We start from the raw sequence: 72,089 nt of genomic DNA on the forward strand, positions 1-72,089 counted from the left end.
GGAAATATCCTCCGAAAACTAAGAGAAAGAAGCTTTCTGAGAAACTTCTTTGTGTTCTGTGAAATCATCTCACAGAGTTACAGCTTTCCCCTCCAGAAGCCTTTCGCTAAGACAGTTCTTGTGGAATTGGCAAAGTGATATTTGGAAGCCCATAGAGGGCTATGGTGAAAAAGGAAATATCCTCCGATGAAATCTGGAAAGAAACTTTCTGAGAAACTGCTTAGTGTTCTGTTAATTCATCTCACAGAGTTACATCTGTATTTCGTGGATCTCTTTGCTAGCCTTATTTCTGTTGGATCTGAGAACAGATATTTCGGATCCCTTTGAGGACTATAGGGCCAAAGGAAATATCCTCCGATAACAAAGAGAAAGAAGCTTTGTGAGAAATTTCTTTGTGTTCTATGTAATCATCTCACAGAGTTACAGCTTTCCCCTCAAGAAGCCTTTCGCTAAGACAGTTCTTGTGGAATTGGCAAAGAGATATTTGGAAACCCATAGAGGGCTATGGTGAAAAAGGAAATTTCCTCAGATGAAATCTGGAAAGATGGTTTCTGAGAAACTGCTCTGTGATGTGTGACTTCCACTCACAGAGTTACATCTGTATTTCGTTGATCTCTTTGCTAGACTTATTTCTGTGGAATCTGAGAACAGATATTTCGGATCCCTTTGAAGACTATAGGGCCAAAGCAAATATCCTCCGATAACTAATAGAAAGAATCTTTCTGAGAAACTTCTTTGTGTTCTATGAAATCATTTCACAGAGTTACAGCTTTCCCCTCAAGAAGCCTTTCGCTAAGACAGTTCTTGTGGAATTGGCAAAGTGATATTTGGAAGCCCATAGAGGGCTATGGTGAAAAAGGAGATATCCTCCGATGAAATCTGGAAAGAAACTTTCTGAGAAACTGCTTGGTGTTCTGTTAATTCATCTCACAGAGTTACATCTATATTTCGTGGATCTCCTTGCTAGCCTTATTTCTGTGGAATCTGAGAACAGATATTTCGGATCCCTTTGAAGACTATAGGGCCAAAGGAAATATCCTCCGATAATTCAGAGAAAGAAGCTTTCTGAGAAACTTCTTTGTGTTCTGTGAAATCATCTCACAGAGTTACAGCTTTCCCCTCAAGAAGCCTTTCGCTATTACAGTTCTTGTGGAATTGGCAAAGTGATATTTGGAAGCCCATAGAGGGCTATGGTGAAAAAGGAAATATCCTCAGATGAAATCTGGAAAGAAGCTTTCTGAGAAACTGCTTAGTGTTCTGTTAATTCATCTCACAGAGTTGCATCTGTATTTCGTGGATCTCTTTGCTAGCCTTATTTCTGTGGAATCTGAGAAGAGATATTTCGGATCCATTTGAAGACTATAGGGCCAAAGGAAATATCCTCCGATAACAAAGAGAAAGAAGCTTTGTGAGAAATTTCTTTGTGTTCTATGTAATCATCTCACAGAGTTACAGCTTTCCCCTCAAGAAGCCTTTGGCTAAGACAGTTCTTGTGGAATTGGCAAAGTGATATTTGGAAGCCCATAGAGGGCTACGGTGAAAAAGGAAATATCCTCAGATGAAATCTGGAAAGAAGCTTTCTGAGAAACTGCTTAGTGTTCTGTTAATTCATGTCACAGAGTTACATCTGTATTTCGTGGATCTCTTTGCTAGCCTTATTTCTGTGGAATCTGAGAAGAGATATTTCGGATCCCTTTGAAGACTATAGGGCCAAAGGAAATATCCTCCGATAACAAAGAGAAAGAAGCTTTGTGAGAAATTTCTTTGTGTTCTATGTAATCATCTCACAGAGTTACAGCTTTCCCCTCAAGAAGCCTTTCGCTAAGACAGTTCTTGTGGATTTGGCAAAGTGATATTTGGAAACCCATAGAGGGCTATGGTGAAAAAGGAAATATCCTCAGATGAAATCTGGAAAGAAGCTTTCTGAGAAACTGCTCTGTGATGTGTGACTTCCACTCACAGAGTTACATCTGTATTTCGTTGATCTCTTTGCTAGACTTATTTCTGTGGAATCTGAGAACAGATATTTCGGATCCCTTTGAAGACTATAGGGCCAAAGGAAATATCCTCCGATAACTAAGAGAAAGAAGCTTTCTGAGAAACCTGTTTGTGTTCTGTGAAATCATCTCACAGAGTTACAGCTTTCCCCTCAAGAAGCCTTTCGCTAAGACAGTTCTTGTGGAATTGGCAAAGTGATATTTGGAAGCCCATACAGGGCTATGGTGAAAAAGGAAATATCCTCAGATGAAATATGGAAAGAAGCTTTCTGAGAAAGTGCTCAGTGTTCTGTTAATTCATCTCAAAGAGTTACATCTATATTTCGTGAATCTCTGTGCTAGCCTTATTTCTGTGGAATCTGAGAACAGATATTTCGGATCCCTTTGAAGACTATAGGGCCAAAGGAATTATCCTCCGATAACAAAGAGAAAGGAGCTTTCTGAGAAACTTTTTTGTGTTCTGTGAAATCATCTCACAGAGTTACAGCTTTCCCCTCAAGAAGCCTTTGGCTAAGACAGTTCTTGTGGAATTGGCAAAGTGATATTTGGAAGCCCATAGAGGGCTATGGTGAAAAAGGAAATATCCTCAGATGAAATCTGGAAAGAAGCTTTCTGAGAAACTGCTTAGTGTTCTGTTAATTCATCTCACAGAGTTACATCTGTGTTTCGTGGATCTCTTTGCTAGCGTTATTTCTGTGGAATCTGAGAACAGATATTTAGGATCCCTTTGAAGACTATAGGGCCAATGGAAATATCCTCCGATAACTAAGAGAAAGAAGCTTTCTGAGAAACTTCTTTGTGTTCTGTGAAATCATCTCACAGAGTTCCAGCTTTCCCCTCAAGAAGCCTTTCGCTAAGACAGTTCTTGTGGATTTGGCAAAGTGATATTTGGAAACCCATAGAGGGCTATGGTGAAAAAGGAAATATCCTCAGATGAAATCTGGAAAGAAGCTTTCTGAGAAACTGCTCTGTGATGTGTGACTTCCACTCACAGAGTTACATCTGTATTTCGTTGATCTCTTTGCTAGACTTATTTCTGTGGAATCTGAGAACAGATATTTCGGATCCCTTTGAAGACTATAGGGCCAAAGGAAATATCCTCCGATAACTAAGAGAAAGAAGCTTTCTGAGAAACCTGTTTGTGTTCTGTGAAATCATCTCACAGAGTTACAGCTTTCCCCTCAAGAAGCCTTTCGCTAAGACAGTTCTTGTGGAATTGGCAAAGTGATATTTGGAAGCCCATACAGGGCTATGGTGAAAAAGGAAATATCCTCAGATGAAATCTGGAAAGAAGCTTTCTGAGAAACTGCTCAGTGTTCTGTTAATTCATCTCAAAGAGTTACATCTATATTTCGTGAATCTCTGTGCTAGCCTTATTTCTGTGGAATCTGAGAACAGATATTTCGGATCCCTTTGAAGACTATAGGGCCAAAGGAAATATCCTCCGACAACAAAGAGAAAGGAGCTTTCTGAGAAACTTTTTTGTGTTCTGTGAAATCATCTCACAGAGTTACAGCTTTCCCCTCAAGAAGCCTTTGGCTAAGACAGTTCTTGTGGAATTGGCAAAGTGATATTTGGAAGCCCATAGAGGGCTATGGTGAAAAAGGAAATATCCTCAGATGAAATCTGGAAAGAAGCTTTCTGAGAAACTGCTTAGTGTTCTGTTAATTCATCTCACAGAGTTACATCTGTGTTTCGTGGATCTCTTTGTAGCGTTATTTCTGTGGAATCTGAGAACAGATATTTAGGATCCCTTTGAAGACTATAGGGCCAATGGAAATATCCTCCGATAACTAAGAGAAAGAAGCTTTCTGAGAAACTTCTTTGTGTTCTGTGAAATCATCTCTCAGAGTTACAGCTTTCCCCTCAAGAAGCCTTTCGCTAAGACAGTTCTTGTGGAATTGGCAAAGTGATATTTGGAAGCCCATAGAGGGCTATGGTGAAAAAGGAAATATCCGCAGATGAAATCTGGAAAGAAGCTTTCTGAGAAACTGCTCAGTGTTCTGTTAATTCATCTCACAGAGTTACATCTGTATTTCGTGGATCTCTTTGCTAGCCTTATTTCTGTGGAATCTGAGAACAGATATTTCGGATCCCTTCGAAGACTATAGGGCCAAAGGAAATATCCTCCGATAACAAAGAGAAAGAAGCTTTCTGAGAAACTTCTTTGTGTTCTGTGAAATCATCTTACAGAGTTACAGCTTTCCCCTCAAGAAGCCTTTCGCTAAGACAGTTCTTGTGGAATTGGCAAAGTGATATTTGGAAACCCATAGAGGGCTATGGTGAAAAAGGAAATATCCTCAGATGAAATCTGGAAAGAAGCTTTCTGAGAAACTGCTCTGTGATGTGTGACTTCCACTCACAGAGTTACATCTGTATTTCGTTGATCTCTTTGCTAGACTTATTTCTGTGGAATCTGAGAACAGATATTTCGGATCCCTTTGAAGACTATAGGGCCAAAGGAAATATCCTCCGATAACTAAGAGAAAGAAGCTTTCTGAGAAACCTCTTTGTGTTCTGTGAAATCATCTCACAGAGTTACAGCTTTCCCCTCAAGAAGCCTTTCGCTAAGACAGTTCTTGTGGAATTGGCAAAGTGATATTTGGAAGCCCATAGAGGGCTATGGTGAAAAAGGAAATATCCTCAGATGAAATCTGGAAAGAAGCTTTCTGAGAAACTGCTCAGTGTTCTGTTAATTCATCTCAAAGAGTTACATCTATATTTCGTGAATCTCTTTGCTAGCCTTATTTCTGTGGAATCTGAGAACAGATATTTCGGATCCCTTTGAAGACTATAGGGCAAAAGGAAATATCCTCCGATAACAAAGAGAAAGAAGCTTTCTGAGAAACTTCTTTGTGTTCTGTGAAATCATCTCACAGAGTTACAGCTTTCCCCTCAAGAAGCCTTTGGCTAAGACAGTTCTTGTGGAATTGGCAAAGTGATATTTGGAAGCCCATAGAGGGCTATGGTGAAAAAGGAAATATCCTCAGATGAAATCTGGAAAGAAGCTTTCTGAGAAACTGCTTAGTGTTCTGTTAATTCATCTCACAGAGTTACATCTGTGTTTCGTGGATCTCTTTGCTAGCGTTATTTCTGTGGAATCTGAGAACAGATATTTAGGATCCCTTTGAAAACTATAGGGCCAATGGAAATATCCTCCGATAACTAAGAGAAAGAAGCTTTCTGAGAAACTTCTTTGTGTTCTGTGAAATCATCTCTCAGAGTTACAGCTTTCCCCTCAAGAAGCCTTTCGCTAAGACAGTTCTTGTGCAATTGGCAAAGTGATATTTGGAAGCCCATAGAGGGCTATGGTGAAAAAGGAAATATCCTCAGATGAAATCTGGAAAGAAGCTTTCTGAGAAACTGCTTAGTGTACTGTTAATTCATCTCACAGAGTTACTTCTATATTTCGTGGATCTCTTTGCTAGTCTTATTTCTGTGGAATCTGAGAACAGATATTTCGGATCCCTTTGAAGACTATAGGGCCAAAGGAAATATCCTCCGATAACAGAGAGAAAGAAGCTTTCTGAGAAACTTCTTTGTGTTCTGTGAAATCATCTCACAGAGTTACAGCTTTCCCCTCAAGAAGCCTTTCGCTAAGACAGTTCTTGTGGAATTGGCAAAGTGATATTTGGAAGCCCATAGAGGGCTATGGTGAAAAAGGAAATATCCTCCGATGAAATCTGGAAAGAAGCTTTCTGAGAAACTGCTTAGTGTTCTGTTAATTCATCTCACAGAGTTACATCTATATTTCGTGGATCTCTTTGCTAGCCTTATTTCTGTGGAATCTGAGAACAGATATTTCGGATCCCTTTGAAGACTATAGGGCCAAAGGAAATATCCTCCGATAATTAAGAGAAAGAAGCTTTCTGAGAAACTTCTTTGTGTTCTGTGAAATCATCTCACAGAGTTACAGCTTTCCCCTCAAGAAGCCTTTCACTAAGACAGTTCTTGTGGAATTGGCAAAGTGATATTTGGAAGCCCATAGAGGGCTATGGTGAAAAAGGAAATATCCTCCGATGAAATCTGGAAAGAAACTTTCTGAGAAACTGCTTAGTGTTCTGTTAATTCATCTCACAGAGTTACATCTGTATTTCGTGGATCTCTTTGCTAGCCTTATTTCTGTGGAATCTGAGAACAGATATTTCGGATCCCTTTGAAGAGTATAGGGCCAAAGGAAATATCCTCCGATAACAAAGAGAAAGAAGCTTTGTGAGAAATTTCTTTGTGTTCTATGTAATCATCTCACAGAGTTACAGCTTTCCCCTCAAGAAGCCTTTCGCTAAGACAGTTCTTGTGGAATTGGCAAAGTGATATTAGGAAACCCATAGAGGGCTATGGTGAAAAAGGAAATATCCTCAGATGAAATCTGAAAAGATGGTTTCTGAGAAACTGCTCTGTGATGTGTGACTTCCACTCACAGAGTTACATCTGTATTTCGTTGATCTCTTTGCTAGACTTATTTCTGTGGAATCTGAGAACAGATATTTCGGATCCCTTTGAAGACTATAGGGCCAAAGGAAATATCCTCCGATAACTAAGAGAAAGAAGCTTTCTGAGAAACCTATTTGTGTTCTGTGAAATCATCTCACAGAGTTACAGCTTTCCCCTCAAGAAGCCTTTCTCTAAGACAGTTCTTGTGGAATTGGCAAAGTGATATTTGGAAGCCCATACACGGCTATGGTGAAAAAGGAAATATCCTCAGATGAAATCTGGAAAGAAGCTTTCTGAGAAACGGTTCAGTGTTCTGTTAATTCATCTCAAAGAGTTACATCTATATTTCGTGGAATTCTGTGGTAGCCTTATTTCTGTGGAATCTGAGAACAGATATTTCGGATCCCTTTGAAGACTATAGGGCCAAAGGAAATATCCTCCGATAACAAAGAGAAAGAAGCTTTCTGAGAAACTTCTTTGTGTTCTGTGAAATCATCTCACAGAGTTACAGCTTTCCCCTCAAGAAGCCTTTCGCTAAGACAGTTCTTGTGCAATTGGCAAAGTGATATTTGGAAGCCCATAGAGGGCTATGGTGAAAAAGGAAATATCCTCAGATGAAATCTGGAAAGAAGCTTTCTGAGAAACTCCTTAGTGTTCTGTTAATTCATCTCACAGAGTTACATCTATATTTCGTGGATCTCCTTGCTAGCCTTATTTCTGTTGAATCTGAGAACAGATATTTCGGATCCCTTTGAAGACTAGAGGGCCAAAGGAAATATCCTCCGAAAACTAAGAGAAAGAAGCTTTCTGAGAAACTTCTTTGTGTTCTGTGAAATGAGCTCACAGAGTTACAGCTTTCCCCTCAAGAAGCCTTTCGCTAAGACAGTTCTTGTGGAATTGGCAAAGTGATATTTGGAAGCCCATAGAGGTCTATGGTGAAAAAGGAAATATCCTCCGATGAAATCTGGAAAGAAGCTTTCTGAGAAACTGCTTAGGATTCTGTTAATTCATCTCACAGAGTTACATCTATATTTCGTGGATCTCTTTGCTAGCCTTATTTCTGTGGAATCTGAGAACAGATATTTCGGATCCCTTTGAAGACAATAGGGCGAAAGGAAATATCCTCCGATAACAAAGAGAAAGAAGCTTTCTGAGAAATTTCTTTGTGTTCTATGTAATCATCTCACAGAGTTACAGCTTTCCCCTCAAGAAGCCTTTCGCTAAGACAGTTCTTGTGGAATTGGCAAAGTGATATTTGGAAGCCCATAGAGGGCTATGGTGAAAAAGGAAATATCCTCCGATGAAATCTGGAAAGAAGCTTTCTGAGAAACTGCTTAGTGTTCTGTTAATTCATCTCACAGAATTACATCTGTATTTCGTGGATCACTTGGCTAGCCTTATTTCTGTGGAATCTGAGAACAGATATTTCGGATCCCTTTGAAGACTCTAGGGCCAAAGGAAATATCCTCCGATAACTAAGAGAAAGAAGCTTTCTGAGAAACTTCTTTGTGTTCTGTGAAATCATCTCACAGAGTTACAGCTTTCCCCTCAAGAATCCTTTCGCTAAGACAGTTCTTGTGGAATTGGCAACGTGATATTTGGAAGCCCATAAAGGGCTGTGGTGAAAAGGAAATATCCTCAGATGAAATCTGGAAAGAAGCTTTCTGAGAAACTGCTCAGTGTTCTGTTAATTCATCTCACAGAGTTACATCTGTATTTCGTGGATCTCTTTGCTAGCCTTATTTCTGTGGAATCTGAGAACAGATATTTCGGATCCCTTTGAAGACTATAGGGCCAAAGTAAATATCCTCTCATAACAAAGAGAAAGAAGCTTTCTGAGAAACTTCTTTGTGTTCTGTGAAATCATCTCACAGAGTTACAGCTTTCCCCTCCAGAAGCCTTTCGCTAAGACAGTTCTTGTGGAATTGGCAAAGTGATATTTGGAAGCCCATAGAGGGCTATGGTGAAAAAGGAAATATCCTCAGATGAAATCTGGAAAGCTTTCTGAGAAACTGCTTAGTGTTCTGTTAATTCATCTCACAGAGTTACATCAGTATTTCGTGGATCTCTTTGCTAGCCTTATTTCTGTGGAATCTGAGAACAGATATTTCGGATCCCTTTGAAGACTATAGGGCCAAAGGAAATATCCTCCGATAACTAAGAGAAAGAAGCTTTCTGAGAAACTATTTGTGTTCTGTGAAATCATCTCACAGAGTTACAGCTTTCCCCTCAAGATGCCTTTCGCTAAGGCAGTTCTTGTGGAATTCGCAAAGTGATATTTGGAAGCCCATAGAGGGCTACGGTGAAAAAGGAAATATCCTCCGATGAAATCTAGAAAGAAGCTTTCTGAGAAACTGCTTAGTGTTCTGTTAATTCATCTCACAGAGTTACTTCTATATTTCGTGTATCTCCTTGCTAGCCTTATTTCTGTGGAATCTGAGAACAGATATTTCGGATCCCTTTGAAGAATATAGGGCCAAAGGAAATATCCTCCGATAACAAAGAAAAAGAAGCTTTCTGAGAAATTTCTTTGTGTTCTATGTAATCATCTCACAGAGTTACAGCTTTCCCCTCAAGAAGCCTTTCGCTAAGACAGTTCTTGTGGAATTGGCAAAGTGATATTTGGAAGCCGATAGAGGGCTATGGTGAAAAAGGAAATATCCTCCGATGAAATCTGGAAAGAAACTTTCTGAGAAACTGCTTAGTATTCTGTTAATTCATCTCACAGAGTTACATCTATATTTCGTGGATCTCCTTGCTAGCCATATTTCTGTGGAATCTGAGAACAGACATTTCGGATCCCTTTGAAGACTATAGGGCCAAAGGAAATATCCTCCGAAAACTAAGAGAAAGAAGCTTTCTGAGAAACTTCTTTGTGTTCTGTGAAATGAGCTCACAGAGTTAGAGCTTTCCCCGCAAGAAGCCTTTCGCTAAGACAGTTCTTGTGGAATTGGCAAAGTGATATTTGGAAGCCCATAGAGGGCTATGGTGAAAAAGGAAATATCCTCAGATGAAATCTGGAAAGAAGCTTTCTGAGAAACTGCTTAGTGTTCTGTTAATTCATCTCACAGAGTTACATCTGTATTTCGTGGATCTCTTTGCTAGCCTTATTTCTGTGGAATCTGAGAACAGATATTTCGGATCCCTTTGAAGACTATAGGGCCAAAGGAAATATCCTCCGATAACAAAGAGAAAGAAGCTTTGTGAGAAATTTCTTTGTGTTCTATGTAATCATCTCACAGAGTTACAGCTTTCCCGTCAAGAAGCCTTTCGCTAAGACAGTTCTTGTGGAATTGGCAAAGTGATATTTGGAAGCCCTTAGAGGGCTATGGTGAAAAAGGAAATATCCTCAGATGAAATCTGGAAAGAAGCTTTCTGAGAAACTGCTCAGTGTTCTGTTAATTCATCTCACAGAGTTACATCTGTATTTCGTGGATCTCCTTGCTACCCTTATTTCTGTGGAATCTGAAAACAGATATTTCGGATCCCTTTGAAGACTATAGGCAAAAAGGAAATATCCTCCGATAATTAAGAGAAAGAAGCTTTCTGAGAAACTTCTTTGTGTTCTGTGAAATCATCTCACAGAGTTACAGCTTTCCCCTCAAGAAGCCTTTCGCTAAGACAGTTCTTGTGGAATTGGCAAAGTGATATTTGGAAGCCCATAGAGGGCTATGGTGAAAAAGGAAATATCCTCCGATGAAATCTGGAAAGACGCTTTCTGAGAAATTGCTTAGTGTTCTGTTAATTCATCTAACAGAGTTACATCTGTATTTCGTGGATCTCTTTGCTAGGCTTATTTCTGTTGAATCTGAGAACAGATATTTCGGATCCCTTTGAAGACTATAGGGCCAAAGGAAATATCCTCCGATAACAAAGAAAAAGAAGCTTTCTGAGAAACTTATATGTGTTCTGCGAAATCATCTCGCAGAGTTACAGCTTTCCACTCAAGAAGCCTTTCGCTAAGACAGTTCTTGTGGAATTGGCAAAGTGATATTTGGAAGCCCCTAGAGGGGTATGGTGAAAAAGGAAATATCCACCGATGAAAACAGGAAAGAAGCTTTCTGAGAAACTGCTTAGTGTTCTGTTAATTCATCTCACAGAGTTACATCTCTATTTCGTGGATCTCTTTGCTAGCCTTATTTCTGTGGAATCTGACAACAGATAATTCGGATCCCTTTGAAGACTATAGGGCCAAAGGAAATATCCTCCGATAACTAAGAGAAAGAAGCTTTCTGAGAAACTTCTTTGTGGTCTATGAAATCATCTCACAGAGTTACAGCTTTCCCCTCAAGAAGCCTTTCACTAAGACATTTCTTGTGTAATTGGCAAAGTGATAATTGGAAGCCCATAGAGGGCTATGGTGAAAAAGGAAATATCCTCAGATGAAATCTGGAAAGAAGGTTTCTGAGAAACTGCTCTGTGATGTGTGACTTCCACTCACAGAGTTACATCTGTGTTTCGCTGATCTCTTTGCTGGCCTTATTTCTGTGGAATCTTTGAACAGATATTTCGGATCCCTTTGAAGGCTATAGGGCCAAAGGAAATATCCTCAGATAACTAAGAGAAAGAAGCTTTCTGAGAAACCTCTTTGGGTTCTGTGAAATCATCTCACAGAGTTACAGCTTTCCCCTCAAGAAGCCTTTCGCTAAGACAGTTCTTGTGGAATTGGCAAAGTGATATTTGGAAGCCCATAGAGGGCTATGGTGAAAAAGGAAATATCCTCAGATGAAATCTGGAAAGAAGCTTTCTGAGAAACTGCTTAGTGTTCTGTTAATTCATCTCACAGAGTTACACCTCTATTTCTTGGATCACTTGGCTAGCCTTATTTCTGTGGAATCTGAGAACAGATATTTCAGATCCCTTTGAAGACTATAGGGCCAAAGGAAATATCCTCCGATAACTAAGAGAAAGAAGCTTTCTGAGAAACTTCTTTGTGTTCTGTGAAATCATCTCACAGAGTTACAGCTTTCCCCTCCAGAAGCCTTTCGCTAAGACAGTTCTTGTGGAATTGGCAAAGTGATATTTGGAAGCCCATAGAGGGCTATGGTGAAAAAGGAAATATCCTCAGATGAAATCTGGAAAGAAGCTACCTGAGAAACTGCTTAGTGTTCTGTTAATTCATTTCACAGAGTTACATCTATATTTCGTGGATCTCTTTGCTAGCCTTATTTCTGTGGAATCTGAGAACAGATATTTCGGATCCCTTTGAAGACTATAGGGCCAAAGGAAATATCCTCCGATAACTAAGAGAAAGAAGCTTTCTGAGAAACTTCTTTGTGTTCTGTGAAATGAGCTCACAGAGTTACAGCTTTCCCCTCAAGAAGCCTTTCGCTAAGACATTTCTTGTGGAATTGGCAAAGTGATATTTGGAAGCCCATAGAGGGCTATGGTCAAAAAGGAAACATCCTCCGATGAAATCTGGAAATAAGCTTTCTGAGAAACTGCTTAGTGTTCTGTTAATTCATCTCACAGAGTTACTTCTATATTTCGTGGATCTCTTTGCTAGCCTTATTTCTGTGGAATCTGAGAACAGATATTTCGGATCCCTTTGAAGACTATAGGGCCAAAGGAAATATCCTCCGATAACTAAGAGAAAGAAGCTTTCTGAGAAACTTCTTTGTGTTCTATGTAATCATCTCACAGAGTTACAGCTTTCCCCTCAAGAAGCCTTTCGCTAAGACAGTTCTTGTGGAATTGGCAAAGTGATATTTGGAAGCCCATAGAGGGCTATGGTGAAAAAGGAAATATCCTCAGATGAAATCTGGAAAGAAGCTTTCTGAGAAACTGCTTAGTGTTCTGTTAATTCATCTCACAGAGTTACATCTGTATTTCGTGAATCTCTTTGCTAGCCTCATTTCTGTGGAATCTGAAAACAGATATTTCGGATCCCTTTGAAGACTATAGGGCCAAAGGAAATATCCTCTGATAACTAAGAGAAAGAATCTTTCTGAGAAACTTCTTTGTGTTCTGTGAAATCATCTCACAGAGTTACAGCTTTCCCCTCAAGAAGCCTTTCGCTAAGACAGTTCTTGTGGAATTGGCAAAGTGATATTTGGAAGCCCAAAGAGGGCTATGGTGAAAAAGGAAATATCCTCAGATGAAATCTGGAAAGAAGCTACCTGAGAAACTGCTTAGTTTTCTGTTAATTCATCTCACAGAGTTACATCTATATTTCGTGGATCTCTTTGCTAGCCTTATTTCTGTGGAATCTGAGAACAGATATTTCGGATCCCTTTGAAGACTATAGGGCCAAAGGAAATATCCTCCGATAACTAAGAGAAAGAAGCTTTCTGAGAAACTTCTTTGTGTTATGTGAAATGAGCTCACAGATTTACAGCTTTCCCCTCAAGAAGCCTTTCGCTAAGACATTTCTTGTGGAATTGGCAAAGTGATATTTGGAAGCCCATAGAGGGCTATGGTGAAAAAGGAAATATCCTCCGATGAAATCTGGAAAGAAGCTTTCTGAGAAACTGGTTAGTGTTCTGTTAATTCATCTCACAGAGTTACATCTATATTTCGTGGATCTCTTTGCTAGCCTTATTTCTGTGGAATCTGAGAACAGATATTTCGGATCCCTTTGAAGACTATAGGGCCAAAGGAAATATCCTCGGATAACAAAGAGAAAGAAGCTTTGTGAGAAATTTCTTTGTGTTCTATGTAATCATCTCACAGAGTTACAGCTTTCCCCTCAAGAAGCCTTTCGCTAAGACAGTTCCTGTGGAATTGGCAAAGTGATATTTGGAAGCCCATAGAGGGCTATGGTGAAAAATTAAATATACTCAGATGAAATCTGGAAAGAAGCTTTCTGAGAAACTGCTTATTGTTCTGTTAATTCATCTCACAGCGTTACATCTGTGTTTCGTGGATCACTTGGCTAGCCTTATTTCTGTGGAATCTGAGAAGAGATATTTCGGATACCTTTGAAGACTATAGGGCCAAAGGAAATATCCTCCGATAACTAAGAGAAAGAAGCTTTCTGAGAAACTTCTTTGTGTTCTGTGAAATCATCTCACAGAGGTACAGCTTTCCCCTCAAGAAGCCTTTCGCTAAGACAGTTCTTGTGGAATTGGCAAAGTGATATTTGGAAGCCCATAGAGGGCTATGGTGAAAAAGGAAATATCCTCAGATGAAATCTGGAAAGAAGCTTTCTGAGAAACTGCTTAGTGTTCTGTTAATTCATCTCACAGAGTTAAATCTCTATTTCGTGGATCACTTGGCTAGCCTTATTTCTGTGGAATCTGAGAAAAGATATTTCGGATCCCTTTGAAGACTATAGGGCCAAAGGAAATATCCTCCGATAACAAAGAGAAAGAAGCTTTCTGAGATACTTCTTTGTGTTCTATATAATCATCTCACAGAGTTACAGCTTTCCCCTCAGGAAGCCTTTCGCTAAGACAGTTCTTGTGGAATTGGCAAAGTGATATTTGGAAGCCCATAGAGGGCTATGGTGAAAAAGGAAATATCCTCAGATGAAATCTGGAAAGAAGCTTTCTGAGAAACTGCTTAGTGTTCTGTTAATTCATCTCACAGAGTTACATCTGTATTTCGTGGATCACTTGGCTAGCCTTATTTCTGTGGAATCTGAGAACAGATATTTCGGATCCCTTTGAAGACAATAGGGCCAAAGGAAATATCCTCCGATAACTAAGAGATAGAAGCTTTCTGAGAAACTTCTTTGTGTTCTGTGAAATCATCTCACAGAGTTACAGCTTTCCCCTCAAGAAGCCTTTCGCTAAGACAGTTCTTGTGGAATTGGCAAAGTGATATTTGGAAGCCCATAGAGGGCTATGGTGAAAAAGGAAATATCCTCAGATGAAATCTGGAAAGAAGCTTTCTGAGAAACTGCTTAGTGTTCTGTTAATTCATCTCACAGAGTTACATCTGTATTTCGTGGATCTCTTTGCTAGCCTCATTTCTGTGGAATCTGAAAACAGATATTTCGGATCCCTTTGAAGACTATAGGGCCAAAGGAAATATCCTCTGATAACTAAGAGAACGAATCTTTCTGAGAAACTTCTTTGTGTTCTGTGAAATCATCTCACAGAGTTACAGCTTTCCCCTCAAGAAGCCTTTCGCTAAGACAGTTCTTGTGGAATTGGCAAAGTGATATTTGGAAGCCCATAGAGGGCTATGGTGAAAAAGGAAATATCCTCCGATGAAATCTGGAAAGAAGCTTTCTGAGAAACTGCTTAGTGTTCTGTTAATTCATCTCACAGAGTTACATCTATCTTTCGTGGATCTCTTTGCTAGCCTTATTTCCGTGGAATCTGAGAACAGATATTTCGGATCCCTTTGAAGACTATAGGGCCAAAGGAAATATCCTCCGATAACTAAGAGAAAGAAGCTTTCTGAGTAACTTCTTTGTGTTCTGTGAAATCATCTCACAGAGTTACAGCTTTCCCCTCAAGAAGCCTTTCGCTAAGACAGTTCTTGTGGAATTGGCAAAGTGATATTTGGAAGCCCATAGAGGGCTGTGGTGAAAAAGGAAATATCCTCCGATGAAATCTAGAAAGAAGCTTTCTGAGAAACTGCTTAATGTTTTTTTAATTCATCTCACAGAGTTACATCTGTATGTCGTGGATCTCTTTGCTAGACTTATTTCTGTGGAATCTCAAAACAGATATTTCGGATCCCTTTGAAGACTATAGGGCCAAAGGAAATATCCTCCGATAACAAAGAGAAAGAAGCTTTCTGAGAAACTTCTTTGTGTTCTGTGAAATCATCTCACAGAGTTACAGCTTTCCCCTCAAGAAGCCTTTCGCTAAGACAGTTCTTGTGGAATTGGCAAAGTGATATTTGGAAGCCCATAGAGGGCTATGGTGAAAAAGGAAATATCCTCAGATGAAATCTGGAAAGAAGCTACCTGAGAAACTGCTTAGTGTTCTGTTAATTCATCTCACAGAGTTACATGTATATTTCGTGGATCTCTTTGCTAGCCTTATTTCTGTGGAATCTGAGAACAGATATTTCGGATCCCTTTGAAGACTATAGGGCCAAAGGAAATATCCTCCGATAACTAAGAGAAAGAAGCTTTCTGAGAAACTTCTTTGTGTTCTGTGAAATGAGCTCACAGAGTTCCAGCTTTCCCCTCAAGAAGCCTTTCGCTAAGACATTTCTTGTGGAATTGGCAAAGTGATATTTGGAAGCCCATAGAGGGCTATGGTCAAAAAGGAAACATCCTCCAGTGAAATCTGGAAATAAGCTTTCTGAGAAACTGCTTAGTGTTCTGTTAATTCATCTCACAGAGTTACTTCTATATTTCGTGGATCTCTTTGCTAGCCTTATTTCTGTGGAATCTGAGAACAGATATTTCGGATCCCTTTGAAGACTATAGGGCCAAAGGAAATATCCTCCGATAACTAAGAGAAAGAAGCTTTCTGAGAAACTTCTTTGTGTTCTATGTAATCATCTCACAGAGTTACAGCTTTCCCCTCAAGAAGCCTTTCGCTAAGACAGTTCTTGTGGAATTGGCAAAGTGATATTTGGAAGCCCATAGAGTCCTATGGTGAAAAAGGAAATATCCTCAGATGAAATCTGGAAAGAAGCTTTCTGAGAAACTGCTTAGTGTTCTGTTAATTCATCTCACAGAGTTACATCTGTATTTCGTGGATCTCTTTGCTAGCCTCATTTCTGTGGAATCTGAAAACAGATATTTCGGATCCCTTTGAAGACTATAGGGCCAAAGGAAATGTCCTCCGATAACTAAGAGAAAGAATCTTTCTGAGAAACTTCTTTGTGTTCTGTGTAATCATCTCACAGAGTTACAGCTTTCCCCTCAAGAAGCCTTTCGCTAAGACAGTTCTTGTGGGATTGGCAAAGTGATATTTGGAAGCCCATAGAGGGCTATGGTGAAAAAGGAAATATCCTCCGATGAAATCTGGAAAGAAGCTTTCTGAGAAACTGCTTAGTGTTCTGTTAATTCATCTCACAGAGTTACATCTATCTTTCGTGGATCTCTTTGCTAGCCTTATTTCTGTGGAATCTGAGAACAGATATTTCGGATCCCTTTGAAGACTATAGGGCCAAAGGAAATATCCTCCGATAACTAAGAGAAAGAAGCTTTCTGAGTAACTTCTTTGTGTTCTGTGAAATCATCTCACAGAGTTACAGCTTTCCCCTCAAGAAGCCTTTCGCTAAGACAGTTCTTGTGGAGTTGGCAAAGTGATATTTGGAAGCCCATAGAGGACTATGGTGAAAAAGGAAATATCCTCCGATGAAATCTGGAAAGAAGCTTTCTGAGAAACTGCTTAATGTTTTTGTAATTCATCTCACAGAGTTACATCTGTATGTCGTGGATCTCTTTGCTAGACTTATTTCTGTGGAATCTGAAAACAGATATATCGGATCCCTTTGAAGACTATAGGGCCAAAGGAAATATCCTCCGATAACAAAGAGAAAGAAGCTTTCTGAGAAACTTCTTTGTGTTCTGTGAAATCATCTCACAGAGTTACAGCTTTCCCCTCAAGAAGCCTTTCGCTAAGACTGTTCTTGTGGAATTGGCCAAGTGATATTTGGAAGCCCATAGAGGGCTATGGTGAAAAAGGAAATATCCTCCGATGAAATCTGGAAAGAAGCTTTCTGAGAAACTGGTTAGTGTTCTGTTAATTCATCTCACAGAGTTACATCTATATTTCGTGGATCTCTTTGCTAGCCTTATTTCTGTGGAATCTGAGAACAGATATTTCGGATCCCTTTGAAGACTATAGGGCCAAAGGAAATATCCTCCGATAACAAAGAGAAAGAAGCTTTGTGAGAAATTTCTTTGTGTTCTATGTAATCATCTCACAGAGTTACAGCTTTCCCCTCAAGAAGCCTTTCGCTAAGACAGTTCTTGTGGAATTGGCAAAGTGATATTTGGAAGCCCATAGAGGGCTATGGTGAAAAAGGAAATATCCTCAGATGAAATCTGGAAAGAAGCTTTCTGAGAAACTGCTTATTGTTCTGTTAATTCATCTCACAGCGTTACATCTGTATTTCGTGGATCACTTGGCTAGCCTTATTTCTGTGGAATCTGAGAACAGATATTTCGGATCCCTTTGAAGACAATAGTGCCAAAGGAAATATCCTCCGATAACTAAGAGATAGAAGCTTTCTGAGAAACTTCTTTGTGTTCTGTGAAATCATCTCACAGAGTTACAGCTTTCCCCTCAAGAAGCCTTTCGCTAAGACAGTTCTTGTGGAATTGGCAAAGTGATATTTGGAAGCCCATAGAGGGCTATGGTGAAAAAGGAAATATCCTCAGATGAAATCTGGAAAGAAGCTTTCTGAGAAACTGCTTAGTGTTCTGTTAATTCATCTCACAGAGTTACATCTATATTTCGTGGATCTCTTTGCTAGCCTTATTTCTGTGGAATCTGAGAACAGACATTTCGGATCCCTTTGAAGACTATAGGGCCAAAGGAAATATCCTCCGAAAACTAAGAGAAAGAAGCTTTCTGAGAAACTTCTTTGTGTTCTGTGAAATGGGTTCACAGAGTTACAGCTTTCCCCTCAAGAAGCCTTTCGCTAAGACAGTTCTTGTGGGATTGGCAAAGTGATATTTGGAAGCCCATAGAGGGCTATGGTGAAAAAGGAAATATCCTCCGATGAAATCTGGAAAGAAGCTTTCTGAGAAACTGCTCAGTGTTCTGTTAATTCATCTCACAGAGTTACATCGGTATTTCGTGGATCTCTTTGCTAGGCTTATTTCTGTGGAATCTGAGAACAGATATTTCGGATCCCTTTGAAGACTATGGGGCCAAAGGAAATATCCTCGGATAACAAAGAAAAAGAAGCTTTCTGAGAAACTTCTTTGTGTTCTGTGAAATCATCTCACAGAGTTACAGCTTTCCCCTCAAGAAGCCTTTCGCTAAGACAGTTCTTGTGGAATTGGCAAAGTGATATTTGGAAGCCCATAGAGGGCTATGGTGAAAAAGGAAATATCCTCAGATGAAATCTGGAAAGAAGCTTTCTGAGAAACTGCTCAGTGTTCTGTTAATTCATCTCACAGAGTTACATCTGTATTTCCTGGATCTCTTTGCTAGGCTTATTTCTGTGGAATCTGAGAACAGATATTTCGGATCCCTTTGAAGACTATAGGGCCAAGGGAAATATCCTCCGAAAACTAAGAGAAAGAAGCTTTCTGAGAAACTTCTTTGTGTTCTGTGAAATGAGCTCACAGAGTTACAGCTTTCCCCTCAAGAAGCCTTTTGCTAAGACAGTTCTTGTGGAATTGGCAAAGTGATATTTGGAAGCCCGTAGAGGGCTATGGTGAAAAAGGAAATATCCTCAGATGAAATCTGGAAAGAAGCTTTCTGAGAAACTGCTTAGTGTTCTGTTAATTCATCTCACAGAGTTACATCTGTATTTCGTGGATCTCTTTGCTAGCCTTATTTCTGTGGAATCTGAGAACATATATTTCGGATCCCTTTGAAGACTATAGGGCCAAAGGAAATATCCTCAGAAAACAAAGAGAAAGAAGCTTTGTGAGAAATTTCTTTGTGTTCTATGTAATCATCTCACAGAGTTACAGCTTTCCCCTCAAGAAGCCTTTCGCTAAGACAGTTCTTGTGGAATTGGCCAAGTGATATTTGGAAGCCCATAGAGGGCTATGGTGAAAAAGGAAATATCCTCAGATGAAATCTGGAAAGAAGCTTTCTGAGAAACTGCTTAGTGTTCTGTTAAGTCATCTCACAGAGTTACATCTGTGTTTCGAGGATCACTTGGCTAGCCTTATTTCTGTGGAATCTGACAACAGATATTTCGGATCCCTTTGAAGACTATAGGGCCAAAGGAAATATCATCCGATAACTAAGAGAAAGAAGCTTTCTCAGAAACTTCTTTGTGTTCTGTGAAATCATCTCACAGAGTTACAGCTTTCCCCTCAAGAAGCCTTTCGCTAAGACAGTTCTTGTGGAATTGGCAAAGTGATATTTGGAAGCCCATAGAGGGCTATGGTGAAAAAGGAAATATCCTCTGATGAAATCTGGAAAGAAGCTTTCTGAGAAACTGCTTAGTGTTCTGTTAATTCATATCACAGAGTTACATCTATATTCCGTGGATCTCTTTGCTAGCCTTATTTCTGTATAATCTGAGAACAGATATTTCGGATCCCTTTGAAGACTATAGGGCCAAAGGAAATATCCTTCGAAAACTAAGAGAAAGAAGCTTTCTGAGAAACTTCTTGGTGTTCTGTGAAATGAGCTCACAGAGTTACAGCTTTCTCCTCAAGAAGCCTTTCGCTAAGACATTTCTTGTGGAATTGGCAAAGTGATATTTGGAAGCCCATAGAGGGCTATGGTGAAAAAGGAAATATCCTCAGATGAAATCTGGAAAGAAGCTTTCTGAGAAACTGCTTAGTGTTCTGTTAATTCATCTCACAGAGTTACATCTGTATTTCGTGGATCTCTTTGCTAGCCTTATTTCTGTGGAATCTGAGAACAGATATTTCGGATCCCTTTGAAGACTATAGGGCCAAAGGAAATATCCTCCGATAAAAAAGAGAAGGAAGCCTTGTGAGAAATTTCTTTGTGTTCTATGTAATCATCTCACAGAGTTACAGCTTTCCCCTCAAGAAGCCTTTCGCTAAGACAGTTCTTGTGGAATTGGCAAAGTGATATTTGGAAGCCCCTAGAGGGCTATGGGGAAAAAGGAAATATGCTCAGATGAAATCTGGAAAGAAGCTTTCTGAGAAACTGCTTAGTGTTCTGTTAATTCATCTCACAGAGTTACATCTGTATTTCGTGGATCACTTGGCTAGCCTTATTTCTGTGGAATCTGAGAACAGATATTTCGGATCCCTTTGAAGACTATAGGGCCAAAGGAAATATCCTCCGATAACTAAGAGAAAGAAGCTTTCTGAGAAACTTCTTTGTGTTCTGTGAAATCATCTCACAGAGTTACAGCTTTCCCCTCAAGAAGCCTTTCGCTAAGACAGTTCTTGTGGAATTGGCAAAGTGATATTTGGAAGCCGATAGAGGGCTATGGTGAAAAAGGAAATATCCTCCGATGAAATCTGGAAAGAAGCTTTCTGAGAAATTTGCTCAGTGTTCTGTTAATTCATCTCACAGAGTTACATCTGTATTTCGTGGATCTCTTTGCTATGCTTATTTCTGTGGAATCTGAGAACAGATATTTCGGATCCCTTTGAAGACTATAGGGCCAAAGGAAATATCCTCCGATAACTAAGAGAAAGAAGCTTTCTGAGAAACTTCTTTGTGTTCTGTGAAATCATCTCACAGAGTTACAGCTTTCCCCTCAAGAAGCCTTTCGCTAAGACAGTTCTTGTGGAATTGGCAAAGTGATATTTGGAAGCCCATAGAGGGCTATGGTGAAAAAGGAAATATCCTCAGATGAAATCTGGAAAGAAGCTACCTGAGAAACTGCTTAGTGTTCTGTTAATTCATCTCACAGAGTTACATGTATATTTCGTGGATCTCTTTGCTAGCCTTATTTCTGTGGAATCTGAGAACAGATATTTCGGATCCCTTTGAAGACTATAGGGCCAAAGGAAATATCCTGCGATAACTAAGAGAAAGAAGCTTTCTGAGAAACTTCTTTTTGTTCTGTGAAATCATCTCACAGAGTTACAGCTTTCCCCTCAAGAAGCCTTTCGCTAAGACAGTTCTTTTGGAATTGGCAAAGTGATATTTGGAAGCCCATAGAGGGCTATGGTGAAAAAGGAAATATCCTCCGATGAAATCAGGAAAGAAGCTTTCTGAGAAACTGCTCAGTGTTCTGTTAATTCATCTCACAGAGTTACATCGGTATTTCGTGGATCTCTTTGCTAGGCTTATTTCTGTGGAATCTGAGAACAGATATTTCGGATCCCTTTGAAGACTATAGGGCCAAAGGAAATATCCTCGGATAACAAAGAAAAAGAAGCTTTCTGAGAAACTTCTTTGTGTTCTGTGAAATCATCTCACAGAGTTACAGCTTTCCCCTCAAGAAGCCTTTCGCTAAGACAGTTCTTGTGGAATTGGCAAAGTGATATTTGGAAGCCCATAGAGGGCTATGGTGAAAAAGGAAATATCCTCAGATGAAATCTGGAAAGAAGCTTTCTGAGAAACTGCTTAGTGTTCTGTTAATTCATCTCACAGAGTTACATCTGTATTTCGTGGATCTCTTTGCTAGCCTCATTTCTGTGGAATCTGAAAACAGATATTTCGGATCCCTTTGAAGACTATAGGGCCAAAGGAAATATCCTCTGATAACTAAGAGAACGAATCTTTCTGAGAAACTTCTTTGTGTTCTGTGAAATCATCTCACAGAGTTACAGCTTTCCCCTCAAGAAGCCTTTCGCTAAGACAGTTCTTGTGGAATTGGCAAAGTGATATTTGGAAGCCCATAGAGGGCTATGGTGAAAAAGGAAATATCCTCCGATGAAATCTGGAAAGAAGCTTTCTGAGAAACTGCTTAGTGTTCTGTTAATTCATCTCACAGAGTTACATCTATCTTTCGTGGATCTCTTTGCTAGCCTTATTTCTGTGGAATCTGAGAACAGATATTTCGGATCCCTTTGAAGACTATAGGGCCAAAGGAAATGTCCTCCGATAACTAAGAGAAAGAAGCTTTCTGAGTAACTTCTTTGAGTTCTGTGAAATCATCTCACAGAGTTACAGCTTTCCCCTCAAGAAGCCTTTCGCTAAGACAGTTCTTGTGGAATTGGCAAAGTGATATTTGGAAGCCCATAGAGGGCTGTGGTGAAAAAGGAAATATCCTCCGATGAAATCTAGAAAGAAGCTTTCTGAGAAACTGCTTAATGTTTTTTTAATTCATCTCACAGAGTTACATCTGTATGTCGTGGATCTCTTTGCTAGACTTATTTCTGTGGAATCTGAAAACAGATATTTCGGATCCCTTTGAAGACTATAGGGCCAAAGGAAATATCCTCCGATAACAAAGAGAAAGAAGCTTTCTGAGAAACTTCTTTGTGTTCTGTGAAATCATCTCACAGAGTTACAGCTTTCCCCTCAAGAAGCCTTTCGCTAAGACAGTTCTTGTGTAATTGGCAAAGTGATATTTGGAAGCCCATAGAGGGCTATGGTGAAAAAGGAAATATCCTCAGATGAAATCTGGAAAGAAGCTACCTGAGAAACTGCTTAGTGTTCTGTTAATTCATCTCACAGAGTTACATGTATATTTCGTGGATCTCTTTGCTAGCCTTATTTCTGTGGAATCTGAGAACAGATATTTCGGATCCCTTTGAAGACTATAGGGCCAAAGGAAATATCCTCCGATAACTAAGAGAAAGAAGCTTTCTGAGAAACTTCTTTGTGTTCTGTGAAATGAGCTCACAGAGTTCCAGCTTTCCCCTCAAGAAGCCTTTCGCTAAGACATTTCTTGTGGAATTGGCAAAGTGATATTTGGAAGCCCATAGAGGGCTATGGTCAAAAAGGAAACATCCTCCAGTGAAATCTGGAAATAAGCTTTCTGAGAAACTGCTTAGTGTTCTGTTAATTCATCTCACAGAGTTACTTCTATATTTCGTGGATCTCTCTGCTAGCCTTATTTCTGTGGAATCTGAGAACAGATATTTCGGATCCCTTTGAAGACTATAGGGCCAAAGGAAATATCCTCCGATAACTAAGAGAAAGAAGCTTTCTGAGAAACTTCTTTGTGTTCTATGTAATCATCTCACAGAGTTACAGCTTTCCCCTCAAGAAGCCTTTCGCTAAGACAGTTCTTGTGGAATTGGCAAAGTGATATTTGGAAGCCCATAGAGGGCTGTGGTGAAAAAGGAAATATCCTCCGATGAAATCTAGAAAGAAGCTTTCTGAGAAACTGCTTAATGTTTTTTTAATTCATCTCACAGAGTTACATCTGTATGTCGTGGATCTCTTTGCTAGACTTATTTCTGTGGAATCTGAAAACAGATATTTCGGATCCCTTTGAAGACTATAGGGCCAAAGGAAATATCCTCCGATAACAAAGAGAAAGAAGCTTTCTGAGAAACTTCTTTGTGTTCTGTGAAATCATCTCACAGAGTTACAGCTTTCCCCTCAAGAAGCCTTTCGCTAAGACAGTTCTTGTGGAATTGGCAAAGTGATATTTGGAAGCCCATAGAGGGCTATGGTGAAAAAGGAAATATCCTCAGATGAAATCTGGAAAGAAGCTACCTGAGAAACTGCTTAGTGTTCTGTTAATTCATCTCACAGAGTTACATCTGTATTTCGTGGATCTCTTTGCTAGCCTTATTTCTGTGGAAACTGACAACAGATATTTCGGATCCCTTTGAAGACTATAGGGCCAAAGGAAATATCCTGCGATAACTAAGAGAAAGAAGCTTTCTGAGAAACTTCTTTGTGTTCTGTGAAATCATCTCACAGAGTTACAGCTTTCCCCTCAAGAAGCCTTTCGCTAAGACAGTTCTTTTGGAATTGGCAAAGTGATATTTGGAAGCCCATAGAGGGCTATGGTGAAAAAGGAAATATCCTCCGATGAAATCAGGAAACAAGCTTTCTGAGAAACTGCTCAGTGTTCTGTTAATTCATCTCACAGAGTTACATCGGTATTTCGTGGATCTCTTTGCTAGGCTTATTTCTGTGGAATCTGAGAACAGATATTTCGGATCCCTTTGAAGACTATAGGGCCAAAGGAAATATCCTCGGATAACAAAGAAAAAGAAGCTTTCTGAGAAACTTCTTTGTGTTCTGTGAAATCATCTCACAGAGTTACAGCTTTCCCCTCAAGAAGCCTTTCGCTAAGACAGTTCTTGTGGAATTGGCAAAGTGATATTTGGAAGCCCATAGAGGGCTATGGTGAAAAAGGAAATATCCTCAGATGAAATCTGGAAAGAAGCTTTCTGAGAAACTGCTTAGTGTTCTGTTAATTCATCTCACAGAGTTACATCTGTATTTCGTGGATCTCTTTGCTAGCCTCATTTCTGTGGAATCTGAAAACAGATATTTCGGATCCCTTTGAAGACTATAGGGCCAAAGGAAATATCCTCTGATAACTAAGAGAACGAATCTTTCTGAGAAACTTCTTTGTGTTCTGTGAAATCATCTCACAGAGTTACAGCTTTCCCCTCAAGAAGCCTTTCGCTAAGACAGTTCTTGTGGAATTGGCAAAGTGATATTTGGAAGCCCATAGAGGGCTATGGTGAAAAAGGAAATATCCTCCGATGAAATCTGGAAAGAAGCTTTCTGAGAAACTGCTTAGTGTTCTGTTAATTCATCTCACAGAGTTACATCTATCTTTCGTGGATCTCTTTGCTAGCCTTATTTCTGTGGAATCTGAGAACAGATATTTCGGATCCCTTTGAAGACTATAGGGCCAAAGGAAATGTCCTCCGATAACTAAGAGAAAGAAGCTTTCTGAGTAACTTCTTTGTGTTCTGTGAAATCATCTCACAGAGTTACAGCTTTCCCCTCAAGAAGCCTTTCGCTAAGACAGTTCTTGTGGAATTGGCAAAGTGATATTTGGAAGCCCATAGAGGGCTGTGGTGAAAAAGGAAATATCCTCCGATGAAATCTAGAAAGAAGCTTTCTGAGAAACTGCTTAATGTTTTTTTAATTCATCTCACAGAGTTACATCTGTATGTCGTGGATCTCTTTGCTAGACTTATTTCTGTGGAATCTGAAAACAGATATTTCGGATCCCTTTGAAGACTATAGGGCCAAAGGAAATATCCTCCGATAACAAAGAGAAAGAAGCTTTCTGAGAAACTTCTTTGTGTTCTGTGAAATCATCTCACAGAGTTACAGCTTTCCCCTCAAGAAGCCTTTCGCTAAGACAGTTCTTGTGGAATTGGCAAAGTGATATTTGGAAGCCCATAGAGGGCTATGGTGAAAAAGGAAATATCCTCAGATGAAATCTGGAAAGAAGCTACCTGAGAAACTGCTTAGTGTTCTGTTAATTCATCTCACAGAGTTACATGTATATTTCGTGGATCTCTTTGCTAGCCTTATTTCTGTGGAATCTGAGAACAGATATTTCGGATCCCTTTGAAGACTATAGGGCCAAAGGAAATATCCTCCGATAACTAAGAGAAAGAAGCTTTCTGAGAAACTTCTTTGTGTTCTGTGAAATGAGCTCACAGAGTTCCAGCTTTCCCCTCAAGAAGCCTTTCGCTAAGACATTTCTTGTGGAATTGGCAAAGTGATATTTGGAAGCCCATAGAGGGCTATGGTCAAAAAGGAAACATCCTCCAGTGAAATCTGGAAATAAGCTTTCTGAGAAACTGCTTAGTGTTCTGTTAATTCATCTCACAGAGTTACATCTGTATTTCGTGGATCTCTTTCCTAGCCTCATTTCTGTGGAATCTGAAAACAGATATTTCGGATCCCTTTGAAGACTATAGGGCCAAAGGAAATGTCCTCCGATAACTAAGAGAAAGAATCTTTCTGAGAAACTTCTTTGTGTTCTGTGTAATCATCTCACAGAGTTACAGCTTTCCCCTCAAGAAGCCTTTCGCTAAGACAGTTCTTGTGGGATTGGCAAAGTGATATTTGGAAGCCCATAGAGGGCTATGGTGAAAAAGGAAATATCCTCCGATGAAATCTGGAAAGAAGCTTTCTGAGAAACTGCTTAGTGTTCTGTTAATTCATCTCACAGAGTTACATCTATCTTTCGTGGATCTCTTTGCTAGCCTTATTTCTGTGGAATCTGAGAACAGATATTTCGGATCCCTTTGAAGACTATAGGGCCAAAGGAAATATCCTCCGATAACTAAGAGAAAGAAGCTTTCTGAGTAACTTCTTTGTGTTCTGTGAAATCATCTCACAGAGTTACAGCTTTCCCCTCAAGAAGCCTTTCGCTAAGACAGTTCTTGTGGAATTGGCAAAGTGATATTTGGAAGCCCATAGAGGACTATGGTGAAAAAGGAAATATCCTCCGATGAAATCTGGAAAGAAGCTTTCTGAGAAACTGCTTAATGTTTTTGTAATTCATCTCACAGAGTTACATCTGTATGTCGTGGATCTCTTTGCTAGACTTATTTCTGTGGAATCTGAAAACAGATATATCGGATCCCTTTGAAGACTATAGGGCCAAAGGAAATATCCTCCGATAACAAAGAGAAAGAAGCTTTCTGAGAAACTTCTTTGTGTTCTGTGAAATCATCTCACAGAGTTACAGCTTTCCCCTCAAGAAGCCTTTCGCTAAGACTGTTCTTGTGGAATTGGCCAAGTGATATTTGGAAGCCCATAGAGGGCTATGGTGAAAAAGGAAATATCCTCCGATGAAATCTGGAAAGAAGCTTTCTGAGAAACTGGTTAGTGTTCTGTTAATTCATCTCACAGAGTTACATCTATATTTCGTGGATCTCTTTGCTAGCCTTATTTCTGTGGAATCTGAGAACAGATATTTCGGATCCCTTTGAAGACTATAGGGCCAAAGGAAATATCCTCCGATAACAAAGAGAAAGAAGCTTTGTGAGAAATTTCTTTGTGTTCTATGTAATCATCTCACAGAGTTACAGCTTTCCCCTCAAGAAGCCTTTCGCTAAGACAGTTCTTGTGGAATTGGCAAAGTGATATTTGGAAGCCCATAGAGGGCTATGGTGAAAAAGGAAATATCCTCAGATGAAATCTGGAAAGAAGCTTTCTGAGAAACTGCTTATTGTTCTGTTAATTCATCTCACAGCGTTACATCTGTATTTCGTGGATCACTTGGCTAGCCTTATTTCTGTGGAATCTGAGAACAGATATTTCGGATCCCTTTGAAGACAATAGTGCCAAAGGAAATATCCTCCGATAACTAAGAGATAGAAGCTTTCTGAGAAACTTCTTTGTGTTCTGTGAAATCATCTCACAGAGTTACAGCTTTCCCCTCAAGAAGCCTTTCGCTAAGACAGTTCTTGTGGAATTGGCAAAGTGATATTTGGAAGCCCATAGAGGGCTATGGTGAAAAAGGAAATATCCTCAGATGAAATCTGGAAAGAAGCTTTCTGAGAAACTGCTTAGTGTTCTGTTAATTCATCTCACAGAGTTACATCTATATTTCGTGGATCTCTTTGCTAGCCTTATTTCTGTGGAATCTGAGAACAGACATTTCGGATCCCTTTGAAGACTATAGGGCCAAAGGAAATATCCTCCGAAAACTAAGAGAAAGAAGCTTTCTGAGAAACTTCTTTGTGTTCTGTGAAATGGGTTCACAGAGTTACAGCTTTCCCCTCAAGAAGCCTTTCGCTAAGACAGTTCTTGTGGGATTGGCAAAGTGATATTTGGAAGCCCATAGAGGGCTATGGTGAAAAAGGAAATATCCTCCGATGAAATCTGGAAAGAAGCTTTCTGAGAAACTGCTCAGTGTTCTGTTAATTCATCTCACAGAGTTACATCGGTATTTCGTGGATCTCTTTGCTAGGCTTATTTCTGTGGAATCTGAGAACAGATATTTCGGATCCCTTTGAAGACTATAGGGCCAAAGGAAATATCCTCGGATAACAAAGAAAAAGAAGCTTTCTGAGAAACTTCTTTGTGTTCTGTGAAATCATCTCACAGAGTTACAGCTTTCCCCTCAAGAAGCCTTTCGCTAAGACAGTTCTTGTGGAATTGGCAAAGTGATATTTGGAAGCCCATAGAGGGCTATGGTGAAAAAGGAAATATCCTCTGATGAAATCTGGAAAGAAGCTTTCTGAGAAACTGCTCAATGTTCTGTTAATTCATCTCACAGAGTTACATCTGTATTTCCTGGATCTCTTTGCTAGGCTTATTTCTGTGGAATCTGAGAACAGATATTTCGGATCCCTTTGAAGACTATAGGGCCAAGGGAAATATCCTCCGAAAACTAAGAGAAAGAAGCTTTCTGAGAAACTTCTTTGTGTTCTGTGAAATGAGCTCACAGAGTTACAGCTTTCCCCTCAAGAAGCCTTTTGCTAAGACAGTTCTTGTGGAATTGGCAAAGTGATATTTGGAAGCCCGTAGAGGGCTATGGTGAAAAAGGAAATATCCTCAGATGAAATCTGGAAAGAAGCTTTCTGAGAAACTGCTTAGTGTTCTGTTAATTCATCTCACAGAGTTACATCTGTATTTCGTGGATCTCTTTGCTAGCCTTATTTCTGTGGAATCTGAGAACATATATTTCGGATCCCTTTGAAGACTATAGGGCCAAAGGAAATATCCTCAGATAACAAAGAGAAAGAAGCTTTGTGAGAAATTTCTTTGTGTTCTATGTAATCATCTCACAGAGTTACAGCTTTCCCCTCAAGAAGCCTTTCGCTAAGACAGTTCTTGTGGAATTGGCCAAGTGATATTTGGAAGCCCATAGAGGGCTATGGTGAAAAAGGAAATATCCTCAGATGAAATCTGGAAAGAAGCTTTCTGAGAAACTGCTTAGTGTTCTGTTAATTCATCTCACACAGTTACATCTGTGTTTCGAGGATCACTTGGCTAGCCTTATTTCTGTGGAATCTGACAACAGATATTTCGGATCCCTTTGAAGACTATAGGGCCAAAGGAAATATCATCCGATAACTAAGAGAAAGAAGCTTTCTCAGAAACTTCTTTGTGTTCTGTGAAATCATCTCACAGAGTTACAGCTTTCCCCTCAAGAAGCCTTTCGCTAAGACAGTTCTTGTGGAATTGGCAAAGTGATATTTGGAAGCCCATAGAGGGCTATGGTGAAAAAGGAAATATCCTCTGATGAAATCTGGAAAGAAGCTTTCTGAGAAACTGCTTAGTGTTCTGTTAATTCATATCACAGAGTTACATCTATATTCCGTGGATCTCTTTGCTAGCCTTATTTCTGTATAATCTGAGAACAGATATTTCGGATCCCTTTGAAGACTATAGGGCCAAAGGAAATATCCTTCGAAAACTAAGAGAAAGAAGCTTTCTGAGAAACTTCTTTGTGTTCTGTGAAATCATCTCACAGAGTTACAGCTTTCCCCTCAAGAAGCCTTTCGCTAAGACAGTTCTTTTGGAATTGGCAAAGTGATATTTGGAAGCCCATAGAGGGCTATGGTGAAAAAGGAAATATCCTCCGATGAAATCAGGAAAGAAGCTTTCTGAGAAACTGCTCAGTGTTCTGTTAATTCATCTCACAGAGTTACATCGGTATTTCGTGGATCTCTTTGCTAGGCTTATTTCTGTGGAATCTGAGAACAGATATTTCGGATCCCTTTGAAGACTATAGGGCCAAAGGAAATATCCTCGGATAACAAAGAAAAAGAAGCTTTCTGAGAAACTTCTTTGTGTTCTGTGAAATCATCTCACAGAGTTACAGCTTTCCCCTCAAGAAGCCTTTCGCTAAGACAGTTCTTGTGGAATTGGCAAAGTGATATTTGGAAGCCCATAGAGGGCTATGGTGAAAAAGGAAATATCCTCAGATGAAATCTGGAAAGAAGCTTTCTGAGAAACTGCTCAGTTTTCTGTTAATTCATCTCACAGAGTTACATCTGTATTTCCTGGATCTCTTTGCTAGGCTTATCTGTGGAATCTGAGAACAGATATTTCGGATCCCTTTGAAGACTATATGGCCAAGGGAAATATCCTCCGAAAACTAAGAGAAAGAAGCTTTCTGAGAAACTTCTTTGTGTTCTGTGAAATGAGCTCACAGAGTTACAGCTTTCCCCTCAAGAAGCCTTTTGCTAAGACAGTTCTTGTGGAATTGGCAAAGTGATATTTGGAAGCCCGTAGAGGGCTATGGTGAAAAAGGAAATATCCTCAGATGAAATCTGGAAAGAAGCTTTCTGAGAAACTGCTTAGTGTTCTGTTAATTCATCTCACAGAGTTACATCTGTATTTCGTGGATCTCTTTGCTAGGCTTATTTCTGTGGAATCTGAGAACAGATATTTCGGATCCCTTTGAAGACTATAGGGCCAAAGGAAATATCCTTCGAAAACTAAGAGAAAGAAGCTTTCTGAGAAACTTCTTTGTGTTCTGTGAAATGAGCTCACAGAGTTACAGCTTTCCCCTCAAGAAGCCTTTCGCTAAGACATTTCTTGTGGAATTGGCAAAGTGATATTTGGAAGCCCATAGAGGGCTATGGTGAAAAAGGAAATATCCTCAGATGAAATCTGGAAAGAAGCTTTCTGAGAAACTGCTTAGTGTTCTGTTAATTCATCTCACAGAGTTACATCTGTATTTCGTGGATCTCTTTGCTAGCCTTATTTCTGTGGAATCTGAGAACAGATATTTCGGATCCCTTCGAAGACTATAGGGCCAAAGGAAATATCCTCCGATAAAAAAGAGAAGGAAGCTTTGTGAGAAATTTCTTTGTGTTCCATGTAATCATCTCACAGAGTTACAGCTTTCCCCTCAAGAAGCCTTTCGCTAAGACAGTTCTTGTGGAATTGGCAAAGTGATATTTGGAAGCCCCTAGAGGGCTATGGGGAAAAAGGAAATATGCTCAGATGAAATCTGGAAAGAAGCTTTCTGAGAAACTGCTTAGTGTTCTGTTAATTCATCTCACAGAGTTACATCTGTATTTCGTGGATCACTTGGCTAGCCTTATTTCTGTGGAATCTGAGAACAGATATTTCGGATCCCTTTGAAGACTATAGGGCCAAAGGAAATATCCTCCGATAACAAAGAGAAAGAAGCTTTCTGAGAAACTTCTTTGTGTTCTGTGAAATCATCTCACAGAGTTACAGCTTTCCCCTCAAGAAGCCTTTCGCTAAGACAGTTCTTGTGGAATTGGCAAAGTGATATTTGGAAGCCCATAGAGGGCTATGGTGAAAAAGGAAATATCCTCCGATGAAATCTGGAAAGAAGCTTTCTGAGAAACTGCTTAGTGTTCTGTTAATTCATCTCACAGAGTTACATCTGTATTTCGTGGATCTCTTTGCTAGCCTTATTTCTGTGGAATCTGAAAACAGATATTTCGGATCCCTTTGAAGACTATAGGGCCAAAGGAAATATCCTGCGATAACTAAGAGAAAGAAGCTTTCTGAGAAACTTCTTTGTGTTCTGTGAAATCAATTCACAGAGTTACAGCTTTCCCCTCAAGAAGCCTTTACGCTAAGACAGTTCTTGTGGAATTGGCAAAGTGATATTTGGAAGCCCATAGAGGGCTATGGTGAAAAAGGAAATATCCTCCGATGAAATCTGGAAAGAAGCTTTCTGAGAAACTGCTCAGTGTTCTGTTAATTCATCTCACAGAGTTACATCTGTATTTCGTGGATCTCTTTGCTAGGCTTATTTCTGTGGAATCTGAGAACAGATATTTCGGATCCCTTTGAAGACTATAGGGCCAAAGGAAATATCCTCAGATAACAAAGAGAAAGAAGCTTTGTGAGAAATTTCTTTGTGTTCTATGTAATCATCTCACAGAGTTACAGCTTTCCCCTCAAGAAGCCTTTCGCTAAGACAGTTCTTGTGGAATTGGCCAAGTGATATTTGGAAGCCCATAGAGGGCTATGGTGAAAAAGGAAATATCCTCAGATGAAATCTGGAAAGAAGCTTTCTGAGAAACTGCTTAGTGTTCTGTTAATTCATCTCACAGAGTTACATCTGTGTTTCGTGGATCACTTGGCTAGCCTTATTTCTGTGGAATCTGACAACAGATATTTCGGATCCCTTTGAAGACTATAGGGCCAAAGGAAATATCCTCCGATAACTAAGAGAAAGAAGCTTTCTCAGAAACTTCTTTGTGTTCTGTGAAATCATCTCACAGAGTTACAGCTTTCCCCTCAAGAAGCCTTTCGCTAAGACAGTTCTTGTGGAATTGGCAAAGTGATATTTGGAAGCCCATAGAGGGCTATGGTGAAAAAGGAAATATCCTCCGATGAAATCTGGAAAGAAGCTTTCTGAGAAACTGCTCAGTGTTCTGTTAATTCATCTCACAGAGTTACATCTGTATTTCGTGGATCTCTTGTCTAGGCTTATTTCTGTGGAATCTGAGAACAGATATTTCGGATCCCTTTGAAGACTATATGGCCAAAGGAAATATCCTCCGATAACTAAGAGAAAGAAGCTTTCTGAGAAACTTCTTTGTGTTCTGTGAAATCATCTCACAGAGTTAGAGCTTTCCCCTCAAGAAGCCTTTCGCTAAGACAGTTCTTGTGGAATTGGCAAAGTGATATTTGGAAGCCCATAGAGGGCTATGGTGAAAAAGGAAATATCCTCCGATGAAATCTGGAAGGAAGCTTTCTGAGAAACTGCTCAGTGTTCTGTTAATTCATCTCACAGAGTTACATCTGTATTTCGTGGATCTCTTTGCTAGGCTTATTTCTGTGGAGTCTGAGAACAGATATTTCGGATCCCTTTGAAGACTATAGGGCCAAAGGAAATATCCTCTGATAACTAAGAGAAAGAAGCTTTCTGAGAAACTTCTTTGTGTTCTGTGAAATCATCTCACAGAGTTACAGCTTTCCCCTCAAGAAGCCTTTCGCTAAGACAGTTCTTGTGGAATTGGCAAAGTGATATTTGGAAGCCCATAGAGGGCTATGGTGAAAAAGGAAATATCCTCCGATGAAATCTGGAAAGAAGCTTTCTGAGAAACTGCTTAGTGTTCTGTTAATTCATCTCACAGAGTTATATCTGTATTTCGTGGATCTCTTTGCTAGCCTTATTTCTGTGGAATCTGAAAACAGATATTTCGGATCCCTTTGAAGACTATAGGGCCAAAGGAAATATCCTGCGATAACTAAGAGAAAGAAGCTTTCTGAGAAACTTCTTTGTGTTCTGTGAAATCATCTCACAGAGTTACAGCTTTCCCCTCAAGAAGCCTTTACGCTAAGACAGTTCTTGTGGAATTGGCAAAGTGATATTTGGAAGCCCATAGAGGGCTATGGTGAAAAAGGAAATACCCTCCGATGAAATCTGGAAAGAAGCTTTCTGAGAAACTGCTCAGTGTTCTGTTAATTCATCTCACAGAGTTACATCTGTATTTCGTGGATCTCTTTGCTAGGCTTATTTCTGTGGAATCTGAGAACAGATATTTCGGATCCCTTTGAAGACTATAGGGCCAAAGGAAATATCCTCAGATAACAAAGAGAAAGAAGCTTTGTGAGAAATTTCTTTGTGTTCTATGTAATCATCTCACAGAGTTACAGCTTTCCCCTCAAGAAGCCTTTCGCTAAGACAGTTCTTGTGGAATTGGCCAAGTGATATTTGGAAGCCCATAGAGGGCTACGGTGAAAAAGGAAATATCCTCAGATGAAATCTGGAAAGAAGCTTTCTGAGAAACTGCTTAGTGTTCTGTTAATTCATCTCACAGAGTTACATCTGTGTTTCGTGGATCACTTGGCTAGCCTTATTTCTGTGGAATCTGACAACAGATATTTCGGATCCCTTTGAAGACTATAGGGCCAAAGGAAATATCCTCCGATAACTAAGAGAAAGAAGCTTTCTGAGAAACTTCTTTGTGTTCTGTGAAATCATCTCACAGAGTTACAGCTTTCCCCTCAAGAAGCCTTTCGCTAAGACAGTTCTTGTGGAATTGGCAAAGTGATATTTGGAAGCCCATAGAGGGCTATGGTGAAAAAGGAAATATCCTCCGATGAAATCTGGAAAGAAGCTTTCTGAGAAACTGCTCAGTGTTCTGTTAATTCATCTCACAGAGTTACATCTGTATTTCGTGGATCTCTTTTCTAGGCTTATTTCTGTGGAATCTGAGAACAGATATTTCGGATCCCTTTGAAGACTATATGGCCAAAGGAAATATCCTCCGATAACTAAGAGAAAGAAGCTTTCTGAGAAACTTCTTTGTGTTCTGTGAAATCATCTCACAGAGTTAGAGCTTTCCCCTCAAGAAGCCTTTCGCTAAGACAGTTCTTGTGGAATTGGCAAAGTGATATTTGGAAGCCCATAGAGGGCTATGGTGAAAAAGGAAATATCCTCCGATGAAATCTGGAAGGAAGCTTTCTGAGAAACTGCTCAGTGTTCTGTTAATTCATCTCACAGAGTTACATCTGTATTTCGTGGATCTCTTTGCTAGGCTTATTTCTGTGGAGTCTGAGAACAGATATTTCGGATCCCTTTGAAGACTATAGGGCCAAAGGAAATATCCTCTGATAACTAAGAGAAAGAAGCTTTCTGAGAAACTTCTTTGTGTTCTGTGAAATCATCTCACAGAGTTACAGCTTTCCCCTCAAGAAGCCTTTCGCTAAGACAGTTCTTGTGGAATTGGCAAAGTGATATTTGGAAGCCCATAGAGGGCTATGGTGAAAAAGGAAATATCCTCAGATGAAATCTGGAAAGAAGCTTTCTGAGAAACTGCTTAGTGTTCTGTTAATTCATCTCACAGAGTTACATCTGTGTTTCGTGGATCACTTGGCTAGCCTTATTTCTGTGGAATCTGACAACAGATATTTCGGATCCCTTTGAAGACTATAGGGCCAAAGGAAATATCCTCCGATAACTAAGAGAAAGAAGCTTTCTGAGAAACTTCTTTGTGTTCTGTGAAATCATCTCACAGAGTTACAGCTTTCCCCTCAAGAAGCCTTTCGCTAAGACAGTTCTTGTGGAATTGGCAAAGTGATATTTGGAAGCCCATAGAGGGCTATGGTGAAAAAGGAAATATCCTCTGATGAAATCTGGAAAGAAGCTTTCTGAGAAACTGCTCAGTGTTCTGTTAATTCATCTCACAGAGTTACATCTGTATTTCGTGGATCTCTTGTCTAGGCTTATTTCTGTGGAATCTGAGAACAGATATTTCGGATCCCTTTGAAGACTATATGGCCAAAGGAAATATCCTCCGATAACTAAGAGAAAGAAGCTTTCTGAGAAACTTCTTTGTGTTCTGTGAAATCATCTCACAGAGTTAGAGCTTTCCCCTCAAGAAGCCTTTCGCTAAGACAGTTCTTGTGGAATTGGCAAAGTGATATTTGGAAGCCCATAGAGGGCTATGGTGAAAAAGGAAATATCCTCCGATGAAATCTGGAAGGAAGCTTTCTGAGAAACTGCTCAGTGTTCTGTTAATTCATCTCACAGAGTTACATCTGTATTTCGTGGATCTCTTTGCTAGGCTTATTTCTGTGGAGTCTGAGAACAGATATTTCGGATCCCTTTGAAGACTATAGGGCCAAAGGAAATATCCTCTGATAACTAAGAGAAAGAAGCTTTCTGAGAAACTTCTTTGTGTTCTGTGAAATCATCTCACAGAGTTACAGCTTTCCCCTCAAGAAGCCTTTCGCTAAGACAGTTCTTGTGGAATTGGCAAAGTGATATTTGGAAGCCCATAGAGGGCTATGGTGAAAAAGGAAATATCCTCCGATGAAATCTGGAAAGAAGCTTTCTGAGAAACTGCTTAGTGTTCTGTTAATTCATCTCACAGAGTTATATCTGTATTTCGTGGATCTCTTTGCTAGCCTTATTTCTGTGGAATCTGAAAACAGATATTTCGGATCCCTTTGAAGACTATAGGGCCAAAGGAAATATCCTGCGATAACTAAGAGAAAGAAGCTTTCTGAGAAACTTCTTTGTGTTCTGTGAAATCATCTCACAGAGTTACAGCTTTCCCCTCAAGAAGCCTTTACGCTAAGACAGTTCTTGTGGAATTGGCAAAGTGATATTTGGAAGCCCATAGAGGGCTATGGTGAAAAAGGAAATACCCTCCGATGAAATCTGGAAAGAAGCTTTCTGAGAAACTGCTCAGTGTTCTGTTAATTCATCTCACAGAGTTACATCTGTATTTCGTGGATCTCTTTGCTAGGCTTATTTCTGTGGAATCTGAGAACAGATATTTCGGATCCCTTTGAAGACTATAGGGCCAAAGGAAATATCCTCAGATAACAAAGAGAAAGAAGCTTTGTGAGAAATTTCTTTGTGTTCTATGTAATCATCTCACAGAGTTACAGCTTTCCCCTCAAGAAGCCTTTCGCTAAGACAGTTCTTGTGGAATTGGCCAAGTGATATTTGGAAGCCCATAGAGGGCTACGGTGAAAAAGGAAATATCCTCAGATGAAATCTGGAAAGAAGCTTTCTGAGAAACTGCTTAGTGTTCTGTTAATTCATCTCACAGAGTTACATCTGTGTTTCGTGGATCACTTGGCTAGCCTTATTTCTGTGGAATCTGACAACAGATATTTCGGATCCCTTTGAAGACTATAGGGCCAAAGGAAATATCCTCCGATAACTAAGAGAAAGAAGCTTTCTGAGAAACTTCTTTGTGTTCTGTGAAATCATCTCACAGAGTTACAGCTTTCCCCTCAAGAAGCCTTTCGCTAAGACAGTTCTTGTGGAATTGGCAAAGTGATATTTGGAAGCCCATAGAGGGCTATGGTGAAAAAGGAAATATCCTCCGATGAAATCTGGAAAGAAGCTTTCTGAGAAACTGCTCAGTGTTCTGTTAATTCATCTCACAGAGTTACATCTGTATTTCGTGGATCTCTTTTCTAGGCTTATTTCTGTGGAATCTGAGAACAGATATTTCGGATCCCTTTGAAGACTATATGGCCAAAGGAAATATCCTCCGATAACTAAGAGAAAGAAGCTTTCTGAGAAACTTCTTTGTGTTCTGTGAAATCATCTCACAGAGGTAGAGCTTTCCCCTCAAGAAGCCTTTCGCTAAGACAGTTCTTGTGGAATTGGCAAAGTGATATTTGGAAGCCCATAGAGGGCTATGTTGAAAAAGGAAATATCCTCCGATGAAATCTGGAAGGAAGCTTTCTGAGAAACTGCTCAGTGTTCTGTTAATTCATCTCACAGAGTTACATCTGTATTTCGTGGATCTCTTTGCTAGGCTTATTTCTGTGGAATCTGAGAACAGATATTTCGGATCCCTTTGAAGACTATAGGGCCAAAGGAAATATCCTCCGATAACTAAGAGAAAGAAGCTTTCTGAGAAACTTCTTTGTGTTCTGTGAAATCATCTCACAGAGTTACAGCTTTCCCCTCAAGAAGCCTTTCGCTAAGACAGTTCTTGTGGAATTGGCAAAGTGATATTTGGAAGCCCATAGAGGGCTATGGTGAAAAAGGAAATATCCTCAGATGAAATCTGGAAAGAAGCTCTCTGAGAAACTGCTTAGTGTTCTCTTAATTCATCTCACAGAGTTACATCTATATTTCGTGGATCTCTTTGCTAGCCTTATTTCTGTGGAATCTGAGAACAGATATTTCGGATCCCTTTGAAGACTATAGGGCCAAGGGAAATATCCTCCGAAAACTAAGAGAAAGAAGCTTTCTGAGAAACTCCTTTGTGTTCTGTGAAATGGGCTCACAGAGTTACAGCTTTCCCCTCAAGAAGCCTTTTGCTAAGACAGTTCTTGTGGAATTGGCAAAGTGATATTTGGAAGCCCATAGAGGGCTATGGTGAAAAAGGAAATATCCTCCAATGAAATCTGGAAAGAAGCTTTCTGAGAAACTGCTTAGTGTTCTGTTAATTCATCTCACAGAGTTACATCTGTATTTCGTGGATCTCTTTGCTAGCCTTATTTCTGTGGAAACTGACAACAGATATTTCGGATCCCTTTGAAGACTATAGGGCCAAAGGAAATATCCTCCGATAACTAAGAGAAAGAAGCTTTCTGAGAAACTTCTCTGTGTTTTCTGAAATCATCTCACAGAGTTACAGCTTTCCCCTCAAAAAGCCTTTAGCAAAGACAGTTCTTGTCGAATTGGCAAAGTGATATTTGGAAGCCCATAGAGGGCTATGGTGAAAAAGGAAATATCCTCCGATGAAATCTGGAAAGAAGCTTTCTGAGAAACTGCTTAGTGTTCTCTTAATTCATCTCACAGAGTTACATCTATATTTCGTGGATCTCTTTGCTAGCCTTATTTCTGTGGAATCTGAGAACAGATATTTCGGATCCCTTTGAAGACTATAGGGCCAAGGGAAATATCCTCCGAAAACTAAGAGAAAGAAGCTTTCTGAGAAACTCCTTTGTGTTCTGTGAAATCATCTCACAGAGTTACAGCTTTCCCCTCAAGAAGCCTTTCGCTAAGACAGTTCTTGTGGAATTGGCAAAGTGATATTTGGAAGCCGATAGAGGGCTATGGTGAAAAAGGAAATATCCTCCGATGAAATCTGGATAGAAGCTTTCTGAGAAACTGCTCAATGTTCTGTTAATTCATCTCACAGAGTTACATCTGTATTTCGTGGATCTCTTTGCTAGGCTTATTTCTGTGGAATCTGAGAACAGATATTTCGGATCCCTTTGAAGACTATAGGGCCAAAGGAAATATCCTCCGATAACTAAGAGAAAGAAGCTTTCTCAGAAACTTCTTTGTGTTCTGTGAAATCATCTCACAGAGTTACAGCTTTCCCCTCAAGAAGCCTTTCGCTAAGACAGTTCTTGTGGAATTGGCAAAGTGATATTTGGAACCCCTAGAGGGCTATGGTGAAAAAGAAAATATCCTCAGATGATATCTGGAAAGAAGCTTTCTGAGAAACTGCTTAGTGTTCTGTTAATTCATCTCACAGAGTTACATCTGTATTTCGTGGATCTCTTTGCTAGCCTTATTTCTGTGGAATCTGACAACAGATATTTCGGATCCCTTTAAAGACTATAGGGCCAAAGGAAATATCCTCCGATAACTAAGAGAAAGAAGCTTTCAGAGAAACTTCTTTTTGTTCTGTGAAATCATCTCACAGAGTTACAGCTTTCCCCTCAAGAAGCCTTTAGCTAAGACAGTTCTTGTGGAATTGGCAAAGTGATATTTGGAAGCCCACAGAGGGCTATGGTGAAAAAGGAAATATCCTCAGATGAAATCTGGAAAGAAGCTTTCTGAGAAACTGCTCAGTGTTCTGTTAATTCATCTCACAGAGTTACATCTGTATTTCGTGGATCTCTTTGCTAGGCTTATTTCTGTGGATTCTGAGAACAGATATTTCGGATCCCTTTGAAGACTATAGGGCCAAAGGAAATATCCTCGGATAACAAAGAAAAAGAAGCTTTCTGAGAAACTTCTTTGTGTTCAGTGAAATCATCTCACAGAGTTACAGCTTTCCCCTCAAGAAGCCTTTCGCTAAGACAGTTCTTGTGGAATTGGCAAAGTGATATTTTGAATCCCATAGAGGGCTATGTTGAAAAAAGAAATATCCTCAGATGAAATCTGGGAAGAAGCTTTCTGAGAAACTGCTCAGTGTTCTGTTAATTCATCTCACAGAGTTACATCTGTATTTCGTGGATCTCTTTGCTAGGCTTATTTCTGTGGAATCTGAGAACAGATATTTCGGATCCCTTTGAAGACTATAGGGCCAAAGGAAATATCCTCAGATAACAAAGAGAAAGAAGCTTTGTGAGAAATTTCTTTGTGTTCTATGTAATCATCTCACAGAGTTACAGCTTTCCCCTCAAGAAGCCTTTCGCTAAGACAGTTCTTGTGGAATTGGCCAAGTGATATTTGGAAGCCCATAGAGGGCTATGGTGAAAAAGGAAATATCCTCAGATGAAATCTGGAAAGAAGCTTTCTGAGAAACTGCTTAGTGTTCTGTTAATTCATCTCACAGAGTTACATCTGTGTTTCGTGGATCACTTGGCTAGCCTTATTTCTGTGGAATCTGACAACAGATATTTCGGATCCCTTTGAAGACTATAGGGCCAAAGGAAATATCCTCCGATAACTAAGAGAAAGAAGCTTTCTCAGAAACTTCTTTGTGTTCTGTGAAATCATCTCACAGAGTTACAGCTTTCCCCTCAAGAAGCCTTTAGCTAAGACAGTTCTTGTGGAATTGGCAAAGTGATATTTGGAAGCCCATAGAGGGCTATGGTGAAAAAGGAAATATCCTCCGATGAAATCTGGAAAGAAGCTTTCTGAGAAACTGCTCAGTGTTCTGTTAATTCATCTCACAGAGTTACATCTGTATTTCGTGGATCTCTTTTCTAGGCTTATTTCTGTGGAATCTGAGAACAGATATTTCGGATCCCTTTGAAGACTATATGGCCAAAGGAAATATCCTCCGATAACTAAGAGAAAGAAGCTTTCTGAGAAACTTCTTTGTGTTCTGTGAAATCATCTCACAGAGGTAGAGCTTTCCCCTCAAGAAGCCTTTCGCTAAGACAGTTCTTGTGGAATTGGCAAAGTGATATTTGGAAGCCCATAGAGGGCTATGTTGAAAAAGGAAATATCCTCCGATGAAATCTGGAAGGAAGCTTTCTGAGAAACTGCTCAGTGTTCTGTTAATTCATCTCACAGAGTTACATCTGTATTTCGTGGATCTCTTTGCTAGGCTTATTTCTGTGGAATCTGAGAACAGATATTTCGGATCCCTTTGAAGACTATAGGGCCAAAGGAAATATCCTCCGATAACTAAGAGAAAGAAGCTTTCTGAGAAACTTCTTTGTGTTCTGTGAAATCATCTCACAGAGTTACAGCTTTCCCCTCAAGAAGCCTTTCGCTAAGACAGTTCTTGTGGAATTGGCAAAGTGATATTTGGAAGCCCATAGAGGGCTATGGTGAAAAAGGAAATATCCTCAGATGAAATCTGGAAAGAAGCTCTCTGAGAAACTGCTTAGTGTTCTCTTAATTCATCTCACAGAGTTACATCTATATTTCGTGGATCTCTTTGCTAGCCTTATTTCTGTGGAATCTGAGAACAGATATTTCGGATCCCTTTGAAGACTATAGGGCCAAGGGAAATATCCTCCGAAAACTAAGAGAAAGAAGCTTTCTGAGAAACTCCTTTGTGTTCTGTGAAATGGGCTCACAGAGTTACAGCTTTCCCCTCAAGAAGCCTTTTGCTAAGACAGTTCTTGTGGAATTGGCAAAGTGATATTTGGAAGCCCATAGAGGGCTATGGTGAAAAAGGAAATATCCTCCAATGAAATCTGGAAAGAAGCTTTCTGAGAAACTGCTTAGTGTTCTGTTAATTCATCTCACAGAGTTACATCTGTATTTCGTGGATCTCTTTGCTAGCCTTATTTCTGTGGAAACTTACAACAGATATTTCGGATCCCTTTGAAGACTATAGGGCCAAAGGAAATATCCTCCGATAACTAAGAGAAAGAAGCTTTCTGAGAAACTTCTCTGTGTTTTCTGAAATCATCTCACAGAGTTACAGCTTTCCCCTCAAAAAGCCTTTAGCAAAGACACTTCTTGTCGAATTGGCAAAGTGATATTTGGAAGCCCATAGAGGGCTATGGTGAAAAAGGAAATATCCTCCGATGAAATCTGGAAAGAAGCTTTCTGAGAAACTGCTTAGTGTTCTCTTAATTCATCTCACAGAGTTACATCTATATTTCGTGGATCTCTTTGCTAGCCTTATTTCTGTGGAATCTGAGAACAGATATTTCGGATCCCTTTGAAGACTATAGGGCCAAGGGAAATATCCTCCGAAAACTAAGAGAAAGAAGCTTTCTGAGAAACTCCTTTGTGTTCTGTGAAATCATCTCACAGAGTTACAGCTTTCCCCTCAAGAAGCCTTTCGCTAAGACAGTTCTTGTGGAATTGGCAAAGTGATATTTGGAAGCCGATAGAGGGCTATGGTGAAAAAGGAAATATCCTCCGATGAAATCTGGATAGAAGCTTTCTGAGAAACTGCTCAATGTTCTGTTAATTCATCTCACAGAGTTACATCTGTATTTCGTGGATCTCTTTGCTAGGCTTATTTCTGTGGAATCTGAGAACAGATATTTCGGATCCCTTTGAAGACTATAGGGCCAAAGGAAATATCCTCCGATAACTAAGAGAAAGAAGCTTTCTCAGAAACTTCTTTGTGTTCTGTGAAATCATCTCACAGAGTTACAGCTTTCCCCTCAAGAAGCCTTTCGCTAAGACAGTTCTTGTGGAATTGGCAAAGTGATATTTGGAACCCCTAGAGGGCTATGGTGAAAAAGAAAATATCCTCAGATGATATCTGGAAAGAAGCTTTCTGAGAAACTGCTTAGTGTTCTGTTAATTCATCTCACAGAGTTACATCTGTATTTCGTGGATCTCTTTGCTAGCCTTATTTCTGTGGAATCTGACAACAGATATTTCGGATCCCTTTTAAGACTATAGGGCCAAAGGAAATATCCTCCGATAACTAAGAGAAAGAAGCTTTCAGAGAAACTTCTTTTTGTTCTGTGAAATCATCTCACAGAGTTACAGCTTTCCCCTCAAGAAGCCTTTAGCTAAGACAGTTCTTGTGGAATTGGCAAAGTGATATTTGGAAGCCCACAGAGGGCTATGGTGAAAAAGGAAATATCCTCAGATGAAATCTGGAAAGAAGCTTTCTGAGAAACTGCTCAGTGTTCTGTTAATTCATCTCACAGAGTTACATCTGTATTTCGTGGATCTCTTTGCTAGGCTTTTTTCTGTGGATTCTGAGAACAGATATTTCGGATCCCTTTGAAGACTATAGGGCCAAAGGAAATATCCTCGGATAACAAAGAAAAAGAAGCTTTCTGAGAAACTTCTTTGTGTTCAGTGAAATCATCTCACAGAGTTACAGCTTTCCCCTCAAGAAGCCTTTCGCTAAGACAGTTCTTGTGGAATTGGCAAAGTGATATTTGGAACCCCAAGAGGGCTATGGTGAAAAAGGAAATATCCTCAGATGAAATCTGGAAAGAAGCTTTCTGAGAAACTGCTTAGTGTTCTGTTAATTCATCTCACAGAGTTACATCTGTATTTCGTGGATCTCTTTGCTAGCCTTATTTCTGTGGAATCTGACAACAGATATTTCGGATCCCTTTGAAGACTATAGGGCCAAAGGAAATATCCTCCGAAAACTAAGAGAAAGAAGCTTTCTGAGAAACTTCTTTGTGTTCTGTGAAATCATCTCACAGAGTTACAGCTTTCCCCTCAAGAAGCCTTTCGCTAAGACACTTCTTGTGGAATTGACAAAGTGATATTTGGAAGCCCATAGAAGGCTATGGTGAAAAAGGAAATATCCTCCGATGAAATCTGGAAAGAAGCTTTCTGAGAAACTGCTTAGTGTTCTGTTAATTCATCTCACAGAGTTACATCTGCATTTCGTGGATCTCTTTGCTAGCCTTATTTCTGTGGAAACTGACAACAGATATTTCGGATCCCTTTGAAGACTATAGGGCCAAAGGAAATATCCTCCGATAACTAAGAGAAAGAAGCTTTCTGAGAAACTTCTTTGTGTTCTGTGAAATCATCTCACAGAGTTACAGCTTTCCCCTCAAGAAGCCTTTAGCTAAGACAGTTCTTGTGGAATTGGCAAAGTGATATTTGGAAGCCCATAGAGGGCTATGGTGAAAAAGGAAATATCCTCCGATGAAATCTGGAAAGAAACTTTCTGAGAAACTGCTTAGTGTTCTGTTAATTCATCTCACAGAGTTACATCTATATTTCGTGGATCTCTTTGCTAGCCTTATTTCTGTGGAATCTGAGAACAGATATTTCGGATCCCTTTGAAGACTATAGGGCCAAGGGAAATATCCTCCGAAAACTAAGAGAAAGAAGCTTTCTGAGAAACTTCTTTGTGTTCTGTGAAATGAGCTCACAGAGTTACAGCTTTCCCCTCAAGAAGCCTTTCGCTAAGACAGTTCTTGTGGAATTGGCAAAGTGATATATGGAAGCCCATAGAGGGCTATGGTGAAAAAGGAAATATCCTCAGATGAAATCCGGAAAGAAGCTTTCTGAGAAACTGCTTAGTGTTCTGTTAATTCATCTCACAGAGTTACATCTGTATTTCGTGGATCTCTTTGCTAGCCTTATTTCTGTGGAATCTGAGAACAGATATTTCGGATCCCTTTGAAGACTATAGGGCCAAAGGAAATATCCTCAGATAACAAAGAGAAAGAAGCTTTGTGAGAAATTTCTTTGTGTTCTATGTAATCATCTCACAGAGTTACAGCTTTCCCCTCAAGAAGCCTTTCGCTAAGACAGTTCTTGTGGAATTGGCCAAGTGATATTTGGAAGCCCATAGAGGGCTATATTGAAAAAGGAAATATCCTCAGATGAAATCTGGAAAGAAGCTTTCTGAGAAACTGCTTAGTGTTCTGTTAATTCATCTCACAGAGTTACATCTGTGTTTCGTGGATCACTTGGCTAGCCTTATTTCTGTGGAATCTGACAACAGATATTTCGGATCCCTTTGAAGACTATAGGGCCAAAGGAAATATCCTCCGATAACTAAGAGAAAGAAGCTTTCTCAGAAACTTCTTTGTGTTCTGTGAAATCATCTCACAGAATTACAGCTTTCCCCTCAAGAAGCCTTTCGCTAAGACAGTTCTTGTGGAATTGGCAAAGTGATATTTGGAAGCCCATAGAGGGCTATGGTGAAAAAGGAAATATCCTCCGATGAAATCTGGAAAGAAGCTTTCTGAGAAACTGCTCAGTGTTCTGTTAATTCATCTCACAGGGTTATATCTGTATTTCGTGGATCTCTTTGCTAGCCTTATTTCTGTGGAATCTGAGAACAGATATTTCGGATCCCTTTGAAGACTATAGGGCCAAAGGAAATATCCTCCGATAACTAAGAGAAAGAAGCTTTCTGAGAAACTTCTTTGTGTTCTGTGAAATCATCTCACAGAGTTACAGCTTTCCCCTCAAGAAGCCTTTCGCTAAGACAGTTCTTGTGGAATTGGCAACGTGATATTTGGAAGCCCATAGAGGGCTATGGTGAAAAAGGAAATATCCTCAGATGAAAACTGGAAAGAAGCTTTCTGAGAAACTGCTTAGTGTTCTGTTAATTCATCTCACAGAGTTACATCTGTATTTCGTGGATCTCTTTGCTAGCCTTATTTCTGTGGAATCTGACAACAGATATTTCGGATCCCTTTGAAGACTATGGGGCCAAAGGAAATATCCTCCGAAAACTAAGAGAAAGAAGCTTTCTGAGAAACTTCTTTGTGTTCTGTGAAATCATCTCACAGAGTTACAGCTTTCCCCTCAAGAAGCCTTTCGCTAAGACAGTTCTTGTGGAATTGGCCAAGTGATATTTGGAAGCCCATAGAGGGCTATGGTGAAAAAGGAAATATCCTCAGATGAAATCTGGAAAGAAGCTTTCTGAGAAACTGCTTAGTGTTCTGTTAATTCATCTCACAGAGTTACATCTGTATTTCGTGGATCTCTTTGCTAGCCTTATTTCTGTGGAATCTGAGAACAGATATTTCGGATCCCTTTGAAGACTATAGGGCCAAAGGAAATATCCTCCGATAACTAAGAGAAAGAAGCTTTCTGAGAAACTTCTTTGTGTTCTGTGAAATCATCTCACAGAGTTACAGCTTTCCCCTCAAGAAGCCTTTCGCCAAGACAGTTCTTGTGGAATTGGCCAAGTGATATTTGGAAGCCCATAGAGGGCTATGGTGAAAAAGGAAATATCCTCCGATGAAATCTGGAAAGAAGCTTTCTGAGAAACTGCTTAGTGTTCTGTTAATTCATCTCACAGAGTTACATCTGTGTTTCGTGGATCACTTGGCTAGCCTTATTTCTGTGGAATCTGACAACAGATATTTCGGATCCCTTTGAAGACTATAGGGCGAAAGGAAATATCCTCCGATAACTAAGAGAAAGAAGCTTTCTCAGAAACTTCTTTGTGTTCTGTGAAATCATCTCACAGAGTTACAGCTTTCCCCTCAAGAAGCCTTTCGCTAAGACAGTTCTTGTGGAATTGGCAAAGTGATATTTGGAAGCCCATAGAGGGCTATGGTGAAAAAGGAAATATCCTCAGATGAAATCTGGAAAGAAGCTTTCTGAGAAACTGCTTAGTGTTCTGTTAATTCATCTCACAGAGTTACATCTGTATTTCGTGGATCTCTTTGCTAGCCTTATTTCTGTGGAATCTGAGAACAGATATTTCGGATCCCTTTGAAGACTATACGGCCAAAGGAAATATCCTCCGATAACTAAGAGAAAGAAGCTTTCTCAGAAACTTCTTTGTGTTCTGTGAAATGAGCTCACAGAGTTACAGCTTTCCCCTCAAGAAGCCTTTTGCTAAGACAGTTCTTGTGTAATTGGCAAAGTGATATTTGGAAGCCCATAGAGGGCTATGGTGAAAAAGGAAATATCCTCCGATGAAATCTGGAAAGAAGCTTTCTGAGAAACTGCTTAGTGTTCTGTCAGTTCATCTCACAGATTTACATCTATATTTCGTGGATCTCTTTGCTAGCCTTATTTCTGTGGAATCTGAGAACAGATATTTCGGATCCCTTTGAAGACTATAGGGCCAAAGGAAATATCCTCCGATAACAAAGAGAAAGAAGCTTTCTGAGAAACTTCTTTGTGTTCTGTGAAATCATCTCACAGAGTTACAGCTTTCCCCTCAAGAAGCCTTTCGCTAAGACAGTTCTTGTGGAATTGGCCAAGTGATATTTGGAAGCCCATAGAGGGCTATGGTGAAAAAGGAAATATCCTCAGATGAAATCTGGAAAGAAGCTTTCTGAGAAACTGCTTAGTGTTCTGTTAATTCATCTCACAGAGTTACATCTGTATTTCGTGGATCTCTTTGCTAGCCTTATTTCTGTGGAATCTGAGAACAGATATTTCGGATCCCTTTGAAGACTATAGGGCCAAAGGAAATATACTCCGATAACAAAGAGAAAGAAGCTTTGTGAGAAATTTCTTTGTGTTCCATGTAATCATCTCACAGAGTTACAGCTTGCCCCTCAAGAAGCCTTTCGCTAAGACAGTTCTTGTGGAAATGGCAAAGTGATATTTGGAAGCCCATAGAGGGCTATGGTGAAAAAGGAAATATAATTAGATGAAATCTGGAAAGAAGCTTTCTGAGAAAGTGCTTAGTGTTTTGTTAATTCATCTCACAGAGTTATATCTGTATTTCGTGGATCACTTGGCTAGCCTTATTTCTGTGGAATCTGAGAACAGATATTTCGGATCCCTTTGTAGACCATAGGGCCAAAGGAAATATCCTCCGATAACTAAGAGAAAGAAGCTTTCTGAGAAACTTCTTTGTGTTCTGTGAAATCATCTCACAGAGTTACAGCTTTCCCCTCAAGAAGCCTTTCGCTAAGACAGTTCTTGTGGAATTGGCAACGTGATATTTGGAAGCCCATAGAGGGCTATGGTGAAAAAGGAAATATCCTCAGATGAAAACTGGAAAGAAGCTTTCTGAGAAACTGCTTAGTGTTCTGTTAATTCATCTCACAGAGTTACATCTGTATTTCGTGGATCTCTTTGCTATCCTTATTTCTGTGGAATCTGACAACAGATATTTCGGATCCCTTTGAAGACTATGGGGCCAAAGGAAATATCCTCCGAAAACTAAGAGAAAGAAGCTTTCTGAGAAACTTCTTTGTGTTCTGTGAAATCATCTCACAGAGTTACAGCTTTCCCCTCAAGAAGCCTTTCGCTAAGACAGTTCTTGTGGAATTGGCCAAGTGATATTTGGAAGCCCATAGAGGGCTATGGTGAAAAAGGAAATATCCTCCGATGAAATCTGGAAAGAAGCTTTCTGAGAAACTGCTTAGTGTTCTGTTAATTCATCTCACAGAGTTACATCTGTATTTCGTGGATCTCTTTGCTAGCCTTATTTCTGTGGAATCTGAGAACAGATATTTCGGATCCCTTTGAAGACTATAGGGCCAAAGGAAATATCCTCCGATAACTAAGAGAAAGAAGCTTTCTGAGAAACTTCTTTGTGTTCTGTGAAATCATCTCACAGAGTTACAGCTTTCCCCTCAAGAAGCCTTTCGCCAAGACAGTTCTTGTGGAATTGGCCAAGTGATATTTGGAAGCCCATAGAGGGCTATGGTGAAAAAGGAAATATCCTCCGATGAAATCTGGAAAGAAGCTTTCTGAGAAACTGCTTAGTGTTCTGTTAATTCATCTCACAGAGTTACATCTGTGTTTCGTGGATCACTTGGCTAGCCTTATTTCTGTGGAATCTGACAACAGATATTTCGGATCCCTTTGAAGACTATAGGGCGAAAGGAAATATCCTCCGATAACTAAGAGAAAGAAGCTTTCTCAGAAACTTCTTTGTGTTCTGTGAAATCATCTCACAGAGTTACAGCTTTCCCCTCAAGAAGCCTTTCGCTAAGACAGTTCTTGTGGAATTGGCAAAGTGATATTTGGAAGCCCATAGAGGGCTATGGTGAAAAAGGAAATATCCTCAGATGAAATCTGGAAAGAAGCTTTCTGAGAAACTGCTTAGTGTTCTGTTAATTCATCTCACAGAGTTACATCTGTATTTCGTGGATCTCTTTGCTAGCCTTATTTCTGTGGAATCTGAGAACAGATATTTCGGATCCCTTTGAAGACTATACGGCCAAAGGAAATATCCTCCGATAACTAAGAGAAAGAAGCTTTCTCAGAAACTTCTTTGTGTTCTGTGAAATGAGCTCACAGAGTTACAGCTTTCCCCTCAAGAAGCCTTTTGCTAAGACAGTTCTTGTGTAATTGGCAAAGTGATATTTGGAAGCCCATAGAGGGCTATGGTGAAAAAGGAAATATCCTCCGATGAAATCTGGAAAGAAGCTTTCTGAGAAACTGCTTAGTGTTCTGTCAGTTCATCTCACAGATTTACATCTATATTTCGTGGATCTCTTTGCTAGCCTTATTTCTGTGGAATCTGAGAACAGATATTTCGGATCCCTTTGAAGACTATAGTGCCAAAGGAAATATCCTCCGATAACAAAGAGAAAGAAGCTTTCTGAGAAACTTCTTTGTGTTCTGTGAAATCATCTCACAGAGTTACAGCTTTCCCCTCAAGAAGCCTTTCGCTAAGACAGTTCTTGTGGAATTGGCCAAGTGATATTTGGAAGCCCATAGAGGGCTATGGTGAAAAAGGAAATATCCTCAGATGAAATCTGGAAAGAAGCTTTCTGAGAAACTGCTTAGTGTTCTGTTAATTCATCTCACAGAGTTACATCTGTATTTCGTGGATCTCTTTGCTAGCCTTATTTCTGTGGAATCTGAGAACAGATATTTAGGATCCCTTTGAAGACTATAGGGCCAAAGGAAATATACTCCGATAACAAAGAGAAAGAAGCTTTGTGAGAAATTTCTTTGTGTTCCATGTAATCATCTCACAGAGTTACAGCTTGCCCCTCAAGAAGCCTTTCGCTAAGACAGTTCTTGTGGAAATGGCAAAGTGATATTTGGAAGCCCATAGAGGGCTATGGTGAAAAAGGAAATATAATTAGATGAAATCTGGAAAGAAGCTTTCTGAGAAAGTGCTTAGTGTTTTGTTAATTCATCTCACAGAGTTATATCTGTATTTCGTGGATCACTTGGCTAGCCTTATTTCTGTGGAATCTGAGAACAGATATTTCGGATCCCTTTGTAGACCATAGGGCCAAAGGAAATATCCTCCGATAACTAAGAGAAAGAAGCTTTCTGAGAAACTTCTTTGTGTTCTGTAAAATCGTCTCACAGAGTTACAGCTTTCCCCTCAAGAAGCCTTTCGCTAAGACAGTTCTTGTGGAATTGGCAAATTGATATTTGGAAGCCCATAGAGGGCTATGGTGAAAAAGGAAATATCCTCAGATGAAATCTGGAAAGAAGCTTTCTGAGAAACTGCTTAGTGTTCTGTTAATTCATCTCACAGAGTTACATCTGTATTTCGTGGATCTCTTTGCTAGCCTTATTTCCGTGGAATCTGAGAACAGATATTTCGGATCCCTTTGAACACTATAGGGCAAAAGGAAATATCCTCCGATAACAAAGAGAAAGAAGCTTTCTGAGAAACTTCTTTGTGTTCTGTGAAATCATCTCACAGAGTTACAGCTTTCCCCTCAAGAAGCCTTTCGCCAAGACAGTTCTTGTGGAATTGGCCAAGTGATATTTGGAAGCCCATAGAGGGCTATGGTGAAAAAGGAAATATCCTCCGATGAAATCTGGAAAGAAGCTTTCTGAGAAACTGCTTAGTGTTCTGTTAATTCATCTCACAGAGTTACATCTGTGTTTCGTGGATCACTTGGCTAGCCTTATTTCTGTGGAATCTGACAACAGATATTTCGGATCCCTTTGAAGACTATAGGGCGAAAGGAAATATCCTCCGATAACTAAGAGAAAGAAGCTTTCTCAGAAACTTCTTTGTGTTCTGTGAAATCATCTCACAGAGTTACAGCTTTCCCCTCAAGAAGCCTTTCGCTAAGACAGTTCTTGTGGAATTGGCAAAGTGATATTTGGAAGCCCATAGAGGGCTATGGTGAAAAAGGAAATATCCTCAGATGAAATCTGGAAAGAAGCTTTCTGAGAAACTGCTTAGTGTTCTGTTAATTCATCTCACAGAGTTACATCTGTATTTCGTGGATCTCTTTGCTAGCCTTATTTCTGTGGAATCTGAGAACAGATATTTCGGATCCCTTTGAAGACTATACGGCCAAAGGAAATATCCTCCGATAACTAAGAGAAAGAAGCTTTCTCAGAAACTTCTTTGTGTTCTGTGAAATGAGCTCACAGAGTTACAGCTTTCCCCTCAAGAAGCCTTTTGCTAAGACAGTTCTTGTGTAATTGGCAAAGTGATATTTGGAAGCCCATAGAGGGCTATGGTGAAAAAGGAAATATCCTCCGATGAAATCTGGAAAGAAGCTTTCTGAGAAACTGCTTAGTGTTCTGTCAGTTCATCTCACAGATTTACATCTATATTTCGTGGATCTCTTTGCTAGCCTTATTTCTGTGGAATCTGAGAACAGATATTTCGGATCCCTTTGAAGACTATAGGGCCAAAGGAAATATCCTCCGATAACAAAGAGAAAGAAGCTTTCTGAGAAACTTCTTTGTGTTCTGTGAAATCATCTCACAGAGTTACAGCTTTCCCCTCAAGAAGCCTTTCGCTAAGACAGTTCTTGTGGAATTGGCCAAGTGATATTTGGAAGCCCATAGAGGGCTATGGTGAAAAAGGAAATATCCTCAGATGAAATCTGGAAAGAAGCTTTCTGAGAAACTGCTTAGTGTTCTGTTAATTCATCTCACAGAGTTACATCTGTATTTCGTGGATCTCTTTGCTAGCCTTATTTCTGTGGAATCTGAGAACAGATATTTCGGATCCCTTTGAAGACTATAGGGCCAAAGGAAATATACTCCGATAACAAAGAGAAAGAAGCTTTGTGAGAAATTTCTTTGTGTTCCATGTAATCATCTCACAGAGTTACAGCTTGCCCCTCAAGAAGCCTTTCGCTAAGACAGTTCTTGTGGAAATGGCAAAGTGATATTTGGAAGCCCATAGAGGGCTATGGTGAAAAAGGAAATATAATTAGATGAAATCTGGAAAGAAGCTTTCTGAGAAAGTGCTTAGTGTTTTGTTAATTCATCTCACAGAGTTATATCTGTATTTCGTGGATCACTTGGCTAGCCTTATTTCTGTGGAATCTGAGAACAGATATTTCGGATCCCTTTGTAGACCATAGGGCCAAAGGAAATATCCTCCGATAACTAAGAGAAAGAAGCTTTCTGAGAAACTTCTTTGTGTTCTGTAAAATCGTCTCACAGAGTTACAGCTTTCCCCTCAAGAAGCCTTTCGCTAAGACAGTTCTTGTGGAATTGGCAAATTGATATTTGGAAGCCCATAGAGGGCTATGGTGAAAAAGGAAATATCCTCAGATGAAATCTGGAAAGAAGCTTTCTGAGAAACTGCTTAGTGTTCTGTTAATTCATCTCACAGAGTTACATCTGTATTTCGTGGATCTCTTTGCTAGCCTTATTTCCGTGGAATCTGAGAACAGATATTTCGGATCCCTTTGAACACTATAGGGCAAAAGGAAATATCCTCCGATAACAAAGAGAAAGAAGCTTTCTGAGAAACTTCTTTGTGTTCTGTGAAATCATCTCACAGAGTTACAGCTTTCCCCTCAAGAAGCCTTTCGCCAATACAGTTCTTGTGGAATTGGCCAAGTGATATTTGGAAGCCCATAGAGGGCTATGGTGAAAAAGGAAATATCCTCCGATGAAATCTGGAAAGAAGCTTTCTGAGAAACTGCTTAGTGTTCTGTTAATTCATCTCACAGAGTTACATCTGTGTTTCGTGGATCACTTGGCTAGCCTTATTTCTGTGGAATCTGACAACAGATATTTCGGATCCCTTTGAAGACTATAGGGCGAAAGGAAATATCCTCCGATAACTAAGAGAAAGAAGCTTTCTCAGAAACTTCTTTGTGTTCTGTGAAATCATCTCACAGAGTTACAGCTTTCCCCTCAAGAAGCCTTTCGCTAAGACAGTTCTTGTGGAATTGGCAAAGTGATATTTGGAAGCCCATAGAGGGCTATGGTGAAAAAGGAAATATCCTCAGATGAAATCTGGAAAGAAGCTTTCTGAGAAACTGCTTAGTGTTCTGTTAATTCATCTCACAGAGTTACATCTGTATTTCGTGGATCTCTTTGCTAGCCTTATTTCTGTGGAATCTGAGAACAGATATTTCGGATCCCTTTGAAGACTATACGGCCAAAGGAAATATCCTCCGATAACTAAGAGAAAGAAGCTTTCTGAGAAACTTCTTTGTGTTCTGTGAAATGAGCTCACAGAGTTACAGCTTTCCCCTCAAGAAGCCTTTTGCTAAGACAGTTCTTGTGTAATTGGCAAAGTGATATTTGGAAGCCCATAGAGGGCTATGGTGAAAAAGGAAATATCCTCCGATGAAATCTGGAAAGAAGCTTTCTGAGAAACTGCTTAGTGTTCTGTCAGTTCATCTCACAGATTTACATCTATATTTCGTGGATCTCTTTGCTAGCCTTATTTCTGTGGAATCTGAGAACAGATATTTCGGATCCCTTTGAAGACTATAGGGCCAAAGGAAATATCCTCCGATAACTAAGAGAAAGAAGCTTTCTGAGAAACTTCTTTGTGTTCTGTGAAATCATCTCACAGAGTTACAGCTTTCCCCTCAAGAAGCCTTTCGCTAAGACAGTTCTTGTGGAATTGGCCAAGTGATATTTGGAAGCCCATAGAGGGCTATGGTGAAAATGGAAATATCCTCAGATGAAATCTGGAAAGAAGCTTTCTCAGAAACTGCTTAGTGTTCTGTTAATTCATCTCACAGAGTTACATCTGTATTTCGTGGATCTCTTTGCTAGCCTTATTTCTGTGGAATCTGAGAACAGATATTTCGGATCCCTTTGAAGACTATAGGGCCAAAGGAAATATACTCCGATAACAAAGAGAAAGAAGCTTTGTGAGAAATTTCTTTGTGTTCCATGTAATCATCTCACAGAGTTACAGCTTTCCCCTCAAGAAGCCTTTCGCTAAGACAGTTCTTGTGGAAATGGCAAAGTGATATTTGGAAGCCCATAGAGGGCTATGGTGAAAAAGGAAATATAATTAGATGAAATCTGGAAAGAAGCTTTCTGAGAAAGTGCTTAGTGTTTTGTTAATTCATCTCACAGAGTTATATCTGTATTTCGTGGATCACTTGGCTAGCCTTATTTCTGTGGAATCTGAGAACAGATATTTCGGATCCCTTTGTAGACCATAGGGCCAAAGGAAATATCCTCCGATAACTAAGAGAAAGAAGCTTTCTGAGAAACTTCTTTGTGTTCTGTAAAATCGTCTCACAGAGTTACAGCTTTCCCCTCAAGAAGCCTTTCGCTAAGACAGTTCTTGTGGAATTGGCAAATTGATATTTGGAAGCCCATAGAGGGCTATGGTGAAAAAGGAAATATCCTCAGATGAAATCTGGAAAGAAGCTTTCTGAGAAACTGCTCAGTGTTCTGTTAATTCATCTCACAGAGTTACATCTGTATTTCGTGGATCTCTTTGCTAGCCTTATTTCCGTGGAATCTGAGAACAGATATTTCGGATCCCTTTGAACACTATAGGGCAAAAGGAAATATCCTCCGATAACAAAGAGAAAGAAGCTTTTTGAGAAACTTCTTTGTGTTCTGTGAAATCATCTCACAGAGTTACAGCTTTCCCCTCAAGAAGCCTTTCGCTAAGACAGTTCTTGTGGAATTGGCAAAGTGATATTTGGAAGCCCATAGAGGGCTATGGTGAAAAAGGAAATATCCTCAGATGAAATCTGGAAAGAAGCTTTCTGAGAAACTGCTTAGTGTTCTCTTAATTCATCTCACAGAGTTACATCTATATTTCGTGCATCTCTTTGCTAGCCTTATTTCTGTGGAATCTGAGAACAGATATTTCGGATCCCTTTGAAGACTATAGGGCCAAAGGAAATATCCTCCGATAACTAAGAGAAAGAAGCTTTCTGAGAAACTTCTTTGTGTTCTGTGAAATCATCTCACAGAGTTACAGCTTTCCCCTCAAGAAGCCTTTCGCTAAGACAGTTCTTGTGGAATTGGCAAAGTGATATTTGGAAGCCCATAGAGGGCTATGGTGAAAAAGGAAATATCCTCCGATGAAATCTGGAAAGAAGCTTTCTGAGAAACTGCTTAGTGTTCTGTTAATTCATCTCACAGAGTTACATCTATATTTCGTGGATCTCTTTGCTAGCCTTATTTCTGTGGAATCTGAGAACAGATATTTCCGATCCGTTTGAAGACTATAGGGCCAAAGGAAATATCCTCCGAAAACTAAGAGAAAGAAGCTTTCTGAGAAACTTCTTTGTGTTCTGTGAAATCATCTCACAGAGTTACAGCTTTCCCCTCAAGAAGCCTTTCGCTAAGACAGTTCTTGTGGAATTGGCCAAGTGATGTTAGGAAGCCCATAGAGGGCTATGGTGAAAAAGGAAATATCCTCCGATGAAATCTGGAAAGAAGCTTTCTGAGAAACTGCTTAGTGTTCTGTTAATTCATCTCACAGAGTTACATCTGTGTTTCGTGGATCACTTGGCTAGCCTTATTTCTGTGGAATCTGACAACAGATATTTCGGATCCCTTTGAAGACTATAGGGCCAAAGGAAATATCCTCCGATAACTAAGAGAAAGAAGCTTTCTCAGAAACTTCTTTGTGTTCTGTGAAATCATCTCACAGAGTTACAGCTTTCCCCTCAAGAAGCCTTTCGCTAAGACAGTTCTTTTGGAATTGGCAAAGTGATATTTGGAAGCCCATAGAGGGCTATGGTGAAAAAGGAAATATCCTCAGATGAAATCTGGAAAGAAGCTTTCTGAGAAACTGCTTAGTGTTCTGTTAATTCATCTCACAGAGTTACATCTGTATTTCGTGGATCTCTTTGCTAGCCTTATTTCTGTGGAATCTCAAAACAGATATTTCGGATCCCTTTGAAGACTATACGGCCAAAGGAAATATCCTCCGATAACTAAGAGAAAGAAGCTTTCTGAGAAACTTCTTTGTGTTCTGTGAAATCATCTCACAGAGTTACAGCTTTCCCCTCAAGAAGCCTTTCGCTAAGACAGTTCTTGTGGAATTGGCAAAGTGATATTTGGAAGCCCATAGAGGGCTATGGTGAAAAAGGAAATATCCTCCGATGAAATCTGGAAAGAAGCTTTCTGAGAAACTGTTTAGTGTTCTGTTAGTTCATCTCACAGAGTTACATCTATATTTCGTGGATCTCTTTGCTAGCCTTATTTCTGTGGAATCTGAGAACAGATATTTCGGATCCCTTTGAAGACTATAGGGCCAAAGTAAATATCCTCCGATAACAAAGAGAAAGAAGCTTTCTGAGAAACTTCTTTGTGTTCCGTGAAATCATCTCACAGAGTTACAGCTTTCCCCTCATGAAGCCTTTCGCTAAGACAGTTCTTGTGGAATTGGCCAAGTGATATTTGGAAGGCCATAGAGGGCTATGGTGAAAAAGGAAATATCCTCAGATGAAATCTGGAAAGAAGCTTTCTGAGAAACTGCTTAGTGTTCTGTTAATTCATCTCACAGAGTTACATCTGTATTTCGTGGATCTCTTTGCTAGCCTTATTTCTGTGGAATCTGAGAACAGATATTTCGGATCCCTTTGAAGACTATAGGGCCAAAGGAAATATACTCCGATAACAAAGAGAAAGAAGCTTTGTGAGAAATTTCTTTGTGTTCCATGTAATCATCTCACAGAGTTACAGCTTTCCCCTCAAGAAGCCTTTCGCTAAGACAGTTCTTGTGGAAATGGCAAAGTGATATTTGGAAGCCCATAGAGGGCTATGGTGAAAAAGGAAATATAATTAGATGAAATCTGGAAAGAAGCTTTCTGAGAAAGTGCTTAGTGTTTTGTTAATTCATCTCACAGAGTTATATCTGTATTTCGTGGATCACTTGGCTAGCCTTATTTCTGTGGAATCTGAGAACAGATATTTCGGATCCCTTTGTAGACCATAGGGCCAAAGGAAATATCCTCCGATAACTAAGAGAAAGAAGCTTTCTGAGAAACTTCTTTGTGTTCTGTAAAATCGTCTCACAGAGTTACAGCTTTCCCCTCAAGAAGCCTTTCGCTAAGACAGTTCTTGTGGAATTGGCAAATTGATATTTGGAAGCCCATAGAGGGCTATGGTGAAAAAGGAAATATCCTCAGATGAAATCTGGAAAGAAGCTTTCTGAGAAACTGCTCAGTGTTCTGTTAATTCATCTCACAGAGTTACATCTGTATTTCGTGGATCTCTTTGCTAGCCTTATTTCTGTGGAATCTGAGAACAGATATTTCGGATCCCTTTGAACACTATAGGGCAAAAGGAAATATCCTCCGATAACAAAGAGAAAGAAGCTTTTTGAGAAACTTCTTTGTGTTCTGTGAAATCATCTCACAGAGTTACAGCTTTCCCCTCAAGAAGCCTTTCGCTAAGACAGTTCTTGTGGAATTGGCAAAGTGATATTTGGAAGCCCATAGAGGGCTATGGTGAAAAAGGAAATATCCTCAGATGAAATCTGGAAAGAAGCTTTCTGAGAAACTGCTTAGTGTTCTCTTAATTCATCTCACAGAGTTACATCTATATTTCGTGCATCTCTTTGCTAGCCTTATTTCTGTGGAATCTGAGAACAGATATTTCGGATCCCTTTGAAGACTATAGGGCCAAAGGAAATATCCTCCGATAACTAAGAGAAAGAAGCTTTCTGAGAAACTTCTTTGTGTTCTGTGAAATCATCTCACAGAGTTACAGCTTTCCCCTCAAGAAGCCTTTCGCTAAGACAGTTCTTGTGGAATTGGCAAAGTGATATTTGGAAGCCCATAGAGGGCTATGGTGAAAAAGGAAATATCCTCCGATGAAATCTGGAAAGAAGCTTTCTGAGAAACTGCTTAGTGTTCTGTTAATTCATCTCACAGAGTTACATCTATATTTCGTGGATCTCTTTGCTAGCCTTATTTCTGTGGAATCTGAGAACAGATATTTCCGATCCGTTTGAAGACTATAGGGCCAAAGGAAATATCCTCCGAAAACTAAGAGAAAGAAGCTTTCTGAGAAACTTCTTTGTGTTCTGTGAAATCATCTCACAGAGTTACAGCTTTCCCCTCAAGAAGCCTTTCGCTAAGACAGTTCTTGTGGAATTGGCCAAGTGATATTAGGAAGCCCATAGAGGGCTATGGTGAAAAAGGAAATATCCTCCGATGAAATCTGGAAAGAAGCTTTCTGAGAAACTGCTTAGTGTTCTGTTAATTCATCTCACAGAGTTACATCTGTATTTCGTGGATCTCTTTGCTAGCCTTATTTCTGTGGAATCTCAAAACAGATATTTCGGATCCCTTTGAAGACTATACGGCCAAAGGAAATATCCTCCGATAACTAAGAGAAAGAAGCTTTCTGAGAAACTTCTTTGTGTTCTGTGAAATCATCTCACAGAGTTACAGCTTTCCCCTCAAGAAGCCTTTCGCTAAGACAGTTCTTGTGGAATTGGCAAAGTGATATTTGGAAGCCCATAGAGGGCTATGGTGAAAAAGGAAATATCCTCCGATGAAATCTGGAAAGAAGCTTTCTGAGAAACTGTTTAGTGTTCTGTTAGTTCATCTCACATAGTTACATCTATATTTCGTGGATCTCTTTGCTAGCCTTATTTCTGTGGAATCTGAGAACAGATATTTCGGATCCCTTTGAAGACTATAGGGCCAAAGTAAATATCCTCCGATAACAAAGAGAAAGAAGCTTTCTGAGAAACTTCTTTGTGTTCCGTGAAATCATCTCACAGAGTTACAGCATTCCCCTCATGAAGCCTTTCGCTAAGACAGTTCTTGTGGAATTGGCCAAGTGATATTTGGAAGGCCATAGAGGGCTATGGTGAAAAAGGAAATATCCTCAGATGAAATCTGGAAAGAAGCTTTCTGAGAAACTGCTTAGTGTTCTGTTAATTCATCTCACAGAGTTACATCTGTATTTCGTGGATCTCTTTGCTAGCCTTATTTCTGTGGAATCTGAGAACAGATATTTCGGATCCCTTTGAAGACTATAGGGCCAAAGGAAATATACTCCGATAACAAAGAGAAAGAAGCTTTGTGAGAAATTTCTTTGTGTTCCATGTAATCATCTCACAGAGTTACAGCTTTCCCCTCAAGAAGCCTTTCGCTAAGACAGTTCTTGTGGAAATGGCAAAGTGATATTTGGAAGCCCATAGAGGGCTATGGTGAAAAAGGAAATATAATTAGATGAAATCTGGAAAGAAGCTTTCTGAGAAAGTGCTTAGTGTTTTGTTAATTCATCTCACAGAGTTATATCTGTATTTCGTGGATCACTTGGCTAGCCTTATTTCTGTGGTATCTGAGAACAGATATTTCGGATCCCTTTGTAGACCATAGGGCCAAAGGAAATATCCTCCGATAACTAAGAGAAAGAAGCTTTCTGAGAAACTTCTTTGTGTTCTGTAAAATCGTCTCACAGAGTTACAGCTTTCCCCTCAAGAAGCCTTTCGCTAAGACAGTTCTTGTGGAATTGGCAAATTGATATTTGGAAGCCCATAGAGGGCTATGGTGAAAAAGGAAATATCCTCAGATGAAATCTGGAAAGAAGCTTTCTGAGAAACTGCTCAGTGTTCTGTTAATTCATCTCACAGAGTTACATCTGTATTTCGTGGATCTCTTTGCTAGGCTTATTTCTGTGGAATCTGAGAACAGATATTTCGGATCCCTTTGAACACTATAGGGCAAAAGGAAATATCCTCCGATAACAAAGAGAAAGAAGCTTTTTGAGAAACTTCTTTGTGTTCTGTGAAATCATCTCACAGAGTTACAGCTTTCCCCTCAAGAAGCCTTTCGCTAAGACAGTTCTTGTGGAATTGGCAAAGTGATATTTGGAAGCCCATAGAGGGCTATGGTGAAAAAGGAAATATCCTCAGATGAAATCTGGAAAGAAGCTTTCTGAGAAACTGCTTAGTGTTCTCTTAATTCATCTCACAGAGTTACATCTATATTTCGTGCATCTCTTTGCTAGCCTTATTTCTGTGGAATCTGAGAACAGATATTTCGGATCCCTTTGAAGACTATAGGGCCAAAGGAAATATCCTCCGATAACTAAGAGAAAGAAGCTTTCTGAGAAACTTCTTTGTGTTCTGTGAAATCATCTCACAGAGTTACAGCTTTCCCCTCAAGAAGCCTTTCGCTAAGACAGTTCTTGTGGAATTGGCAAAGTGATATTTGGAAGCCCATAGAGGGCTATGGTGAAAAAGGAAATATCCTCTGATGAAATCTGGAAAGAAGCTTTCTCAGAAACTGCTTAGTGTTCTGTTAATTCATCTCACAGAGTTACATCTATATTTCGTGGATCTCTTTGCTAGCCTTATTTCTGTGGAATCTGAGAACAGATATTTCCGATCCGTTTGAAGACTATAGGGCCAAAGGAAATATCCTCCGAAAACTAAGAGAAAGAAGCTTTCTGAGAAACTTCTTTGTGTTCTGTGAAATGAGCTCACAGAGTTACAGCTTTCCCCTCAAGAAGCCTTTCGATAAGACAGTTCTTGTGGAATTGGCAAAGTGATATTTGGAAGCCCATAGAGGGCTATGGTGAAAAAGGAAATATCCTCCGATGAAATCTGGAAAGAAGCTTTCTGAGAAACTGCTTAGTGTTCTGTTAATTCATCTCACAGAGTTACATCTATATTTCGTGGATCTCTTTGCTAGCCTTATTTCTGTGGAATCTGAGAACAGATATTTCGGATCCGTTTGAAGACTATAGGGCCAAAGGAAATATCCTCCGATAACTAAGAGAAAGAAGCTTTCTGAGAAACTTCTTTGTGTTCTGTGAAATCATCTCACAGAGTTACAGCTTTCCCCTCAAGAATCCTTTCGCTAAGACAGTTCTTGTGGAATTGGCAAAGTGATATTTGGAAGCCCATAGAGGGCTATGGTGAAAAAGGAAATATCCTCAGATGAAATCTGGAAAAAAGCTTTCTGAGAAACTGCTTAGTGTTCTGTTAATTCATCTCACAGAGTTACATCTGTATTTCGTGGATCTCTTTGCTAGCCTTATTTCTGTGGAATCTGAGAACAGATATTTCGGATCCGTTTGAAGACTATAGGGCCAAAGGAAATATCCTCCGAAAACTAAGAGAAAGAAGCTTTCTGAGAAACTTCTTTGTGTTCTGTGAAATCATCTCACAGAGTTACAGCTTTCCCCTCAAGAATCCTTTCGCTAAGACAGTTCTTGTGGAATTGGCAAAGTGATATTTGGAAGCCCATAGAGGGCTATGGTGAAAAAGGAAATATTCTCAGATGAAATCTGGAAAGAAGCTTTCTGAGAAACTGCTTAGTGTTCTGTTAATTCATCTCACAGAGTTACATCTGTATTTCATGGATCTCTTTGCTAGCCTTATTTCTGTGGAATCTGAGAACAGATATTTCGGATCCCTTTGAAGACTATAGGGCCAAAGGAAATATCCTCCGATAACTAAGAGAAAGAAGCTTTCTGAGAAACTTCTTTGTGTTCTGTGAAATCATCTCACAGAGTTACAGCTTTCCCCTCAAGAAGCCTTTCGCTAAGACAGTTCTTGTGGAATTGGCAAAGTGATATTTGGAAGCCCATAAAGGGCTATGGTGAAAAAGGAAATATCCTCCGATGAAATCTGGAAAGAAGCTTTCTGAGAAACTGCTTTGTGTTCTGTTAATTCATCTCACAGAGTTACATCTATATTTCGTGGATCTCTTTGCTAGCCTTATTTCTGTGGAATGTGAGAACAGATATTTCGGATCCCTTTGAAGACTATAGGGCCAAAGGAAATATCCTCCGATAACTAAGAGAAAGAAGCTTTCTGAGAAACTTCTTTGGGTTCTGTCAAATCAGCTCACAGAGTTACAGCTTTCCCCTCAAGAAGCCTTTCGCTAAGACAGTTCTTGTGGAATTGGCAAAGTGATATTTGGAAGCCCATAGAGGGCTATGGTGAAAAAGGAAATATCCTCAGATGAAATCTGGAAAGAAGCTTTCTCAGAAACTGCTTAGTGTTCTGTTAATTCATCTCACAGAGTTACATCTATATTTCGTGGATCTCTTTGCTAGCCTTATTTCTGTGGAATCTGAGAACAAATATTTCGGATCCCTTTGAAGACTATAGGGCCAAAGGAAATATCCTCCTATAACTAAGAGAAAGAAGCTTTCTGAGAAACTTCTTTGTGTTCTGTGAAATGAGCTCACAGAGTTACAGCTTTCCCCTCAAGAAGCCTTTCGCTAAGACAGTTCTTGTGGAATTGGCCAAGTGATATTTGGAAGCCCATAGAGGGCTATGGTGAAAAAGGAAATATCCTCCGATGAAATCTGGAAAGAAGCTTTGTGAGAAACTGCTTAGTGTTCTGTTAATTCATTTCACAGAGTTACATCTATATTTCGTGGATCTCTTTGCTAGCCTTATTTCTGTGGAATCTGAGAACAGATATTTCGGATCCGTTTGAAGACTATAGGGCCAAAGGAAATATCCTCCGAAAACTAAGAGAAAGAAGCTTTCTGAGAAACTTCTTTGTGTTCTGTGAAATCATCTCACAGAGTTACAGCTTTCCCCTCAAGAATCCTTTCGCTAAGACAGTTCTTGTGGAATTCGCAAAGTGATATTTGGAAGCCCATAGAGGGCTATGGTGAAAAAGGAAATATCCTCAGATGAAATCTGGAAAGAAGCTTTCTGAGAAACTGCTTAGTGTTCTGTTAATTCATCTCACAGAGTTACATCTGTATTTCGTGGATCTCTTTGCTAGCCTTATTTCTGTGGAATCTCAAAACAGATATTTCGGATCCCTTTGAAGACTATACGGCCAAAGGAAATATCCTCCGATAACTAAGAGAAAGAAGCTTTCTGAGAAACTTCTTTGTGTTCTGTGAAATGAGCTCACAGAGTTACAGCTTTCCCCTCAAGAAGCCTTTTGCTAAGACAGTTCTTGTGTAATTGGCAAAGTGATATTTGGAAGCCCATAGAGGGCTATGGTGAAAAAGGAAATATCCTCCGATGAAATCTGGAAAGAAGCTTTCTGAGAAACTGCTTAGTGTTCTGTCAGTTCATCTCACAGATTTACATCTATATTTCGTGGATCTCTTTGCTAGCCTTATTTCTGTGGAATCTGAGAACAGATATTTCGGATCCCTTTGAAGACTATAGGGCCAAAGGAAATATCCTCCGATAACAAAGAGAAAGAAGCTTTATGAGAAACTTCTTTGTGTTCTGTGAAATCATCTCACAGAGTTACAGCTTTCCCCTCAAGAAGCCTTTCGCTAAGACAGTTCTTGTGGAATTGGACAAGTGATATTTGGAAGCCCATAGAGGGCTATGGTGAAAAAGGAAATATCCTCAGATGAAATCTGGAAAGAAGCTTTCTGAGAAACTGCTTAGTGTTCTGTTAATTCATCTCACAGAGTTACATCTGTATTTCGTGGATCTCTTTGCTAGCCTTATTTCTGTGGAATCTGAGAACAGATATTTCGGATCCCTTTGAAGACTATAGGGCCAAAGGAAATATCCTCCGATAACAAAGAGAAAGAAGCTTTGTGAGAAATTTCTTTGTGTTCCATGTAATCATCTCACAGAGTTACAGCTTGCCCCTCAAGAAGCCTTTCGCTAAGACAGTTCTTGTGGAAATGGCAAAGTGATATTTGGAAGCCCATAGAGGTCTATGGTGAAAAAGGAAATATAATTAGATGAAATCTGGAAAGAAGCTTTCTGAGAAAGTGCTTAGTGTTTTGTTAATTCATCTCACAGAGTTATATCTGTATTTCGTGGATCACTTGGCTAGCCTTATTTCTGTGGAATCTGAGAACAGATATTTCGGATCCCTTTGTAGACCATAGGGCCAAAGGAAATATCCTCCGATAACTAAGAGAAAGAAGCTTTCTGAGAAACTTCTTTGTGTTCTGTAAAATCGTCTCACAGAGTTACAGCTTTCCCCTCAAGAAGCCTTTCGCTAAGACAGTTCTTGTGGAATTGGCAAATTGATATTTGGAAGCCCATAGAGGGCTATGGTGAAAAAGGAAATATCCTCAGATGAAATCTGGAAAGAAGCTTTCTGAGAAACTGCTCAGTGTTCTGTTAACTCATCTCACAGAGTTACATCTGTATTTCGTGGATCTCTTTGCTAGCCTTATTTCTGTGGAATCTGAGAACAGATATTTCGGATCCCTTTGAACACTAGAGGGCAAAAGGAAATATCCTCCGATAACAAAGAGAAAGAAGCTTTCTGAGAAACTTCTTTGTGTTCTGTGAAATCAACTCACAGAGTTACAGCTTTCCCCTCAAGAAGCCTTTCGCTAAGACAGTTCTTGTGGAATTGGCAAAGTGATATTTGGAAGCCCATAGAGGGCTATGGTGAAAAAGGAAATATCCTCAGATGAAATCTGGAAAGAAGCTTTCTGAGAAACTGCTTAGTGTTCTGTTAATTCATCTCACAGAGTTACATCTATATTTCGTGCATCTCTTTGCTAGCCTTATTTCTGTGGAATCTGAGAACAGATATTTCGGATCCCTTTGAAGACTATAGGGCCAAAGGAAATATCCTCCGATAACTAAGAGAAAGAAGCTTTCTGAGAAACTTCTTTGTGTTCTGTGAAATCATCTCACAGAGTTACAGCTTTCCCCTCAAGAAGCCTTTCGCTAAGACAGTTCTTGTGGAATTGGCAAAGTGATATTTGGAAGCCCATAGAGGGCTATGGTGAAAAAGGAAATATCCTCCGATGAAATCTGGAAAGAAGCTTTCTGAGAAACTGTTTAGTGTTCTGTTAGTTCATCTCACAGAGTTACATCTATATTTCGTGGATCTCTTTGCTAGCCTTATTTCTGTGGAATCTGAGAACAGATATTTCGGATCCCTTTGAAGACTATAGGGCCAAAGTAAATATCCTCCGATAACAAAGAGAAAGAAGCTTTCTGAGAAACTTCTTTGTGTTCTGTGAAATCATCTCACAGAGTTACAGCTTTCCCCTCATGAAGTCTTTCGCTAAGACAGTTCTTGTGGAATTGGCCAAGTGATATTTGGAAGGCCATAGAGGGCTATGGTGAAAAAGGAAATATCCTCAGATGAAATCTGGAAAGAAGCTTTCTGAGAAACTGCTTAGTGTTCTGTTAATTCATCTCACAGAGTTACATCTGTATTTCGTGGATCTCTTTGCTAGCCTTATTTCTGTGGAATCTGAGAACAGATATTTCGGATCCCTTTGAAGACTATAGGGCCAAAGGAAATATACTCCGATAACAAAGAGAAAGAAGCTTTGTGAGAAATTTCTTTGTGTTCCATGTAATCATCTCACAGAGTTACAGCTTTCCCCTCAAGAAGCCTTTCGCTAAGACAGTTCTTGTGGAAATGGCAAAGTGATATTTGGAAGCCCATAGAGGGCTATGGTGAAAAAGGAAATATAATTAGATGAAATCTGGAAAGAAGCTTTCTGAGAAAGTGCTTAGTGTTTTGTTAATTCATCTCACAGAGTTATATCTGTATTTCGTGGATCACTTGGCTAGCCTTATTTCTGTGGAATCTGAGAACAGATATTTCGGATCCCTTTGTAGACCATAGGGCCAAAGGAAATATCCTCCGATAACTAAGAGAAAGAAGCTTTCTGAGAAACTTCTTTGTGTTCTGTAAAATCGTCTCACAGAGTTACAGCTTTCCCCTCAAGAAGCCTTTCGCTAAGACAGTTCTTGTGGAATTGGCAAATTGATATTTGGAAGCCCATAGAGGGCTATGGTGAAAAAGGAAATATCCTCAGATGAAATCTGGAAAGAAGCTTTCTGAGAAACTGCTTAGTGTTCTGTTAATTCATCTCACAGAGTTACATCTGTATTTCGTGGATCTCTTTGCTAGCCTTATTTCCGTGGAATCTGAGAACAGATATTTCGGATCCCTTTGAACACTATAGGGCAAAAGGAAATATCCTCCGATAACAAAGAGAAAGAAGCTTTCTGAGAAACTTCTTTGTGTTCTGTGAAATCATCTCACAGAGTTACAGCTTTCCCCTCAAGAAGCCTTTCGCCAAGACAGTTCTTGTGGAATTGGCCAAGTGATATTTGGAAGCCCATAGAGGGCTATGGTGAAAAAGGAAATATCCTCCGATGAAATCTGGAAAGAAGCTTTCTGAGAAACTGCTTAGTGTTCTGTTAATTCATCTCACAGAGTTACATCTGTGTTTCGTGGATCACTTGGCTAGCCTTATTTCTGTGGAATCTGACAACAGATATTTCGGATCCCTTTGAAGACTATAGGGCGAAAGGAAATATCCTCCGATAACTAAGAGAAAGAAGCTTTCTCAGAAACTTCTTTGTGTTCTGTGAAATCATCTCACAGAGTTACAGCTTTCCCCTCAAGAAGCCTTTCGCTAAGACAGTTCTTGTGGAATTGGCAAAGTGATATTTGGAAGCCCATAGAGGGCTATGGTGAAAAAGGAAATATCCTCAGATGAAATCTGGAAAGAAGCTTTCTGAGAAACTGCTTAGTGTTCTGTTAATTCATCTCACAGAGTTACATCTGTATTTCGTGGATCTCTTTGCTAGCCTTATTTCTGTGGAATCTGAGAACAGATATTTCGGATCCCTTTGAAGACTATACGGCCAAAGGAAATATCCTCCGATAACTAAGAGAAAGAAGCTTTCTGAGAAACTTCTTTGTGTTCTGTGAAATGAGCTCACAGAGTTACAGCTTTCCCCTCAAGAAGCCTTTTGCTAAGACAGTTCTTGTGTAATTGGCAAAGTGATATTTGGAAGCCCATAGAGGGCTATGGTGAAAAAGGAAATATCCTCCGATGAAATCTGGAAAGAAGCTTTCTGAGAAACGGCTTAGTGTTCTGTCAGTTCATCTCACAGATTTACATCTATATTTCGTGGATCTCTTTGCTAGCCTTATTTCTGTGGAATCTGAGAACAGATATTTCGGATCCCTTTGAAGACTATAGGGCCAAAGGAAATATCCTCCGATAACAAAGAGAAAGAAGCTTTCTGAGAAACTTCTTTGTGTTCTGTGAAATCATCTCACAGAGTTACAGCTTTCCCCTCAAGAAGCCTTTCGCTAAGACAGTTCTTGTGGAATTGGCCAAGTGATATTTGGAAGCCCATAGAGGGCTATGGTGAAAAAGGAAATATCCTCAGATGAAATCTGGAAAGAAGCTTTCTCAGAAACTGCTTAGTGTTCTGTTAATTCATCTCACAGAGTTACATCTGTATTTCGTGGATCTCTTTGCTAGCCTTATTTCTGTGGAATCTGAGAACAGATATTTCGGATCCCTTTGAAGACTATAGGGCCAAAGGAAATATACTCCGATAACAAAGAGAAAGAAGCTTTGTGAGAAATTTCTTTGTGTTCCATGTAATCATCTCACAGAGTTACAGCTTGCCCCTCAAGAAGCCTTTCGCTAAGACAGTTCTTGTGGAAATGGCAAAGTGATATTTGGAAGCCCATAGAGGTCTATGGTGAAAAAGGAAATATAATTAGATGAAATCTGGAAAGAAGCTTTCTGAGAAAGTGCTTAGTGTTTTGTTAATTCATCTCACAGAGTTATATCTGTATTTCGTGGATCACTTGGCTAGCCTTATTTCTGTGGAATCTGAGAACAGATATTTCGGATCCCTTTGTAGACCATAGGGCCAAAGGAAATATCCTCCGATAACTAAGAGAAAGAAGCTTTCTGAGAAACTTCTTTGTGTTCTGTAAAATCGTCTCACAGAGTTACAGCTTTCCCCTCAAGAAGCCTTTCGCTAAGACAGTTCTTGTGGAATTGGCAAATTGATATTTGGAAGCCCATAGAGGGCTATGGTGAAAAAGGAAATATCCTCAGATGAAATCTGGAAAGAAGCTTTCTGAGAAACTGCTCAGTGTTCTGTTAATTCATCTCACAGAGTTACATCTGTATTTCGTGGATCTCTTTGCTAGCCTTATTTCCGTGGAATCTGAGAACAGATATTTCGGATCCCTTTGAACACTATAGGGCAAAAGGAAATATCCTCCGATAACAAAGAGAAAGAAGCTTTCTGAGAAACTTCTTTGTGTTCTGTGAAATCAACTCACAGAGTTACAGCTTTCCCCTCAAGAAGCCTTTCGCTAAGACAGTTCTTGTGGAATTGGCAAAGTGATATTTGGAAGCCCATAGAGGGCTATGGTGAAAAAGGAAATATCCTCAGATGAAATCTGGAAAGAAGCTTTCTGAGAAACTGCTTAGTGTTCTGTTAATTCATCTCACAGAGTTACATCTATATTTCGTGCATCTCTTTGCTAGCCTTATTTCTGTGGAATCTGAGAACAGATATTTCGGATCCCTTTGAAGACTATAGGGCCAAAGGAAATATCCTCCGATAACTAAGAGAAAGAAGCTTTCTGAGAAACTTCTTTGTGTTCTGTGAAATCATCTCACAGAGTTACAGCTTTCCCCTCAAGAAGCCTTTCGCTAAGACAGTTCTTGTGGAATTGGCCAAGTGATATTTGGAAGCCCTTAGAGGGCTATGGTGAAAAAGGAAATATCCTCCGATGAAATCTGGAAAGAAGCTTTCTGAGAAACTGCTTAGTGTTCTGTTAATTCATCTCACAGAGTTACATCTGTGTTTCGTGGATCACTTGGCTAGCCTTATTTCTGTGGAATCTGACAACAGATATTTCGGATCCCTTTGAAGACTATAGGGCCAAAGGAAATATCCTCCGATAACTAAGAGAAAGAAGCTTTCTGAGAAACTTCTTTGTGTTCTGTGAAATCATCTCACAGAGTTACAGCTTTCCCCTCAAGAAGCCTTTCGCTAAGACAGTTCTTGTGGAATTGGCAAAGTGATATTTGGAAGCCCATAGAGGGCTATGGTGAAAAAGGAAATATCCTCCGATGAAATCTGGAAAGAAGCTTTCTGAGAAACTGTTTAGTGTTCTGTTAGTTCATCTCACAGAGTTACATCTATATTTCGTGGATCTCTTTGCTAGCCTTATTTCTGTGGAATCTGAGAACAGATATTTCGGATCCCTTTGAAGACTATAGGGCCAAAGTAAATATAGTCCGATAACAAAGAGAAAGAAGCTTTCTGAGAAACTTCTTTGTGTTCCGTGAAATCATCTCACAGAGTTACAGCTTTCCCCTCATGAAGCCTTTCGCTAAGACAGTTCTTGTGGAATTGGCCAAGTGATATTTGGAAGGCCATAGAGGGCTATGGTGAAAAAGGAAATATCCTCAGATGAAATCTGGAAAGAAGCTTTCTGAGAAACTGCTTAGTGTTCTGTTAATTCATCTCACAGAGTTACATCTGTATTTCGTGGATCTCTTTGCTAGCCTTATTTCTGTGGAATCTGAGAACAGATATTTCGGATCCCTTTGAAGACTATAGGGCCAAAGGAAATATACTCCGATAACAAAGAGAAAGAAGCTTTGTGAGAAATTTCTTTGTGTTCCATGTAATCATCTCACAGAGTTACAGCTTTCCCCTCAAGAAGCCTTTCGCTAAGACAGTTCTTGTGGAAATGGCAAAGTGATATTTGGAAGCCCATAGAGGGCTATGGTGAAAAAGGAAATATAATTAGATGAAATCTGGAAAGAAGCTTTCTGAGAAAGTGCTTAGTGTTTTGTTAATTCATCTCACAGAGTTATATCTGTATTTCGTGGATCACTTGGCTAGCCTTATTTCTGTGGAATCTGAGAACAGATATTTCGGATCCCTTTGTAGACCATAGGGCCAAAGGAAATATCCTCCGATAACTAAGAGAAAGAAGCTTTCTGAGAAACTTCTTTGTGTTCTGTAAAATCGTCTCACAGAGTTACAGCTTTCCCCTCAAGAAGCCTTTCGCTAAGACAGTTCTTGTGGAATTGGCAAATTGATATTTGGAAGCCCATAGAGGGCTATGGTGAAAAAGGAAATATCCTCAGATGAAATCTGGAAAGAAGCTTTCTGAGAAACTGCTTAGTGTTCTGTTAATTCATCTCACAGAGTTACATCTGTATTTCGTGGATCTCTTTGCTAGCCTTATTTCCGTGGAATCTGAGAACAGATATTTCGGATCCCTTTGAACACTATAGGGCAAAAGGAAATATCCTCCGATAACAAAGAGAAAGAAGCTTTCTGAGAAACTTCTTTGTGTTCTGTGAAATCATCTCACAGAGTTACAGCTTTCCCCTCAAGAAGCCTTTCGCCAAGACAGTTCTTGTGGAATTGGCCAAGTGATATTTGGAAGCCCATAGAGGGCTATGGTGAAAAAGGAAATATCCTCCGATGAAATCTGGAAAGAAGCTTTCTGAGAAACTGCTTAGTGTTCTGTTAATTCATCTCACAGAGTTACATCTGTGTTTCGTGGATCACTTGGCTAGCCTTATTTCTGTGGAATCTGACAACAGATATTTCGGATCCCTTTGAAGACTATAGGGCGAAAGGAAATATCCTCCGATAACTAAGAGAAAGAAGCTTTCTCAGAAACTTCTTTGTGTTCTGTGAAATCATCTCACAGAGTTACAGCTTTCCCCTCAAGAAGCCTTTCGCTAAGACAGTTCTTGTGGAATTGGCAAAGTGATATTTGGAAGCCCATAGAGGGCTATGGTGAAAAAGGAAATATCCTCAGATGAAATCTGGAAAGAAGCTTTCTGAGAAACTGCTTAGTGTTCTGTTAATTCATCTCACAGAGTTACATCTGTATTTCGTGGATCTCTTTGCTAGCCTTATTTCTGTGGAATCTGAGAACAGATATTTCGGATCCCTTTGAAGACTATACGGCCAAAGGAAATATCCTCCGATAACTAAGAGAAAGAAGCTTTCTGAGAAACTTCTTTGTGTTCTGTGAAATGAGCTCACAGAGTTACAGCTTTCCCCTCAAGAAGCCTTTTGCTAAGACAGTTCTTGTGTAATTGGCAAAGTGATATTTGGAAGCCCATAGAGGGCTATGGTGAAAAAGGAAATATCCTCCGATGAAATCTGGAAAGAAGCTTTCTGAGAAACTGGTTAGTGTTCTGTCAGTTCATCTCACAGATTTACATCTATATTTCGTGGATCTCTTTGCTAGCCTTATTTCTGTGGAATCTGAGAACAGATATTTCGGATCCCTTTGAAGACTATAGGGCCAAAGGAAATATCCTCCGATAACAAAGAGAAAGAAGCTTTCTGAGAAACTTCTTTGTGTTCTGTGAAATCATCTCACAGAGTTACAGCTTTCCCCTCAAGAAGCCTTTCGCTAAGACAGTTCTTGTGGAATTGGCCAAGTGATATTTGGAAGCCCATAGAGGGCTATGGTGAAAAAGGAAATATCCTCAGATGAAATCTGGAAAGAAGCTTTCTCAGAAACTGCTTAGTGTTCTGTTAATTCATCTCACAGAGTTACATCTGTATTTCGTGGATCTCTTTGCTAGCCTTATTTCTGTGGAATCTGAGAACAGATATTTCGGATCCCTTTGAAGACTATAGGGCCAAAGGAAATATACTCCGATAACAAAGAGAAAGAAGCTTTGTGAGAAATTTCTTTGTGTTCCATGTAATCATCTCACAGAGTTACAGCTTGCCCCTCAAGAAGCCTTTCGCTAAGACAGTTCTTGTGGAAATGGCAAAGTGATATTTGGAAGCCCATAGAGGTCTATGGTGAAAAAGGAAATATAATTAGATGAAATCTGGAAAGAAGCTTTCTGAGAAAGTGCTTAGTGTTTTGTTAATTCATCTCACAGAGTTATATCTGTATTTCGTGGATCACTTGGCTAGCCTTATTTCTGTGGAATCTGAGAACAGATATTTCGGATCCCTTTGTAGACCATAGGGCCAAAGGAAATATCCTCCGATAACTAAGAGAAAGAAGCTTTCTGAGAAACTTCTTTGTGTTCTGTAAAATCGTCTCACAGAGTTACAGCTTTCCCCTCAAGAAGCCTTTCGCTAAGACAGTTCTTGTGGAATTGGCAAATTGATATTTGGAAGCCCATAGAGGGCTATGGTGAAAAAGGAAATATCCTCAGATGAAATCTGGAAAGAAGCTTTCTGAGAAACTGCTCAGTGTTCTGTTAATTCATCTCACAGAGTTACATCTGTATTTCGTGGATCTCTTTGCTAGCCTTATTTCCGTGGAATCTGAGAACAGATATTTCGGATCCCTTTGAACACTATAGGGCAAAAGGAAATATCCTCCGATAACAAAGAGAAAGAAGCTTTCTGAGAAACTTCTTTGTGTTCTGTGAAATCAACTCACAGAGTTACAGCTTTCCCCTCAAGAAGCCTTTCGCTAAGACAGTTCTTGTGGAATTGGCAAAGTGATATTTGGAAGCCCATAGAGGGCTATGGTGAAAAAGGAAATATCCTCAGATGAAATCTGGAAAGAAGCTTTCTGAGAAACTGCTTAGTGTTCTGTTAATTCATCTCACAGAGTTACATCTATATTTCGTGCATCTCTTTGCTAGCCTTATTTCTGTGGAATCTGAGAACAGATATTTCGGATCCCTTTGAAGACTATAGGGCCAAAGGAAATATCCTCCGATAACTAAGAGAAAGAAGCTTTCTGAGAAACTTCTTTGTGTTCTGTGAAATCATCTCACAGAGTTACAGCTTTCCCCTCAAGAAGCCTTTCGCTAAGACAGTTCTTGTGGAATTGGCCAAGTGATATTTGGAAGCCCTTAGAGGGCTATGGTGAAAAAGGAAATATCCTCCGATGAAATCTGGAAAGAAGCTTTCTGAGAAACTGCTTAGTGTTCTGTTAATTCATCTCACAGAGTTACATCTGTGTTTCGTGGATCACTTGGCTAGCCTTATTTCTGTGGAATCTCAAAACAGATATTTCGGATCCCTTTGAAGACTATAGGGCCAAAGGAAATATCCTCCGATAACTAAGAGAAAGAAGCTTTCTGAGAAACTTCTTTGTGTTCTGTGAAATC

The sequence above is a fragment of the Macaca mulatta genome, chromosome 6 (genome assembly GCF_049350105.2).
Source record: "Macaca mulatta isolate MMU2019108-1 chromosome 6, T2T-MMU8v2.0, whole genome shotgun sequence".
Lineage (NCBI taxonomy): Eukaryota > Metazoa > Chordata > Mammalia > Primates > Cercopithecidae > Macaca > Macaca mulatta.